This window comes from Haemaphysalis longicornis, unplaced genomic scaffold (assembly GCF_048455015.1).
Source record: "Haemaphysalis longicornis isolate Haplotype H1 unplaced genomic scaffold, Haemaphysalis longicornis Haplotype H1 scaffold_5, whole genome shotgun sequence".
Classification (NCBI taxonomy): Eukaryota; Metazoa; Arthropoda; class Arachnida; order Ixodida; family Ixodidae; genus Haemaphysalis; species Haemaphysalis longicornis.
The window spans coordinates 138,247,233-138,318,091 of NW_027526385.1; the positions used below are offsets into that span (position 1 = coordinate 138,247,233).

Genomic DNA, 70,859 nt, shown 5'->3' on the forward strand with positions numbered 1-70,859 from the left:
AATGGCATCAAGGCCACGTGGTGCAACACCGGGGAAGACCTAGGTAGCGATTATAGGATTCTAGAGGTCATAGTTGAGAATGGCCCACCGGTGGTCAGTAAGAGGAGAGTTAAGGCCCCAAATTGGAATACATTTAGAAGAATAAGGACGGGACCGGACCCGATAAATAATATTAACGATTAGAGTAAGGGGGTTATTCAATCTGTTCAGGATGCCACCGAAGAGATTGAACTTGAAGATGATCAGGACGTGGTTGATAGCCATCTTGTGAGTGTATGGAAAAAAAACAAAGAGTTCGAGCAAAAGATCAGCAAGAAAAGAGGTGACCGGAATCTCCGAAAGCAATTTGCTGCATTAAACAAAGAAATCGAAGAGCATGCTTTAGAACTCACGAAGCAAAATTGGGGTAATATTTGTGATCAAATGGATATGGAAATTAGCAGTTCCAGGACACGGCGGCTACTCCGCCATTTATTAGGTCCAGAGAAAACCAAGTCGTAGGCTCGACAGCAGCTTCAAAAGCTCGTGTATAAATATGAAGGTCCGACGAAGAAACTGTTAACGGAAGTTAGGGATCGATACCTCAGTTGTGCTGGAGTTGAGAGTCTCCCTGAGTACGCGGGCTCGGAGAACCCGGACTTGGACAGTCCCATCACGGTCGCGGAAATGAGGGCTGAAATCAACCGCCTCAGAACCAAAACGGCTGCCGGGCCGGATAAAATCAGCAACAGGATGCTCAGGAATCTTGACGACTGCTCCATTAGTAATCTAACAATGTATATGCAAAAATGCTGGCACAAAGGAGAGATACCGCAAGAGTGGAAATCTGCGAACTTGGTCTTGATTCCGAAGCCAGGGAAGAAGCTAAGCTTTGAGCACCTCCGACCAATTTCCATCACATCTTGTGTTGGAAAATTGATGGAGCACGTAATCCAAACTAGACTGAATAGATTCATAGAAGATTAAAACCTGTATCCTGATAATATGATAGGCTTCAGATCACACCTGTCGGTATGCGATGTCATGCTGCAGCAGATAAGGGTTGGCAGTCAAGGGTTCGGGTTCGGATCCCACCCGGCGGGCATTTTTTCACCACTTTCTTTTCGACTAAAAAAATTCTTCATCTCTTTCTATGACCCAGCACAACCTCCCCTTTGCTTTCCGAGGTTTTCTTGACTGCCAACCCTTATTTTCTGTCTTATTTCACGGAGCCCCTCATTTCCCATTTTCTGATTCACCGTATATATATATATATATATATATATATATATATATATATATATATATATATATATATATATATATATATATATATATATATATATATATATATATATATATATATATATATATATATATATATATATATATTTATATATATATATATATATTTATATATATATATATATAGATATATATATATATACATATATATATATTGCAAGACTCGGACACAGGAGATTCGAAGGACGCGTTTAATGACGACGCAACCTCGCCGAGAGGCCGTTGAGAAAAGCGATGGTCCAGAAGGCGCGAGAATGGAAGGTGAAGAAGATGGTGTGGTGCTCGCGTGCGCCACACTGATGATGAGTTGCTAGATGGGATTGGCCATTCGAGTAACAGTTATGAGATAACGATGACTCCTGTGCTCACAATATCCCCCCCCCGGCAGAAGCGGCCTCTCCGGGCGCTAAAGTGACGAGGAGCGCCGATGAAATAGCTTGATGCGCGAGACATGGACAATTTCAGTTCCGCGGCGCCGACGGTCGGACGTGGGGCAAGTAGGAGCCACTCGATAGTTGACTGGAGAAGTCTGCTCCAGAACGGTGTAAGGACCGATGAATCGTGGAAGGAACTTTTTGCATAATCTCACTGCACGCATTGGAGTCGCGAGTAACACTTCATCACCTGGTTGAAATGAAACAGCCCGATGCGTCCCATCATGACGAGATTTGAGGTCTTCTTGACAGGCCTGGGTGTTCAACTGTGCGAGATGGTGGCAGTGTTGAAGGCGAGAGACAAACTCTCCTGGGACGTCCGCTTGCGGAGAGGCAGGTGCAGAAAACAAAGAAGCATCGAGGACGGAAGACGGAGGGCGGCCGTAAACGAGAAAGAAGGGTGAAAAGCCAGTAGTTCGTTGTGTTGCGGTGTTGTACGCATGCGTGACGAAGGGTAAAATGGTGTCCCAATTCGTGTGGTCAGGGCCTATATAAAACGAAAGCATATCGGAGAGGCTGCGCTGAAATCGCTCAGTCAGCCCATTTGTTTGGGGATGGTAGCTCGATGTGGTTTTATGGACGGTACCAGCAGCGCGAAGAACTTCATTCAGCAGTGTTGAGGGTCACTGAGAAGAATGCGGGGAGGGCCGTGTCGCAAGAAAATTTCCTTTAGAAAGAAATGAGCCACCTCTGAAGCGCAGCCAGTACGAAGCGAGGCAGTTTCGGCGTATCTGGTTAAATGGTCCACCACTGTGACGATTCAATGGTTACCTGCTGCCGTAAATGGCAAGGGCCCGTACAATTCCCACCACGTTGAAAGGAGCGGACGGACACGGCATAGGTTGTAACTGTTCCTCAGGTAACGTGGTTTTATGTTTTCGGAGCTGGCAAGCAGTACAAGATGCAACATACTTGGCGACACTGGTGGCTAGGCCAGGCCAGAAGAACCGGCTCTTGACACGGTCGTACGTTTTGCGAAACGCCAGATGGCCAGTGGTGGCGGCATCGTGGAACACTTCTAGAATATCTTTTCGAAGCCATCGGGGAATCACAGGAACCCATCTGTCGCCGGTAGGATGGTAATTGTAGTGGTACAAAGCGCCATTAAAAAGTAGAAATTTGTTCAGCTGGCGACGCGAGCGGCTGTTAGAAGGCTGCACCAAGCCGCCGAGGTGATTGATGAGGTCTCGGCAGTACGTGTAGGCCCGCTTCGGAGATATCAGGTTATCAGGAAAGTTGTATACATCGTTATGTGCAGGTGCAATCGGCAAAATTAGAGAGTTAACACCAGGATGCTCATAATCTGACTGAGGCGACAACGGGCCGCGGGAAAGAGCGTCCGCATCTATGTGTTTCTTCCCTGACTAATAGGTCACTGTAAAATCATATTCCTGTAAACGAAGAATCCAACGACCGAGGCGGCCCGACAAATTTTTCAGTGACGACAACCAGCAAAGTGCGTGATGGTCAGTCACAACCGAGAAATGACGCCCGTACAAGTACGGTCTAAATTTTTGGATGGACCAAACAGCGGCAAGGCATTCCTTTTCCGTAAAAATGTAGTTTTTCTCCGCAGGTGTTAAAGTCCGGCTTGCATAGGCAACAACTTGCTCTACTGATGATGAGTTGCGTTGTATGAAGACCGCGCCGATACCGTGTCCACTGGCGTCCGTGTGGAGTACAGTGGGAGCACCATCATCCAAGTGGCAGAGAACCGGTCCAGAAGTCAAGACATGCTTGAGTGTCTGGAATTCCGCTTCGGAGTCACCAGACCAGGTAACAGGGTTCGCAGATGCTAGTAGTTTATTGAGTGGCGACGCTATTTGGGCAAAAATACGGATGAACCGACGAAAGTAGGACCCCAGGCCCAGACAACTTCGAAGGTCTTTTTGATGAAGAGGTCGCGGAAAATTAACTACGGCGTTGATCTTGTGGGGATCGGGGCGAATTCCTTTCACTGCTGACGACATGCCCCAGAACTTTGATTGATTTGCTCGCAAAGCGACACTTTTTGGTGTTTATTTGCAAGCCAGCATTACCGAGGCTCGTTAAAACTACGTCTAGACGGTGAAGGTGTTCGTCAAAGGTAGAAGAAAAGATAACAATGTCTCCAACGTAGCAGAGGCACGTCTTCCACTTTGGGCCACGAAGGACATTGCCAATCTTTTTGGTGTTTATTTGCAAGCCAGCATTGCCGAGGCTTGTTAAAACTACGTCTCGATGGTGAAGGTGTTCGTCAAAGGTAGAAGAAAAGATAACAATGTCGCCAACGTAGCAGAGGCACGTCTTCCACTTTAAGCCACGAAGGACATTGCCAATCATGCACCCAAATGTTGCAGGCGCGTTGCATAACCCGAAAGGCACAACGTTAAACTCAAACAAACCATCTGGTGTGGCGAATGCTGTTTTTTCTTTGTCGGCCTCATCCGTAGGAATTTGCCAGTATCCTGACAAGGCTTGAGAAAAATTGTGCACCTTGCAAGGTATCTAGAGCGTCATCGATACGCGGCATCGGTTATACATCTTTACAAGTTATCTTGTTCGGGGCTCGGTAATCGACACAAAATCGCACGCTTCCGTCTTTCTTCCGAACAAGTACAATGGGTGATGACGAAGAGCTCGATGAGGCCCGAATGATGTCCTGCTTCAGCATATCATCCACGTTTTCCTGAATAATTTTTCTTTCTGACGGAGACACACGATATGGGCGGTGACGGATGATGCAGTAGTTGTCGGTTTCGATTCGATGGGTGGCGGCAGACCTCTGGCCAAGGACGGAAGAGTAGCAGTCAAATGATCCTTGGTGCTTAGTCAACAACTTGAGCAATGCTTCTCTTTGATCCGAGGTCCGGTCAGAACTGATGATACTAGCAAAACAGGAGGGCGAGGGCTCTGATGCGTGGCTCGGTTGGTCCGAAGAAGGCGAAGACACAGGAAGAACGATTATGGGATCGTCGCGGGGCACAGAAGCAATAGTTGCGCCTTGAGGTAGCAAAATGGGTTAGGTCGTAGTGTTCACAGCGGCTACGAGAGCTGAAGCGGAAGAAAAACGGACAAGGCGTGCCGGTATCATAGGTCCTTTGGGAATGAAGTGTCCAGCTGGCATGATGAGCGCATCGCCATCGATAATGCTGTCAGACGTGATGGAAAACACGGATTCTCCAGGAGGCAGAACAAAATTGGATGTTGACACCAATTGATGTATTCGTCCGTCCGGTACCGTGTCGAAAGCCATGTCAGTAAGAGAAAGGGCGTTTGCACGACAGGAAATGATAGCAGATGCTAATGACAAGACGTCCAAACCTAGGATCATCTGATGAGCACATGGGGCTAATACTGCGAAGAGAAATGATGACGGATGCCTTCGATGACGAAAAGTTGGGCTAGTTGGTTAGACGATAAAGGGTACATTTCACTAGCGGAAAAGACGAACCACACGAGTTAGAAAAAACACAGGACAAACGCTAGAACTAGAAAGCAACGAATTAAGGACGGAAAGTTTGGCTAGTTGGTTAGGCGATAAAGGGTACATTTCTAGTACTAGCGGTCGTACAGTGTTTTTCTTACTCGTGTAGTCCGTCTTTTGCGCTAGTGAAATGTACCCTTTATCGTCTAACCAACTAGCCCAACTTTCCGTCCTTAATTCGTTGCTTTCTAGTACTAGTGTTTCTCCTGTGTTTTTCTTACTCCTCTGGTCCGTCTTTTGCGCTAGTGAAATGTACCCTTTATCGTCTAACCAACTAACCCAACTTTCCGTCCTTAATTCGTTGCTTTATAGTACTAGCGTTCGTCCTGTGTTTTTCTTACTCGTGTGGTCCGTCTTTTGCGCTAGTGAAATGTACCCTTTATCGTCTAACCAACTAGCCCAACTTTCCGTCCTTAATTCGTTGCTTTCTAGTACTAGCGTTTGCCCTTTGTTTTCTTACTCGTGTGGTCCATCTTTTGCGCTAGTGAAATATAGCCTTCGATGAATACACGCGCTGTACACTGCCCGGAAGGCTGAATCACATTTTTGTTGGCGCAGCGTAGAGCAGGACCAACCTAATGAGTTCTGACCTTCCGTAGCGGCGAACACAAGTCTGCATGAATAATGGAAATGCTCGCGCCAGTGTCCACTAAATCTTCGACGGGATTTCCTTCTACAACAACTTCCAAACTATTGCAAGGCCGGTCAGGAGGACTTGTCTTTTTTTCGTGTGACGCAGTTCTACCTCCCTGAACTGCGCCTTCTAGTTTTCCGCGCGGCTGTCGACGTTCTGAGAGGCCGGACAGAGGGGAGACGAAAATCGACAGAAAGGTGAAGGGGATCGGCGGCGGTCAGACCTGCTGGTGGCACAATGATCAACGGAGTCCGGAGGAAAAGGTGAGCGGTGGCGACAATAGGTAAATGGCTGCGGTCGGTAGTTGTACGTGTACCGGGAATCACCATGTGGCGGAGTAAAAAATAATTGACGTTCATCGCGTTGCCGTCGTCGGCAGAATTTGGAAATATGGCCCCGGATGCCGGAGTAGTAGCATGTTGGGCCAGGCGGCCGCCATGGTGGGTAATATGGTGCATGATAAGTGGCCGGTTGGTATGCAGTGGAGACGGGGGCCAGGTATACATGGGGAGCCTCAGGAACGGAGAGCGAGGACGGGATATGTGGCATTGCAACCACATCGGATTACGCAGGCCCGGCGCGCAAGTCGGGCTTCGGAGGTGAAGTGCACGTGACTACGGCCAATTCTTCCTTGATAATCTCCATCAGACTGGAGCCTAATGTCTGGGGCTGCACCACCGGAAAGCTCGATGACGTCTGCCCATGCAGCTCTTCGTGAATTATTTCTCTTATCATGGCGCGCAGGTTACCTTGGCCAGGTACATGTGTATCGGAAGATGATGGCTGCAGGCGCACGGCCTGGAGATCAGTTAGGCGCATACAAATCTCCATGAGTGAAACTTAAGCGCAAAATGTTTCACAAGGACGAGAAAGGGAACGACACAGGCGCTTACTATCAACTGAAAGTTTTAATGAAAACGAAACACATATATACCACCCCCAGACTGAACAACCCAGCACGTGTGCCCTTCGCACATGCGTACGGCCGTACAAGAGAACCGCCCCAACCCCTTCCCTTTTCTCTTGTACGGTTCTCTTGTACCACCCCCAAGCACAGGAACAAAATTACATTGACATAAATACCCCAGAAAGCGGGGGAGAAAATCGCTCCGCCGGTAGCGTTGTGGTTATCGCACCAGAGCGGTATTCTGGAGGTCGTGGGTTCGGATCCCACCTGGCGGGCATTTTTTCTTCGCTTTCTTTCTTTCTTTCCAAATTCTTGATCTGTTTCAATGGCCTACCACAACCTCCCCTTTGCTTTCCGAGGTCTTCTTGACTGCCAATCTTTATTTCTGTGTTATTTGTACGAGTCCCTCATTTCCTATTCTGATTCGCTACATGCATAGCAAAGGCCTCTGTTCTGGCAGTCTTGGTGCCATAGGGAGCTTAAGAGGGTTCAACGCTGGTTGACCACTCTCGACATGTCGTAGACACTTGAGTCATGGCGCGGGGATTAAAAAGAAGGTCCCCTTCACCCCGAGAAGTCAGGGTGGCGCTGGCCACCACCCCCAAGCACAGGAACAAAATTACATTGACATAAATACCCCAGAAAGCGGGGGAGAAAATCGCTCCGCCGGTAGCGTAGTGGTTATCGCACCAGACCGGTATTCTGGAGGTCGTGGGTTCGGATCCCACCTGGCGGTCATTTTTTCTTCGCTTTCTTTCTTTCTTTCCAAATTCTTGATCTGTTTCAATGGCCTACCACAACCTCCCCTTTGCTTTCCGAGGTCTTCTTGACTGCCAATCCTTATTTCGTTGTTATTTCTACCAGTCCCTCATTTCCTATTCTGATTCGCTACATGCATAGCGAGGGCCTCGGCTCTGGCATTCTTGGTGCCATAGGGAGCTTAAGAGGGTTCAACGCTGGTTGACCACTCTCGACATGTCGTAGACACTCGAGTCACGGCGCGGGGATTAAAAAGAAGGTCCTCTTCACCCCGAGAAGTCAGAGTGGTGCTGGCTACCACCCCCAAGCACAGGAACAAAATTACATTGACATAAATACCCCAGAAAGCGGGGGAGAAAATCGCTCCGCCGGTAGCGTAGTGGTTATCGCACCAGGCCGGTATTCTGGAGGTCGTGGGTTCGGATCCCACCTGGCGGGCATTTTTTCTTCGCTTTCTTTCTTTCTTTCCAAATCCTTGATCTGTTTCAATGGCCTACGACAACCTCCCCTTTGCTTTCCGAGGTCTTCTTGACTGCCAATCCTTATTTCTGTGTTATTTCTACGAGTCCCTCATTTCCTATTCTGATTCGCTACATGCATAGCGAGGGCCTCTGTTCTGGCAGTCTTGGTGCCATAGGGAGCTTAAGAGGGTTCAACGCTGGTTGACCACTCTCGACATGTCGTAGACACTCGAGTCACGGCGCGGGGATTAAAAAGAAGGTCCCCTTGACCCCGAGAAGTCAGAGTGGCGCTGGCTACCACCCCCAAGCACAGGAACAAAATTACATTGACATAAATACCCCAGAAAGCGGGGGAGAAAATCGCTCCGCCGGTAGCGTAGTGGTTATCGCACCAGACCAGTATTCTGGAGGTCGTGGGTTCGGATCCCACCTGGCGGTCATTTTTTCTTCGCTTTCTTTCTTTCTTTCCAAATTCTTGATCTCTTTCAATGGCCTACCACAACCTCCCCTTTGCTTTCCGAGGTCTTCTTGACTGCCAATCCTTATTTCTGTGTTATTCTACGAGTCCCTCAATTCCTATTCTGATTCGCTACATGCATAGCGAGGGCCTCTGTTCTGGCAGTCTTGGTGCCATAGGGAGCTTAAGAGGGTTCAACGCTGGTTGACCACTCTCGACATGTCGTAGACACTCGAGTCACGGCGCGGGGATTAAAAAGAAGGTCCCCTTCACCCCGAGAAGTCAGAGTGGCGCTGGCTACCACCCCCAAGCACCGGAACAAAATTACACTGACATAAATACCCCAGAAAGCGGGGGAGAAAATCGCTCCGCCGGAAGCGTAGTGGTTATCGCACCAGACCGGTATTCTGGAGGTCGTGGGTTCGGATCCCACCTGGCGGGCATTTTTTCTTCGCTTTCTTTCTTTCTTTCCAAATTCTTGATCTGTTTCAATGGCCTACCACAACCTCCCCTTTGCTTTCCGAGGTCTTCTTGACTGCCAATCCTTATTTCTGTGTTATTTCTACGAGTCCCTCATTTCCTATTCTGCTTCGCTACATGCATAGCGAGGGCCTCTGTTCTGGCAGTCGTGGTGCCATAGGGAGCTTAAGAGGGTTCAACGCTGGTTGACCACTCTCGACATGTCGTAGACACTCGAGTCACGGCGCGGGGATTAAAAAGAAGGTCCCCTTCACCCCGAGAAGTCAGAGTGGCGCGGGCTACCACCCCCAAGCACAGGAACAAAATTACATTGACATAAATACCCCAGAAAGCGGGGGAGAAAATCGCTCCGCCGGTAGCGTTGTGGTTATCGCACCAGAGCGGTATTCTGGAGGTCGTGGGTTCGGATCCCACCTGGCGGGCATTTTTTCTTCGCTTTCTTTCTTTCTTTCCAAATTCTTGATCTGTTTCAATGGCCTACCACAACCTCCCCTTTGCTTTCCGAGGTCTTCTTGACTGCCAATCTTTATTTCTGTGTTATTTGTACGAGTCCCTCATTTCCTATTCTGATTCGCTACATGCATAGCAAAGGCCTCTGTTCTGGCAGTCTTGGTGCCATAGGGAGCTTAAGAGGGTTCAACGCTGGTTGACCACTCTCGACATGTCGTAGACACTTGAGTCATGGCGCGGGGATTAAAAAGAAGGTCCCCTTCACCCCGAGAAGTCAGGGTGGCGCTGGCCACCACCCCCAAGCACAGGAACAAAATTACATTGACATAAATACCCCAGAAAGCGGGGGAGAAAATCGCTCCGCCGGTAGCGTAGTGGTTATCGCACCAGACCGGTATTCTGGAGGTCGTGGGTTCGGATCCCACCTGGCGGTCATTTTTTCTTCGCTTTCTTTCTTTCTTTCCAAATTCTTGATCTGTTTCAATGGCCTACCACAACCTCCCCTTTGCTTTCCGAGGTCTTCTTGACTGCCAATCCTTATTTCGTTGTTATTTCTACGAGTCCCTCATTTCCTATTCTGATTCGCTACATGCATAGCGAGGGCCTCGGCTCTGGCATTCTTGGTGCCATAGGGAGCTTAAGAGGGTTCAACGCTGGTTGACCACTCTCGACATGTCGTAGACACTCGAGTCACGGCGCGGGGATTAAAAAGAAGGTCCCCTTGACCCCGAGAAGTCAGAGTGGCGCTGGCTACCACCCCCAAGCACAGGAACAAAACATTGACATAAATACCCCAGAAAGCGGGGGAGAAAATCGCTCCGCCGGTAGCGTAGTGGTTATCGCACCAGACCGGTATTCTGGAGGTCGTGGGTTCGGATCCCACCTGGCGGGCATTTTTTCTTCGCTTTCTTTCTTTCTTTACAAATTCTTGATCTGTTTCAATGGCCTACCACAACCTCCCCTTTGCTTTCCGAGGTCTTCTTGACTGCCAATCCTTATTTCTGTGTTATTTCTACGAGTCCCTCATTTCCTATTCTGCTTCGCTACATGCATAGCGAGGGCCTCTGTTCTGGCAGTCGTGGTGCCATAGGGAGCTTAAGAGGGTTCAACGCTGGTTGACCACTCTCGACATGTCGTAGACACTCGAGTCACGGCGCGGGGATTAAAAAGAAGGCCCCCTTCACCCCAAAAGTCAGAGTGGTGCTGGCTACCACCCCCAAGCACAGGAACAAAATTACACTGACATAAATACCCCAGAAAGCGGGGCAGAAAATCGCTCCGCCGGTAGCGTAGTGGTTATCGCACCAGGCCGGTTTTCTGGAGGTCGTTGGTTCGGATCCCACCTGGCGGGCATTTTTTTTTCGCTTTCTTTCTTTCTTTACAAATTCTTGAGCGGTTTCAATGGCCTACCACAACCTCCCCTTTGCTTTCCGAGGTCTTCTTGACTGCCAATCCTTATTTCGGTGTTATTTCTACGAGTCCCTCATTTCCTATTCTGATTCGCTACATGCATAGCGAGGGCCTCTGTTCTGGCAGTCTTGGTGCCATAGGGAGCTTAAGAGGGTTCAACGCTGGTTGACCACTCTCGACATGTCGTAGACACTCGAGTCACGGCGCGGGTATTAAAAAGAAGGTCCCCTTCACCCCGAGAAGTCAGAGTGGCGCGGGCTACCACCCCCAAGCACAGGAACAAAATTACATTGACATAAATACCCCAGAAAGCGGGGGAGAAAATCGCTCCGCCGGTAGCGTAGTGGTTATCGCACCAGAGCGGTATTCTGGAGGTCGTGGGTTCGGATCCCACCTGGCGGGCATTTTTTCTTCGCTTTCTTTCTTTCTTTCCAAATTCTTGATCTGTTTCAATGGCCTACCACAACCTCCCCTTTGCTTTCCGAGGTCTTCTTGACTGCCAATCTTTATTTCTGTGTTATTTGTACGAGTCCCTCATTTCCTATTCTGATTCGCTACATGCATAGCAAAGGCCTCTGTTCTGGCAGTCTTGGTGCCATAGGGAGCTTAAGAGGGTTCAACGCTGGTTGACCACTCTCGACATGTCGTAGACACTTGAGTCATGGCGCGGGGATTAAAAAGAAGGTCCCCTTCACCCCGAGAAGTCAGGGTGGCGCTGGCCACCACCCCCAAGCACAGGAACAAAATTACATTGACATAAATACCCCAGAAAGCGGGGGAGAAAATCGCTCCGCCGGTAGCGTAGTGGTTATCGCACCAGACCGGTATTCTGGAGGTCGTGGGTTCGGATCCCCCCTGGCGGTCATTTTTTCTTCGCTTTCTTTCTTTCTTTCCAAATTCTTGATCTGTTTCAATGGCCTACCACAACCTCCCCTTTGCTTTCCGAGGTCTTCTTGACTGCCAATCCTTATTTCGTTGTTATTTCTACGAGTCCCTCATTTCCTATTCTGATTCGCTACATGCATAGCGAGGGCCTCGGCTCTGGCATTCTTGGTGCCATAGGGAGCTTAAGAGGGTTCAACGCTGGTTGACCACTCTCGACATGTCGTAGGCACTCGAGTCACGGCGCGGGGATTAAAAAGAAGGTCCTCTTCACCCCGAGAAGTCAGAGTGGTGCTGGCTACCACCCCCAAGCACAGGAACAAAATTACATTGACATAAATACCCCAGAAAGCGGGGGAGAAAATCGCTCCGCCGGTAGCGTAGTGGTTATCGCACCAGGCCGGTATTCTGGAGGTCGTGGGTTCGGATCCCACCTGGCGGGCATTTTTTCTTCGCTTTCTTTCTTTCTTTCCAAATTCTTGAGCGGTTTCAATGGCCTACCACAACCTCCCCTTTGCTTTCCGAGGTCTTCTTGACTGCCAATCTTTATTTCGGTGTTATTTCTACGAGTCCCTCATTTCCTATTCTGATTCGCTACATGCATAGCGAGGGCCTCTGTTCTGGCAGTCTTGGTGCCATAGGGAGCTTAAGAGGGTTCAACGCTGGTTGACCACTCTCGACATGTCGTAGACACTCGAGTCACGGCGCGGGGATTAAAAAGAAGGTCCCCTTCACCCCGAGAAGTCAGGGTGGCGCTCGTCACCACCCCCAAGCACAGGAACAAATTTACATTGACATAAATACCCCAGAAAGCGGGGGAGAAAATCGCTCCGCCGGTAGCGTAGTGGTTATCGCACCAGACCGGTATTCTGGAGGTCGTGGGTTCGGATCCCACCTGGCGGTCATTTTTTCTTCGCTTTCTTTCTTTCTTTCCAAATTCTTGATCTGTTTCAATGGCCTACCACAACCTCCCCTTTGCTTTCCGAGGTCTTCTTGACTGCCAATCCTTATTTCTGTGTTATTTCTACGAGTCCCTCATTTCCTATTCTGATTCGCTACATGCATAGCGAGGGCCTCTGTTCTGGCAGTCTTGGTGCCATAGGGAGCTTAAGAGGGTTCAACGCTGGTTGACCACTCTCGACATGTCGTAGACACTCGAGTCACGGCGCGGGGATTAAAAAGAAGGTCCCCTTCACCCCGAGAAGTCAGAGTGGCGCTGGCTACCACCCCCAAGCACAGGAACAAAATTACATTGACATAAATACTCCAGAAAGCGGGGGAGAAAATCGCTCCGCCGGTAGCGTAGCGGTTATCGCACCAGACCAGTATTCTGGAGGTCGTGGGTTCGGATCCCACCTGGCGGGCATTTTTTCTTCGCTTTCTTTCTTTCTTTCCAAATTCTTGATCTGTTTCAATGGCCTACCACAACCTCCCCTTTGCTTTCCGAGGTCTTCTTGACTGCCAATCCTTATTTCTGTGTTATTTCTACGAGTCCCTCATTTCCTATTCTGCTTCGCTACATGCATAGCGAGGGCCTCTGTTCTGGCAGTCTTGGTGCCATAGGGAGCTTAAGAGGGTTCAACGCTGGTTGACCACTCTCGACATGTCGTAGACACTCGAGTCACGGCGCGGGGATTAAAAAGAAGGTCCCCTTCACCCCGAGAAGTCAGAGTGGTGCTGGCTACCACCCCCAAGCACAGGAACAAAATTACATTGACATAAACACCCCAGAAAGCGGGAGAGAAAATCGCTCCGCCGGTAGCGTAGTGGTTATCGCACCAGGCCGGTATTCTGGAGGTCGTGGGTTCGGATCCCACCTGGCGGGCATTTTTTCTTCGCTTTCTTTCTTTCTTTCCAAATTCTTGAGCGGTTTCAATAGCCTACCACAACCTCCCCTTTGCTTTCCGAGGTCTTCTTGACTGCCAATCCTTATTTCGGTGTTATTTCTACGAGTCCCTCATTTCCTATTCTGATTCGCTACATGCATAGCGAGGGCCTCTGTTCTGGCAGTCTTGGTGCCATAGGGAGCTTAAGAGGGTTCAACGCTGGTTGACCACTCTCGACATGTTGTAGACACTCGAGTCACGGCGCGGGGATTAAAAAGAAGGTCCCCTTCACCCCGAGAAGTCAGAGTGGCGCGGGCTACCACCCCCAAGCACAGGAACAAAATTACATTGACATAAATACCCCAGAAAGCGGGGGAGAAAATCGCTCCGCCGGTAGCGTAGTGGTTATCGCACCAGAGCGGTATTCTGGAGGTCGTGGGTTCGGATCCCACCTGGCGGGCATTTTTTCTTCGCTTTCTTTCTTTCTTTCCAAATTCTTGATCTGTTTCAATGGCCTACCACAACCTCCCCTTTGCTTTCCGAGGTCTTCTTGAATGCCAATCTTTATTTCTGTGTTATTTGTACGAGTCCCTCATTTCCTATTCTGATTCGCTACATGCATAGCAAAGGCCTCTGTTCTGGCAGTCTTGGTGCCATAGGGAGCTTAAGAGGGTTCAACGCTGGTTGACCACTCTCGACATGTCGTAGACACTCGAGTCACGGCGCGGGGATTAAAAAGAAGGTCCCCTTCACACCGAGAAGTCAGGGTGGCGCTGGCCACCACCCCCAAGCACAGGAACAAAATTACATTGACATAAATACCCCAGAAAGCGGGGGAGAAAATCGCTCCGCCGGTAGCGTAGTGGTTATCGCACCAGACCGGTATTCTGGAGGTCGTGGGTTCGGATCCCACCTGGCGGTCATTTTTTCTTCGCTTTCTTTCTTTCTTTCCAAATTCTTGATCTGTTTCAATGGCCTACCACAACCTCCCCTTTGCTTTCCGAGGTCTTCTTGACTGCCAATCCTTATTTCTGTGTTATTTCTACGAGTCCCTCATTTCCTATTCTGATTCGCTACATGCATAGCGAGGGCCTCTGTTCTGGCAGTCTTGGTGCCATAGGGAGCTTAAGAGGGTTCAACGCTGGTTGACCACTCTCGACATGTCGTAGACACTCGAGTCACGGCGCGGGGATTACAAAGAAGGTCCCCTTCACCCCGAGAAGTCAGAGTGGCGCTGGCTACCACCCCCAAGCACAGGAACAAAATACATTGACATAAATACCCCAGAAAGCGGGGGAGAAAATCGCTCCGCTGGTAGCGTAGTGGTTATCGCACCAGACCGGTATTCTGGAGGTCGTGGGTTCGGATCCCACCTGGCGGGCATTTTTTCTTCGGTTTCTTTCTTTCTTTCCAAATTCTTGATCTGTTTCAATGGCCTACCACAACCTCCCCTTTGCTTTCCGAGGTCTTCTTGACTGCCAATCCTTATTTCTGTGTTATTTCTACGAGTCCCTCATTTCCTATTCCGATTCGCTACATGCATAGCGAGGGCCTCTGTTCTGGCAGTCTTGTTGCCATAGGGAGCTTAAGAGGGTTCAACGCTGGTTGACCACTCTCGACATGTCGTAGACACTCGAGTCACGGCGCGGGGATTAAAAAGAAGGCCCCCTTCACCCCGAGAAGTCAGAGTGGTGCTGGCTACCACCCCCAAGCACAGGAACAAAATTACACTGACATAAATACCCCAGAAAGCGGGGCAGAAAATCGCTCCTCCGGTAGCGTAGTGGTTATCGCACCAGACCGGTATTCTGGAGGTCGTTGGTTCGGATCCCACCTGGCGGGCATTTTTTTTTCGCTTTCTTTCTTTCTTTACAAATTCTTGAGCGGTTTCAATGGCCTACCACAACCTCCCCTTTGCTTTCCGAGGTCTTCTTGACTGCCAATCCTTATTTCGGTGTTATTTCTACGAGTCCCTCATTTCCTATTCTGATTCGCTACATGCATAGCGAGGGCCTCTGTTCTGGCAGTCTTGGTGCCATAGGGAGCTTAAGAGGGTTCAACGCTGGTTGACCACTCTCGACATGTCGTAGACACTCGAGTCACGGCGCGGGGATTAAAAAGAAGGTCCCCTTCACCCCGAGAAGTCAGAGTGGGGCTGGCTACCACCCCCAAGCACAGGAACAAAATTACATTGACATAAATACTCCAGAAAGCGGGGGAGAAAATCGCTCCGCCGGTAGCGTGGCGGTTATCGCACCAGACCAGTATTCTGGAGGTCGTGGGTTCGGATCCCACCTGGCGGGCATTTTTTCTTCGCTTTCTTTCTTTCCAAATTCTTGATCTGTTTCAATGGCCTACCACAACCTCCCCTTTGCTTTCCGAGGTCTTCTTGACTGCCAATCCTTATTTCTGTGTTATTTCTACGAGTCCCTCATTTCCTATTCTGCTTCGCTACATGCATAGCGAGGGCCTCTGTTCTGGCAGTCTTGGTGCCATAGGGAGCTTAAGAGGGTTCAACGCTGGTTGACCACTCTCGACATGTCGTAGACACTTGAGTCATGGCGCGGGGATTAAAAAGAAGGTCCCCTTCACCCCGAGAAGTCAGGGTGGCGCTGGCCACCACCCCCAAGCACAGGAACAAAATTACATTAACATAAATACCCCAGAAAGCGGGGGAGAAAATCGCTCCGCCGGTAGCGTAGTGGTTATCGCACCAGACCGGTATTCTGGAGGTCGTGGGTTCGGATCCCACCTGTCGGTCATTTTTTCTTCGCTTTCTTTCTTTCTTTCCAAATTCTTGATCTGTTTCAATGGCCTACCACAACCTCCCCTTTGCTTTCCGAGGTCTTCTTGACTGCCAATCCTTATTTCGTTGTTATTTCTACCAGTCCCTCATTTCCTATTCTGATTCGCTACATGCATAGCGAGGGCCTCGGCTCTGGCATTCTTGGTGCCATAGGGAGCTTAAGAGGGTTCAACGCTGGTTGACCACTCTCGACATGTCGTAGACACTCGAGCCACGGCGCGGGGATTAAAAAGAAGGTCCTCTTCACCCCGAGAAGTCAGAGTGGTGCTGGCTACCACCCCCAAGCACAGGAACAAAATTACATTGACATAAATACCCCAGAAAGCGGGGGAGAAAATCGCTCCGCCGGTAGCGTAGTGGTTATCGCACCAGGCCGGTATTCTGGAGGTCGTGGGTTCGGATCCCACCTGGCGGGCATTTTTTCTTCGCTTTCTTTCTTTCTTTCCAAATCCTTGATCTGTTTCAATGGCCTACGACAACCTCCCCTTTGCTTTCCGAGGTCTTCTTGACTGCCAATCCTTATTTCTGTGTTATTTCTACGAGTCCCTCATTTCCTATTCTGATTCGCTACATGCATAGCGAGGGCCTCTGTTCTGGCAGTCTTGGTGCCATAGGGAGCTTAAGAGGGTTCAACGCTGGTTGACCACTCTCGACATGTCGTAGACACTCGAGTCACGGCGCGGGGATTAAAAAGAAGGTCCCCTTGACCCCGAGAAGTCAGAGTGGCGCTGGCTACCACCCCCAAGCACAGGAACAAAATTACATTGACATAAATACCCCAGAAAGCGGGGGAGAAAATCGCTCCGCCGGTAGCGTAGTGGTTATCGCACCAGACCAGTATTCTGGAGGTCGTGGGTTCGGATCCCACCTGGCGGTCATTTTTTCTTCGCTTTCTTTCTTTCTTTCCAAATTCTTGATCTCTTTCAATGGCCTACCACAACCTCCCCTTTGCTTTCCGAGGTCTTCTTGACTGCCAATCCTTATTTCTGTGTTATTCTACGAGTCCCTCATTTCCTATTCTGATTCGCTACATGCATAGCGAGGGCCTCTGTTCTGGCAGTCTTGGTGCCATAGGGAGCTTAAGAGGGTTCAACGCTGGTTGACCACTCTCGACATGTCGTAGACACTCGAGTCACGGCGCGGGGATTAAAAAGAAGGTCCCCTTCACCCTGAGAAGTCAGAGTGGCGCTGGCTACCACCCCCAAGCACCGGAACAAAATTACACTGACATAAATACCCCAGAAAGCGGGGGAGAAAATCGCTCCGCCGGTAGCGTAGTGGTTATCGCACCAGACCGGTATTCTGGAGGTCGTGGGTTCGGATCCCACCTGGCGGGCATTTTTTCTTCGCTTTCTTTCTTTCTTTCCAAATTCTTGATCTGTTTCAATGGCCTACCACAACCTCCCCTTTGCTTTCCGAGGTCTTCTTGACTGCCAATCCTTATTTCTGTGTTATTTCTACGAGTCCCTCATTTCCTATTCTGCTTCGCTACATGCATAGCGAGGGCCTCTGTTCTGGCAGTCGTGGTGCCATAGGGAGCTTAAGAGGGTTCAACGCTGGTTGACCACTCTCGACATGTCGTAGACACTCGAGTCACGGCGCGGGGATTAAAAAGAAGGCCCCCTTCACCCCAAAAGTCAGAGTGGTGCTGGCTACCACCCCCAAGCACAGGAACAAAATTACACTGACATAAATACCCCAGAAAGCGGGGCAGAAAATCGCTCCGCCGGTAGCGTTGTGGTTATCGCACCAGGCCGGTTTTCTGGAGGTCGTTGGTTCAGATCCCACCTGGCGGGCATTTTTTTTTCGCTTTCTTTCTTTCTTTACAAATTCTTGAGCGGTTTCAATGGCCTACCACAACCTCCCCTTTGCTTTCCGAGGTCTTCTTGACTGCCAATCCTTATTTCGGTGTTATTTCTACGAGTCCCTCATTTCCTATTCTGATTCGCTACATGCATAGCGAGGGCCTCTGTTCTGGCAGTCTTGGTGCCATAGGGAGCTTAAGAGGGTTCAACGCTGGTTGACCACTCTCGACATGTCGTAGACACTCGAGTCACGGCGCGGGGATTAAAAAGAAGGTCCCCTTCACCCCGAGAAGTCAGAGTGGCGCGGGCTACCACCCCCAAGCACAGGAACAAAATTACATTGACATAAATACCCCAGAAAGCGGGGGAGAAAATCGCTCCGCCGGTAGCGTAGTGGTTATCGCACCAGAGCGGTATTCTGGAGGTCGTGGGTTCGGATCCCACCTGGCGGGCATTTTTTCTTCGCTTTCTTTCTTTCTTTCCAAATTCTTGATCTGTTTCAATGGCCTACCACAACCTCCCCTTTGCTTTCCGAGGTCTTCTTGACTGCCAATCTTTATTTCTGTGTTATTTGTACGAGTCCCTCATTTCCTATTCTGATTCGCTACATGCATAGCAAAGGCCTCTGTTCTGGCAGTCTTGGTGCCATAGGGAGCTTAAGAGGGTTCAACGCTGGTTGACCACTCTCGACATGTCGTAGACACTTGAGTCATGGCGCGGGGATTAAAAAGAAGGTCCCCTTCACCCCGAGAAGTCAGGGTGGCGCTGGCCACCACCCCCAAGCACAGGAACAAAATTACATTGACATAAATACCCCAGAAAGCGGGGGAGAAAATCGCTCCGCCGGTAGCGTAGTGGTTATCGCACCAGACCGGTATTCTGGAGGTCGTGGGTTCGGATCCCACCTGGCGGTTATTTTTTCTTCGCTTTCTTTCTTTCTTTCCAAATTCTTGATCTGTTTCAATGGCCTACCACAACCTCCCCTTTGCTTTCCGAGGTCTTCTTGACTGCCAATCCTTATTTCGTTGTTATTTCTACGAGTCCCTCATTTCCTATTCTGATTCGCTACATGCATAGCGAGGGCCTCGGCTCTGGCATTCTTGGTGCCATAGGGAGCTTAAGAGGGTTCAACGCTGGTTGACCACTCTCGACATGTCGTAGACACTCGAGTCACGGCGCGGGGATTAAAAAGAAGGTCCTCTTCACCCCGAGAAGTCAGAGTGGTGCTGGCTACCACCCCCAAGCACAGGAACAAAATTACATTGACATAAATACCCCAGAAAGCGGGGGAGAAAATCGCTCCGCCGGTAGCGTAGTGGTTATCGCACCAGGCCGGTATTCTGGAGGTCGTGGGTTCGGATCCCACCTGGCGGGCATTTTTTCTTCGCTTTCTTTCTTTCTTTCCAAATTCTTGAGCGGTTTCAATGGCCTACCACAACCACCCCTTTGCTTTCCGAGGTCTTCTTGACTGCCAATCTTTATTTCGGTGTTATTTCTACGAGTCCCTCATTTCCTATTCTGATTCGCTACATGCATAGCGAGGGCCTCTGTTCTGGCAGTCTTGGTGCCATAGGGAGCTTAAGAGGGTTCAACGCTGGTTGACCACTCTCGACATGTCGTAGACACTCGAGTCACGGCGCGGGGATTAAAAAGAAGGTCCCCTTCACACCGAGAAGTCAGGGTGGCGCTGGCCACCACCCCCAAGCACAGGAACAAAATTACATTGACATAAATACCCCAGAAAGCGGGGGAGAAAATCGCTCCGCCGGTAGCGTAGTGGTTATCGCACCAGACCGGTATTCTGGAGGTCGTGGGTTCGGATCCCACCTGGCGGTCATTTTTTCTTCGCTTTCTTTCTTTCTTTCCAAATTCTTGATCTGTTTCAATGGCCTACCACAACCTCCCCTTTGCTTTCCGAGGTCTTCTTGACTGCCAATCCTTATTTCTGTGTTATTTCTACGAGTCCCTCATTTCCTATTCTGATTCGCTACATGCATAGCGAGGGCCTCTGTTCTGGCAGTCTTGGTGCCATAGGGAGCTTAAGAGGGTTCAACGCTGGTTGACCACTCTCGACATGTCGTAGACACTTGAGTCATGGCGCGGGGATTAAAAAGAAGGTCCCCTTCACCCCGAGAAGTCAGAGTGGCGCTGGCTACCACCCCCAAGCACAGGAACAAAATACATTGACATAAATACCCCAGAAAGCGGGGGAGAAAATCGCTCCGCTGGTAGCGTAGTGGTTATCGCACCAGACCGGTATTCTGGAGGTCGTGGGTTCGGATCCCACCTGGCGGGCATTTTTTCTTCGCTTTCTTTCTTTCTTTCCAAATTCTTGATCTGTTTCAATGGCCTACCACAACCTCCCCTTTGCTTTCCGAGGTCTTCTTGACTGCCAATCCTTATTTCGGTGTTATTTCTACGAGTCCCTCATTTCCTATTCTGATTCGCTACATGCATAGCGAGGGCCTCTGTTCTGGCAGTCTTGGTGCCATAGGGAGCTTAAGAGGGTTCAACGCTGGTTGACCACTCTCGACATGTTGTAGACACTCGAGTCACGGCGCGGGGATTAAAAAGAAGGTCCCCTTCACCCCGAGAAGTCAGAGTGGCGCGGGCTACCACCCCCAAGCACAGGAACAAAATTACATTGACATAAATACCCCAGAAAGCGGGGGAGAAAATCGCTCCGCCGGTAGCGTAGTGGTTATCGCACCAGAGCGGTATTCTGGAGGTCGTGGGTTCGGATCCCACCTGGCGGGCATTTTTTCTTCGCTTTCTTTCTTTCTTTCCAAATTCTTGATCTGTTTCAATGGCCTACCACAACCTCCCCTTTGCTTTCCGAGGTCTTCTTGAATGCCAATCTTTATTTCTGTGTTATTTGTACGAGTCCCTCATTTCCTATTCTGATTCGCTACATGCATAGCAAAGGCCTCTGTTCTGGCAGTCTTGGTGCCATAGGGAGCTTAAGAGGGTTCAACGCTGGTTGACCACTCTCGACATGTCGTAGACACTCGAGTCACGGCGCGGGGATTAAAAAGAAGGTCCCCTTCACACCGAGAAGTCAGGGTGGCGCTGGCCACCACCCCCAAGCACAGGAACAAAATTACATTGACATAAATACCCCAGAAAGCGGGGGAGAAAATCGCTCCGCCGGTAGCGTAGTGGTTATCGCACCAGACCGGTATTCTGGAGGTCGTGGGTTCGGATCCCACCTGGCGGTCATTTTTTCTTCGCTTTCTTTCTTTCTTTCCAAATTCTTGATCTGTTTCAATGGCCTACCACAACCTCCCCTTTGCTTTCCGAGGTCTTCTTGACTGCCAATCCTTATTTCTGTGTTATTTCTACGAGTCCCTCATTTCCTATTCTGATTCGCTACATGCATAGCGAGGGCCTCTGTTCTGGCAGTCTTGGTGCCATAGGGAGCTTAAGAGGGTTCAACGCTGGTTGACCACTCTCGACATGTCGTAGACACTCGAGTCACGGCGCGGGGATTACAAAGAAGGTCCCCTTCACCCCGAGAAGTCAGAGTGGCGCTGGCTACCACCCCCAAGCACAGGAACAAAATACATTGACATAAATACCCCAGAAAGCGGGGGAGAAAATCGCTCCGCTGGTAGCGTAGTGGTTATCGCACCAGACCGGTATTCTGGAGGTCGTGGGTTCGGATCCCACCTGGCGGGCATTTTTTCTTCGCTTTCTTTCTTTCTTTCCAAATTCTTGATCTGTTTCAATGGCCTACCACAACCTCCCCTTTGCTTTCCGAGGTCTTCTTGACTGCCAATCCTTATTTCGGTGTTATTTCTACGAGTCCCTCATTTCCTATTCTGATTCGCTACATGCATAGCGAGGGCCTCTGTTCTGGCAGTCTTGGTGCCATAGGGAGCTTAAGAGGGTTCAACGCTGGTTGACCACTCTCGACATGTTGTAGACACTCGAGTCACGGCGCGGGGATTAAAAAGAAGGTCCCCTTCACCCCGAGAAGTCAGAGTGGCGCGGGCTACCACCCCCAAGCACAGGAACAAAATTACATTGACATAAATACCCCAGAAAGCGGGGGAGAAAATCGCTCCGCCGGTAGCGTAGTGGTTATCGCACCAGAGCGGTATTCTGGAGGTCGTGGGTTCGGATCCCACCTGGCGGGCATTTTTTCTTCGCTTTCTTTCTTTCTTTCCAAATTCTTGATCTGTTTCAATGGCCTACCACAACCTCCCCTTTGCTTTCCGAGGTCTTCTTGAATGCCAATCTTTATTTCTGTGTTATTTGTACGAGTCCCTCATTTCCTATTCTGATTCGCTACATGCATAGCAAAGGCCTCTGTTCTGGCAGTCTTGGTGCCATAGGGAGCTTAAGAGGGTTCAACGCTGGTTGACCACTCTCGACATGTCGTAGACACTCGAGTCACGGCGCGGGGATTAAAAAGAAGGTCCCCTTCACACCGAGAAGTCAGGGTGGCGCTGGCCACCACCCCCAAGCACAGGAACAAAATTACATTGACATAAATACCCCAGAAAGCGGGGGAGAAAATCGCTCCGCCGGTAGCGTAGTGGTTATCGCACCAGACCAGTATTCTGGAGGTCGTGGGTTCGGATCCCACCTGGCGGTCATTTTTTCTTCGCTTTCTTTCTTTCTTTCCAAATTCTTGATCTGTTTCAATGGCCTACCACAACCTCCCCTTTGCTTTCCGAGGTCTTCTTGACTGCCAATCCTTATTTCTGTGTTATTTCTACGAGTCCCTCATTTCCTATTCTGATTCGCTACATGCATAGCGAGGGCCTCTGTTCTGGCAGTCTTGGTGCCATAGGGAGCTTAAGAGGGTTCAACGCTGGTTGACCACTCTCGACATGTCGTAGACACTCGAGTCACGGCGCGGGGATTACAAAGAAGGTCCCCTTCACCCCGAGAAGTCAGAGTGGCGCTGGCTACCACCCCCAAGCACAGGAACAAAATACATTGACATAAATACCCCAGAAAGCGGGGGAGAAAATCGCTCCGCTGGTAGCGTAGTGGTTATCGCACCAGACCGGTATTCTGGAGGTCGTGGGTTCGGATCCCACCTGGCGGGCATTTTTTCTTCGCTTTCTTTCTTTCTTTCCAAATTCTTGATCTGTTTCAATGGCCTACCACAACCTCCCCTTTGCTTTCCGAGGTCTTCTTGACTGCCAATCCTTATTTCTGTGTTATTTCTATGAGTCCCTCATTTCCTATTCTGATTCGCTACATGCATAGCGAGGGCCTCTGTTCTGGCAGTCTTGGTGCCATAGGGAGCTTAAGAGGGTTCAAAGCTGGTTGACCACTCTCGACATGTCGTAGACACTCGAGTCACGGCGCGGGAATTAAAAAGAAGGTCCCCTTCACCCCGAGAAGTCAGAGTGGCGCTGGCTACCACCCCCAAGCACAGGAACAAAATTACATTGACATAAATACCCCAGAAAGCGGGGGAGAAAATCGCTCCTCCGGTAGCGTAGTGGTTATCGCACCAGACCGGTATTCTGGAGGTCGTGGGTTCGGATCCCACCTGGCGGGCATTTTTTCTTCGGTTTCTTTCTTTCTTTCCAAATTCTTGATCTGTTTCAATGGCCTACCACAACCTCCCCTTTGCTTTCCGAGGTCTTCTTGACTGCCAATCCTTATTTCTGTGTTATTTCTACGAGTCCCTCATTTCCTATTCCGATTCGCTACATGCATAGCGAGGGCCTCTGTTCTGGCAGTCTTGTTGCCATAGGGAGCTTAAGAGGGTTCAACGCTGGTTGACCACTCTCGACATGTCGTAGACACTCGAGTCACGGCGCGGGGATTAAAAAGAAGGCCCCCTTCACCCCGAGAAGTCAGAGTGGTGCTGGCTACCACCCCCAAGCACAGGAACAAAATTACACTGACATAAATACCCCAGAAAGCGGGGCAGAAAATCGCTCCTCCGGTAGCGTAGTGGTTATCGCACCAGACCGGTATTCTGGAGGTCGTTGGTTCGGATCCCACCTGGCGGGCATTTTTTTTTCGCTTTCTTTCTTTCTTTACAAATTCTTGAGCGGTTTCAATGGCCTACCACAACCTCCCCTTTGCTTTCCGAGGTCTTCTTGACTGCCAATCCTTATTTCGGTGTTATTTCTACGAGTCCCTCATTTCCTATTCTGATTCGCTACATGCATAGCGAGGGCCTCTGTTCTGGCAGTCTTGGTGCCATAGGGAGCTTAAGAGGGTTCAACGCTGGTTGACCACTCTCGACATGTCGTAGACACTCGAGTCACGGCGCGGGGATTAAAAAGAAGGTCCCCTTCACCCCGAGAAGTCAGAGTGGGGCTGGCTACCACCCCCAAGCACAGGAACAAAATTACATTGACATAAATACTCCAGAAAGCGGGGGAGAAAATCGCTCCGCCGGTAGCGTGGCGGTTATCGCACCAGACCAGTATTCTGGAGGTCGTGGGTTCGGATCCCACCTGGCGGGCATTTTTTCTTCGCTTTCTTTCTTTCCAAATTCTTGATCTGTTTCAATGGCCTACCACAACCTCCCCTTTGCTTTCCGAGGTCTTCTTGACTGCCAATCCTTATTTCTGTGTTATTTCTACGAGTCCCTCATTTCCTATTCTGCTTCGCTACATGCATAGCGAGGGCCTCTGTTCTGGCAGTCTTGGTGCCATAGGGAGCTTAAGAGGGTTCAACGCTGGTTGACCACTCTCGACATGTCGTAGACACTTGAGTCATGGCGCGGGGATTAAAAAGAAGGTCCCCTTCACCCCGAGAAGTCAGGGTGGCGCTGGCCACCACCCCCAAGCACAGGAACAAAATTACATTGACATAAATACCCCAGAAAGCGGGGGAGAAAATCGCTCCGCCGGTAGCGTAGTGGTTATCGCACCAGACCGGTATTCTGGAGGTCGTGGGTTCGGATCCCACCTGTCGGTCATTTTTTCTTCGCTTTCTTTCTTTCTTTCCAAATTCTTGATCTGTTTCAATGGCCTACCACAACCTCCCCTTTGCTTTCCGAGGTCTTCTTGACTGCCAATCCTTATTTCGTTGTTATTTCTACCAGTCCCTCATTTCCTATTCTGATTCGCTACATGCATAGCGAGGGCCTCGGCTCTGGCATTCTTGGTGCCATAGGGAGCTTAAGAGGGTTCAACGCTGGTTGACCACTCTCGACATGTCGTAGACACTCGAGCCACGGCGCGGGGATTAAAAAGAAGGTCCTCTTCACCCCGAGAAGTCAGAGTGGTGCTGGCTACCACCCCCAAGCACAGGAACAAAATTACATTGACATAAATACCCCAGAAAGCGGGGGAGAAAATCGCTCCGCCGGTAGCGTAGTGGTTATCGCACCAGGCCGGTATTCTGGAGGTCGTGGGTTCGGATCCCACCTGGCGGGCATTTTTTCTTCGCTTTCTTTCTTTCTTTCCAAATCCTTGATCTGTTTCAATGGCCTACGACAACCTCCCCTTTGCTTTCCGAGGTCTTCTTGACTGCCAATCCTTATTTCTGTGTTATTTCTACGAGTCCCTCATTTCCTATTCTGATTCGCTACATGCATAGCGAGGGCCTCTGTTCTGGCAGTCTTGGTGCCATAGGGAGCTTAAGAGGGTTCAACGCTGGTTGACCACTCTCGACATGTCGTAGACACTCGAGTCACGGCGCGGGGATTAAAAAGAAGGTCCCCTTGACCCCGAGAAGTCAGAGTGGCGCTGGCTACCACCCCCAAGCACAGGAACAAAATTACATTGACATAAATACCCCAGAAAGCGGGGGAGAAAATCGCTCCGCCGGTAGCGTAGTGGTTATCGCACCAGACCAGTATTCTGGAGGTCGTGGGTTCGGATCCCACCTGGCGGTCATTTTTTCTTCGCTTTCTTTCTTTCTTTCCAAATTCTTGATCTCTTTCAATGGCCTACCACAACCTCCCCTTTGCTTTCCGAGGTCTTCTTGACTGCCAATCCTTATTTCTGTGTTATTCTACGAGTCCCTCATTTCCTATTCTGATTCGCTACATGCATAGCGAGGGCCTCTGTTCTGGCAGTCTTGGTGCCATAGGGAGCTTAAGAGGGTTCAACGCTGGTTGACCACTCTCGACATGTCGTAGACACTCGAGTCACGGCGCGGGGATTAAAAAGAAGGTCCCCTTCACCCTGAGAAGTCAGAGTGGCGCTGGCTACCACCCCCAAGCACCGGAACAAAATTACACTGACATAAATACCCCAGAAAGCGGGGGAGAAAATCGCTCCGCCGGTAGCGTAGTGGTTATCGCACCAGACCGGTATTCTGGAGGTCGTGGGTTCGGATCCCACCTGGCGGGCATTTTTTCTTCGCTTTCTTTCTTTCTTTCCAAATTCTTGATCTGTTTCAATGGCCTACCACAACCTCCCCTTTGCTTTCCGAGGTCTTCTTGACTGCCAATCCTTATTTCTGTGTTATTTCTACGAGTCCCTCATTTCCTATTCTGCTTCGCTACATGCATAGCGAGGGCCTCTGTTCTGGCAGTCGTGGTGCCATAGGGAGCTTAAGAGGGTTCAACGCTGGTTGACCACTCTCGACATGTCGTAGACACTCGAGTCACGGCGCGGGGATTAAAAAGAAGGCCCCCTTCACCCCAAAAGTCAGAGTGGTGCTGGCTACCACCCCCAAGCACAGGAACAAAATTACACTGACATAAATACCCCAGAAAGCGGGGCAGAAAATCGCTCCGCCGGTAGCGTTGTGGTTATCGCACCAGGCCGGTTTTCTGGAGGTCGTTGGTTCAGATCCCACCTGGCGGGCATTTTTTTTTCGCTTTCTTTCTTTCTTTACAAATTCTTGAGCGGTTTCAATGGCCTACCACAACCTCCCCTTTGCTTTCCGAGGTCTTCTTGACTGCCAATCCTTATTTCGGTGTTATTTCTACGAGTCCCTCATTTCCTATTCTGATTCGCTACATGCATAGCGAGGGCCTCTGTTCTGGCAGTCTTGGTGCCATAGGGAGCTTAAGAGGGTTCAACGCTGGTTGACCACTCTCGACATGTCGTAGACACTCGAGTCACGGCGCGGGGATTAAAAAGAAGGTCCCCTTCACCCCGAGAAGTCAGAGTGGCGCGGGCTACCACCCCCAAGCACAGGAACAAAATTACATTGACATAAATACCCCAGAAAGCGGGGGAGAAAATCGCTCCGCCGGTAGCGTAGTGGTTATCGCACCAGAGCGGTATTCTGGAGGTCGTGGGTTCGGATCCCACCTGGCGGGCATTTTTTCTTCGCTTTCTTTCTTTCTTTCCAAATTCTTGATCTGTTTCAATGGCCTACCACAACCTCCCCTTTGCTTTCCGAGGTCTTCTTGACTGCCAATCTTTATTTCTGTGTTATTTGTACGAGTCCCTCATTTCCTATTCTGATTCGCTACATGCATAGCAAAGGCCTCTGTTCTGGCAGTCTTGGTGCCATAGGGAGCTTAAGAGGGTTCAACGCTGGTTGACCACTCTCGACATGTCGTAGACACTTGAGTCATGGCGCGGGGATTAAAAAGAAGGTCCCCTTCACCCCGAGAAGTCAGGGTGGCGCTGGCCACCACCCCCAAGCACAGGAACAAAATTACATTGACATAAATACCCCAGAAAGCGGGGGAGAAAATCGCTCCGCCGGTAGCGTAGTGGTTATCGCACCAGACCGGTATTCTGGAGGTCGTGGGTTCGGATCCCACCTGGCGGTTATTTTTTCTTCGCTTTCTTTCTTTCTTTCCAAATTCTTGATCTGTTTCAATGGCCTACCACAACCTCCCCTTTGCTTTCCGAGGTCTTCTTGACTGCCAATCCTTATTTCGTTGTTATTTCTACGAGTCCCTCATTTCCTATTCTGATTCGCTACATGCATAGCGAGGGCCTCGGCTCTGGCATTCTTGGTGCCATAGGGAGCTTAAGAGGGTTCAACGCTGGTTGACCACTCTCGACATGTCGTAGACACTCGAGTCACGGCGCGGGGATTAAAAAGAAGGTCCTCTTCACCCCGAGAAGTCAGAGTGGTGCTGGCTACCACCCCCAAGCACAGGAACAAAATTACATTGACATAAATACCCCAGAAAGCGGGGGAGAAAATCGCTCCGCCGGTAGCGTAGTGGTTATCGCACCAGGCCGGTATTCTGGAGGTCGTGGGTTCGGATCCCACCTGGCGGGCATTTTTTCTTCGCTTTCTTTCTTTCTTTCCAAATTCTTGAGCGGTTTCAATGGCCTACCACAACCACCCCTTTGCTTTCCGAGGTCTTCTTGACTGCCAATCTTTATTTCGGTGTTATTTCTACGAGTCCCTCATTTCCTATTCTGATTCGCTACATGCATAGCGAGGGCCTCTGTTCTGGCAGTCTTGGTGCCATAGGGAGCTTAAGAGGGTTCAACGCTGGTTGACCACTCTCGACATGTCGTAGACACTCGAGTCACGGCGCGGGGATTAAAAAGAAGATCCCCTTCACCCCGAGAAGTCAGGGTGGCGCTGGTCACCACCCCCAAGCACAGGAACAAAATTACATTGACATAAATACCCCAGAAAGCGGGGGAGAAAATCGCTCCGCCGGTAGCGTAGTGGTTATCGCACCAGACCGGTATTCTGGAGGTCGTGGGTTCGGATCCCACCTGGCGGTCATTTTTTCTTCGCTTTCTTTCTTTCTTTCCAAATTCTTGATCTGTTTCAATGGCCTACCACAACCTCCCCTTTGCTTTCCGAGGTCTTCTTGACTGCCAATCCTTATTTCGGTGTTATTTCTACGAGTCCCTCATTTCCTATTCTGATTCGCTACATGCATAGCGAGGGCCTCTGTTCTGGCAGTCTTGGTGCCATAGGGAGCTTAAGAGGGTTCAACGCTGGTTGACCACTCTCGACATGTCGTAGACACTCGAGTCACGGCGCGGGGATTAAAAAGAAGGTCCCCTTCACCCCGAGAAGTCAGAGTGGCGCGGGCTACCACCCCCAAGCACAGGAACAAAATTACATTGACATAAATACCCCAGAAAGCGGGGGAGAAAATCGCTCCGCCGGTAGCGTAGTGGTTATCGCACCAGAGCGGTATTCTGGAGGTCGTGGGTTCGGATCCCACCTGGCGGGCATTTTTTCTTCGCTTTCTTTCTTTCTTTCCAAATTCTTGATCTGTTTCAATGGCCTACCACAACCTCCCCTTTGCTTTCCGAGGTCTTCTTGAATGCCAATCTTTATTTCTGTGTTATTTGTACGAGTCCCTCATTTCCTATTCTGATTCGCTACATGCATAGCAAAGGCCTCTGTTCTGGCAGTCTTGGTGCCATAGGGAGCTTAAGAGGGTTCAACGCTGGTTGACCACTCTCGACATGTCGTAGACACTCGAGTCACGGCGCGGGGATTAAAAAGAAGGTCCCCTTCACACCGAGAAGTCAGGGTGGCGCTGGCCACCACCCCCAAGCACAGGAACAAAATTACATTGACATAAATACCCCAGAAAGCGGGGGAGAAAATCGCTCCGCCGGTAGCGTAGTGGTTATCGCACCAGACCGGTATTCTGGAGGTCGTGGGTTCGGATCCCACCTGGCGGTCATTTTTTCTTCGCTTTCTTTCTTTCTTTCCAAATTCTTGATCTGTTTCAATGGCCTACCACAACCTCCCCTTTGCTTTCCGAGGTCTTCTTGACTGCCAATCCTTATTTCTGTGTTATTTCTACGAGTCCCTCATTTCCTATTCTGATTCGCTACATGCATAGCGAGGGCCTCTGTTCTGGCAGTCTTGGTGCCATAGGGAGCTTAAGAGGGTTCAACGCTGGTTGACCACTCTCGACATGTCGTAGACACTCGAGTCACGGCGCGGGGATTACAAAGAAGGTCCCCTTCACCCCGAGAAGTCAGAGTGGCGCTGGCTACCACCCCCAAGCACAGGAACAAAATACATTGACATAAATACCCCAGAAAGCGGGGAGAAAATCGCTCCGCTGGTAGCGTAGTGGTTATCGCACCAGACCGGTATTCTGGAGGTCGTGGGTTCGGATCCCACCTGGCGGGCATTTTTTCTTCGCTTTCTTTCTTTCTTTCCAAATTCTTGATCTGTTTCAATGGCCTACCACAACCTCCCCTTTGCTTTCCGAGGTCTTCTTGACTGCCAATCCTTATTTCTGTGTTATTTCTATGAGTCCCTCATTTCCTATTCTGATTCGCTACATGCATAGCGAGGGCCTCTGTTCTGGCAGTCTTGGTGCCATAGGGAGCTTAAGAGGGTTCAAAGCTGGTTGACCACTCTCGACATGTCGTAGACACTCGAGTCACGGCGCGGGAATTAAAAAGAAGGTCCCCTTCACCCCGAGAAGTCAGAGTGGCGCTGGCTACCACCCCCAAGCACAGGAACAAAATTACATTGACATAAATACCCCAGAAAGCGGGGGAGAAAATCGCTCCTCCGGTAGCGTAGTGGTTATCGCACCAGACCGGTATTCTGGAGGTCGTGGGTTCGGATCCCACCTGGCGGGCATTTTTTCTTCGGTTTCTTTCTTTCTTTCCAAATTCTTGATCTGTTTCAATGGCCTACCACAACCTCCCCTTTGCTTTCCGAGGTCTTCTTGACTGCCAATCCTTATTTCGGTGTTATTTCTACGAGTCCCTCATTTCCTATTCTGATTCGCTACATGCATAGCGAGGGCCTCTGTTCTGGCAGTCTTGGTGCCATAGGGAGCTTAAGAGGGTTCAACGCTGGTTGACCACTCTCGACATGTCGTAGACACTCGAGTCACGGCGCGGGGATTAAAAAGAAGGTCCCCTTCACCCCGAGAAGTCAGAGTGGGGCTGGCTACCACCCCCAAGCACAGGAACAAAATTACATTGACATAAATACTCCAGAAAGCGGGGGAGAAAATCGCTCCGCCGGTAGCGTGGCGGTTATCGCACCAGACCAGTATTCTGGAGGTCGTGGGTTCGGATCCCACCTGGCGGGCATTTTTTCTTCGCTTTCTTTCTTTCCAAATTCTTGATCTGTTTCAATGGCCTACCACAACCTCCCCTTTGCTTTCCGAGGTCTTCTTGACTGCCAATCCTTATTTCTGTGTTATTTCTACGAGTCCCTCATTTCCTATTCTGCTTCGCTACATGCATAGCGAGGGCCTCTGTTCTGGCAGTCTTGGTGCCATAGGGAGCTTAAGAGGGTTCAACGCTGGTTGACCACTCTCGACATGTCGTAGACACTCGAGTCACGGCGCGGGGATTAAAAAGAAGGTCCCCTTCACCCCGAGAAGTCAGAGTGGTGCTGGCTACCACCCCCAAGCACAGGAACAAAATTACATTGACATAAACACCCCAGAAAGCGGGAGAGAAAATCGCTCCGCCGGTAGCGTAGTGGTTATCGCACCAGGCCGGTATTCTGGAGGTCGTGGGTTCGGATCCCACCTGGCGGGCATTTTTTCTTCGCTTTCTTTCTTTCTTTCCAAATTCTTGAGCGGTTTCAATAGCCTACCACAACCTCCCCTTTGCTTTCCGAGGTCTTCTTGACTGCCAATCCTTATTTCGGTGTTATTTCTACGAGTCCCTCATTTCCTATTCTGATTCGCTACATGCATAGCGAGGGCCTCTGTTCTGGCAGTCTTGGTGCCATAGGGAGCTTAAGAGGGTTCAACGCTGGTTGACCACTCTCGACATGTCGTAGACACTCGAGTCACGGCGCGGGGATTAAAAAGAAGGTCTCCTTCACCCCGAGAAGTCAGAGTGGCGCGGGCTACCACCCCCAAGCACAGGAACAAAATTACATTGACATAAATACCCCAGAAAGCGGGGGAGAAAATCGCTCCGCCGGTAGCGTAGTGGTTATCGCACCAGAGCGGTATTCTGGAGGTCGTGGGTTCGGATCCCACCTGGCGGGCATTTTTTCTTCGCTTTCTTTCTTTCTTTCCCAATTCTTGATCTGTTTCAATGGCCTACCACAACCTCCCCTTTGCTTTCCGAGGTCTTCTTGAATGCCAATCTTTATTTCTGTGTTATTTGTACGAGTCCCTCATTTCCTATTCTGATTCGCTACATGCATAGCAAAGGCCTCTGTTCTGGCAGTCTTGGTGCCATAGGGAGCTTAAGAGGGTTCAACGCTGGTTGACCACTCTCGACATGTCGTAGACACTCGAGTCACGGCGCGGGGATTAAAAAGAAGGTCCCCTTCACCCCGAGAAGTCAGGGTGGCGCTGGCCACCACCCCCAAGCACAGGAACAAAATTACATTGACATAAATACCCCAGAAAGCGGGGGAGAAAATCGCTCCGCGGGTAGCGTAGTGGTTATCGCACCAAGCCGGTATTCTGGAGGTCGTGGGTTCGGATCCCACCTGGCGGGCATTTTTTCTTCGCTTTCTTTCTTTCTTTCCAAATTCTTGAGCGGTTTCAATGGCCTACCACAACCTCCCCTTTGCTTTCCGAGGTCTTCTTGACTGCCAATCTTTATTTCGGTGTTATTTCTACGAGTCCCTCATTTCCTATTCTGATTCGCTACATGCATAGCGAGGGCCTCTGTTCTGGCAGTCTTGGTGCCATAGGGAGCTTAAGAGGGTTCAACGCTGGTTGACCACTCTCGACATGTCGTAGACACTCGAGTCACGGCGCGGGGATTAAAAAGAAGGTCCCCTTCACCCCGAGAAGTCAGGGTGGCGCTGGTCACCACCCCCAAGCACAGGAACAAAATTACATTGACATAAATACCCCAGAAAGCGGGGGAGAAAATCGCTTCGCCGGTAGCGTAGTGGTTATCGCACCAGACCGGTATTCTGGAGGTCGTGGGTTCGGATCCCACCTGGCGGTCATTTTTTCTTCGCTTTCTTTCTTTCTTTCCAAATTCTTGATCTGTTTCAATGGCCTACCACAACCTCCCCTTTGCTTTCCGAGGTCTTCTTGACTGCCAATCCTTATTTCTGTGTTATTTCTACGAGTCCCTCATTTCCTATTCTGATTCGCTACATGCATAGCGAGGGCCTCTGTTCTGGCAGTCTTGGTGCCATAGGGAGCTTAAGAGGGTTCAACGCTGGTTGACCACTCTCGACATGTCGTAGACACTCGAGTCACGGCGCGGGGATTAAAAAGAAGGTCCCCTTCACCCCGAGAAGTCAGAGTGGCGCTGGCTACAACCCCCAAGCACAGGAACAAAATTACATTGACATAAATATCCCAGAAAGCGGGGGAGAAAATCGCTCCTCCGGTAGCGTAGTGGTTATCGCACCAGACCGGTATTCTGGAGGTCGTGGGTTCGGATCCCACCTGGCGGGCATTTTTTCTTCGGTTTCTTTCTTTCTTTCCAAATTCTTGATCTGTTTCAATGGCCTACCACAACCTCCCCTTTGCTTTCCGAGGTCTTCTTGACTGCCAATCCTTATTTCTGTGTTATTTCTACGAGTCCCTCATTTCCTATTCCGATTCGCTACATGCATAGCGAGGGCCTCTGTTCTGGCAGTCTTGTTGCCATAGGGAGCTTAAGAGGGTTCAACGCTGGTTGACCACTCTCGACATGTCGTAGACACTCGAGTCACGGCGCGGGGATTAAAAAGAAGGTCCCCTTCACCCCGAGAAGTCAGAGTGGCGCTGGCTACCACCCCCAAGCACAGGAACAAAATTACATTGACATAAATACTCCAGAAAGCGGGGGAGAAAATCGCTTCGCCGGTAGCGTAGCGGTTATCGCACCAGACCAGTATTCTGGAGGTCGTGGGTTCGGATCCCACCTGGCGGGCATTTTTTCTTCGCTTTCTTTCTTTCTTTCCAAATTCTTGATCTGTTTCAATGGCCTACCACAACCTCCCCTTTGCTTTCCGAGGTCTTCTTGACTGCCAATCCTTATTTCTGTGTTATTTCTACGAGTCCCTCATTTCCTATTCTGCTTCGTTACATGCATAGCGAGGGCCTCTGTTCTGGCAGTCTTGGTGCCATAGGGAGCTTAAGAGGGTTCAACGCTGGTTGACCACTCTCGACATGTCGTAGACACTCGAGTCACGGCGCGGGGATTAAAAAGAAGGTCCCCTTCACCCCGAGAAGTCAGAGTGGTGCTGGCTACCACCCCCAAGCACAGGAACAAAATTACATTGACATAAATACCCCAGAAAGCGGGAGAGAAAATCGCTCCGCCGGCAGCGTAGTGGTTATCGCACCAGGCCGGTATTCTGGAGGTCGTGGGTTCGGATCCCACCTGGCGGGCATTTTTTCTTCGCTTTCTTTCTTTCTTTCCAAATTCTTGAGCGGTTTCAATGGCCTACCACAACCTCCCCTTTGCTTTCCGAGGTCTTCTTGACTGCCAATCCTTATTTCGGTGTTATTTCTACGAGTCCCTCATTTCCTATTCTGATGCGCTACATGCATAGCGAGGGCCTCTGTTCTGGCAGTCTTGGTGCCATAGGGAGCTTAAGAGGGTTCAACGCTGGTTGACCACTCTCGACATGTCGTAGACACTCGAGTCACGGCGCGGGGATTAAAAAGAAGGTCCCCTTCACCCCGAGAAGTCAGAGTGGCGCGGGCTACCACCCCCAAGCACAGGAACAAATTACATTGACATAAATACCCCAGAAAGCGGGGGAGAAAATCGCTCCGCCGGTAGCGTAGTGGTTATCGCACCAGAGCGGTATTCTGGAGGTCGTGGGTTCGGATCCCACCTGGCGGGCATTTTTTCTTCGCTTTCTTTCTTTCTTTCCAAATTCTTGATCTGTTTCAATGGCCTACCACAACCTCCCCTTTGCTTTCCGAGGTCTTCTTGACTGCCAATCTTTATTTCTGTGTTATTTGTACGAGTCCCTCATTTCCTATTCTGATTCGCTACATGCATAGCAAAGGCCTCTGTTCTGGCAGTCTTGGTGCCATAGGGAGCTTAAGAGGGTTCAACGCTGGTTGACCACTCTCGACATTTCGTAGACACTCGAGTCACGGCGCGGGGATTAAAAAGAAGGTCCCCTTCACCCTGAGAAGTCAGGGTGGCGCTGGCCACCACCCCCAAGCACAGGAACAAAATTACATTGACATAAATACCCCAGAAAGCGGGGGAGAAAATCGCTCCGCCGGTAGCGTAGTGGTTATCGCACCAGACCGGTATTCTGGAGGTCGTGGGTTCGGATCCCACCTGGCGGTCATTTTTTCTTCGCTTTCTTTCTTTCTTTCCAAATTCTTGATCTGTTTCAATGGCCTACCACAACCTCCCCTTTGCTTTCCGAGGTCTTCTTGACTGCAAATCCGTATTTCGGTGTTATTTCTACGAGTCCCTCATTTCCTATTCTGATTCGCTACATGCATAGCGAGGGCCTCTGTTCTGGCAGTCTTGGTGCCATAGGGAGCTTAAAGGGGCCCTAAATAGGCTTCCGAAGGTCGCCATTTCAATCGCGCAATCGCTAGAGTACCCCTTCACGACAACGTGAACCAAATATTACACCTCTGCGTAAAGCAGGGGCCGCACAAACACGAAAAAAGATTTCAATTTCTCTCCTGGCTCACCAACCATACCTTGCCGCCACACTTGCGCGCTCTGACGCAGTTCTTTCCCGCTCTGACGCGCCTCTATGACGCACGAGACACTGCCCAGTGCGGCGCCGCGAACGCGAACCACAGTGACAGCGCTCACCGCACAACCGGAATCTGGTAGGCGGAGCATGTGCGTCGAGTGCTAAAAAAAAAGCGCGCGCAGGGCTTGGCGCAGCCAATGACTGCACGTACATCAAGGAGGGTGATGGATTGCCCTGTTTCTCTCGGTGGTCTTGCGCCGGGTCGATGACGTCGCGGCTTCCACAGTGCTTCGGAGGAGCTACTAGAGGAGGAGAGCCCCAGGCCTTATGGGTGGCCCCTTTTAATGAGCGATAACTCGGCTAATACTTAACGCATTTAAACAATTTTTGCGGGATGACGTTCCTTGGATAGTACTCCAGTGACTGCGCACGCAAAATTGTAACATTTGGCAGCCTATTTAGGGCCCCTTTAAGAGGGTTCAACGCTGGTTGACCACTCTCGACATGTCGTAGACACTCGAGTCACGGCGCGGGGATTAAAAAGAAGGTCCCCTTCACCCCGAAAAGTCAGAGTGGTGCTGGCTACCACCCCCAAGCACAGGAACAAAATTACATTGACATAAATACGCCAGAAAGCGGGGGAGAAAATCGCTCCGCCGGTAGCGTAGTGGTTATCGCACCAAGCCGGTATTCTGGAGGTCGTGGGTTCGGATCCCACCTGGCGGTCATTTTTTCTTCGCTTTCTTTCTTTCTTTCCAAATTCTTTATCTGTTTCAATGGCCTACCACAACCTCCCCTTTGCTTTCCGAGGTCTTCTTGACTGCCAATCCTTATTTCTGTGTTATTTTTACGAGTCCCTCATTTCCTATTCTGCTTCGCTACATGCATAGCGAGGGCCTCTGTTCTGGCAGTCTTGGTGCCATAGGGAGCTTAAGAGGGTTCAACGCTGGTTGACCACTCTCGACATGTCGTAGACACTCGAGACACGGCGCGGGGATTAAAAAGAAGGTCCCCTTAACCCCGAGAAGTCAGAGTGGTGCTGGCTACCACCCCCAAGCACAGGAACAAAATTACATTGACATAAATACCCTAGAAAGCGGGGGAGAAAATCGCTCCGCCGGTAGCGTAGTGGTTATCGCACCAGGCCGGTATTCTGGAGGTCGTGGGTTCGGATCCCACCTGGCGGGCATTTTTTCTTCGCTTTCTTTCTTTCTTTCCAAATTCTTGAGCGGTTTCAATGGCCTACCACAACCTCCCCTTTGCTTTCCGAGGTCTTCTTGACTGCCAATCTTTATTTCGGTGTCATTTCTACGAGTCCCTCATTTCCTATTCTGATTCGCTACATGCATAGCGAGGGCCTCTGTTCTGGCAGTCTTGGTGCCATAGGGACCTTAAGAGGGTTCAGCGCTGGTTGACCACTCTCGACATGTCGTAGACACTCGAGTCACGGCGCGGGGATTAAAAAGAAGGTCCCCTTCACCCCGAGAAGTCAGGGTGGGGCTGGCCACCACCCCCAAGCACAAGAACAAAATTACATTGACATAAATACCCCAGAAAGCGGGGGAGAAAATCGCTCCGCCGGTAGCGTAGTGGTTATCGCACCAGACCGGTATTCTGGAGGTCGTGGGTTCGGATCCCACCTGGCGGGCATTTTTTCTTCGCTTTCTTTCTTTCTTTCCAAATTCTTGAGCGGTTTCAATAGCCTACCACAACCTCCCCTTTGCTTTCCGAGGTCTTCTTGACTGCCAATCCTTATTTCGGTGTTATTTCTACGAGTCCCTCATTTCCTATTCTGATTCGCTACATGCATAGCGAGGGCCTCTGTTCTGGCAGTCTTGGTGCCATAGGGAGCTTAAGAGGGTTCAACGCTGGTTGACCACTCTCGACATGTCGTAGACACTCGAGTCACGGCGCGGGGATTAAAAAGATGGTCCCCTTCACCCCGAGAAGTCAGAGTGGCGCGGGCTACCACCCCCAAGCACAGGAACAAAATTACATTGACATAAATACCCCAGAAAGCGGGGGAGATAATTGCTCCGCCGGTAGCGTAGTGGTTATCGCACCAGATCGGTATTCTGGAGGTCGTGGGTTCGGATCCCACCTGGCGGGCATTTTTTCTTCGCTTTCTTTCTTTCTTTCCAAATTCTTGATCTGTTTCAATGGCCTACCACAACCTCCCCTTTGCTTTCCGAGGTCTTCTTGAATGCCAATCTTTATTTCTGTGTTATTTGTACGAGTCCCTCATTTCCTATTCTGATTCGCTACATGCATAGCAAAGGCCTCTGTTCTAACAGTCTTGGTGCCATAGGGAGCTTAAGAGGGTTCAACGCTGGTTGACCACTCTCGACATGTCGTAGATACTCGAGTCACGGCGCGGGGATTAAAAAGAAGGTCCCCTTCACCCCGAGAAGTCAGAGTGGCGCTGGCCACCACCCCCAAGCACAGGAACAAAATTACATTGACATAAATACCCCAGAAAGCGGGGGAGAAAATCGCTCCGCCGGTAGCGTAGTGGTTATCGCACCAAGCCGGTATTCTGGAGGTCGTGGGTTCGGATCCCACCTGGCGGGCATTTTTTCTTCGCTTTCTTTCTTTCTTTCCAAATTCTTGAGCGGTTTCAATGGCCTACCACAACCTCCCCTTTGCTTTCCGAGGTCTTCTTGACTGCCAATCTTTATTTCGGTGTTATTTCTACGAGTCCCTCATTTCCTATTCTGATTCGCTACATGCATAGCGAGGGCCTCTGTTCTGGCAGTCTTGGTGCCATAGGGAGCTTAAGAGGGTTCAACGCTGGTTGACCACTCTCGACATGTCGTAGACACTCGAGTCACGGCGCGGGGATTAAAAAGAAGGTCCCCTTCACCCCGAGAAGTCAGAGTGGCGCGGGCTACCACCCCCAAGCACAGGAACAAATTACATTGACATAAATACCCCAGAAAGCGGGGGAGAAAATCGCTCCGCCGGTAGGGTAGTGGTTATCGCACCAGAGCGGTATTCTGGAGGTCGTGGGTTCGGATCCCACCTGGCGGGCATTTTTTCTTCGCTTTCTTTCTTTCTTTCCAAATTCTTGAGCGGTTTCAATGGCCTACCACAACCTCCCCTTTGCTTTCCGAGGTCTTCTTGACTGCCAATCCTTATTTCTGTGTTATTTCTACGAGTCCCTCATTTCCTATTCTGCTTCGTTACATGCATAGCGAGGGCCTCTGTTCTGGCAGTCTTGGTGCCATAGGGAGCTTAAGAGGGTTCAACGCTGGTTGACCACTCTCGACATGTCGTAGACACTCGAGTCACGGCGCGGGGATTAAAAAGAAGGTCCCCTTCACCCCGAGAAGTCAGAGTGGTGCTGGCTACCACCCCCAAGCACAGGAACAAAATTACATTGACATAAATACCCCAGAAAGCGGGAGAGAAAATCGCTCCGCCGGCAGCGTAGTGGTTATCGCACCAGGCCGGTATTCTGGAGGTCGTGGGTTCGGATCCCACCTGGCGGGCATTTTTTCTTCGCTTTCTTTCTTTCTTTCCAAATTCTTGAGCGGTTTCAATGGCCTACCACAACCTCCCCTTTGCTTTCCGAGGTCTTCTTGACTGCCAATCCTTATTTCGGTGTTATTTCTACGAGTCCCTCATTTCCTATTCTGATGCGCTACATGCATAGCGAGGGCCTCTGTTCTGGCAGTCTTGGTGCCATAGGGAGCTTAAGAGGGTTCAACGCTGGTTGACCACTCTCGACATGTCGTAGACACTCGAGTCACGGCGCGGGGATTAAAAAGAAGGTCCCCTTCACCCCGAGAAGTCAGAGTGGCGCGGGCTACCACCCCCAAGCACAGGAACAAATTACATTGACATAAATACCCCAGAAAGCGGGGGAGAAAATCGCTCCGCCGGTAGCGTAGTGGTTATCGCACCAGAGCGGTATTCTGGAGGTCGTGGGTTCGGATCCCACCTGGCGGGCATTTTTTCTTCGCTTTCTTTCTTTCTTTCCAAATTCTTGATCTGTTTCAATGGCCTACCACAACCTCCCCTTTGCTTTCCGAGGTCTTCTTGACTGCCAATCTTTATTTCTGTGTTATTTGTACGAGTCCCTCATTTCCTATTCTGATTCGCTACATGCATAGCAAAGGCCTCTGTTCTGGCAGTCTTGGTGCCATAGGGAGCTTAAGAGGGTTCAACGCTGGTTGACCACTCTCGACATGTCGTAGACACTCGAGTCACGGCGCGGGGATTAAAAAGAAGGTCCCCTTCACCCTGAGAAGTCAGGGTGGCGCTGGCCACCACCCCCAAGCACAGGAACAAAATTACATTGACATAAATACCCCAGAAAGCGGGGGAGAAAATCGCTCCGCCGGTAGCGTAGTGGTTATCGCACCAGACCGGTATTCTGGAGGTCGTGGGTTCGGATCCCACCTGGCGGTCATTTTTTCTTCGCTTTCTTTCTTTCTTTCCAAATTCTTGATCTGTTTCAATGGCCTACCACAACCTCCCCTTTGCTTTCCGAGGTCTTCTTGACTGCAAATCCGTATTTCGGTGTTATTTCTACGAGTCCCTCATTTCCTATTCTGATTCGCTACATGCATAGCGAGGGCCTCTGTTCTGGCAGTCTTGGTGCCATAGGGAGCTTAAAGGGGCCCTAAATAGGCTTCCGAAGGTCGCCATTTCAATCGCGCAATCGCTAGAGTACCCCTTCACGACAACGTGAACCAAATATTACACCTCTGCGTAAAGCAGGGGCCGCACAAACACGAAAAAAGATTTCAATTTCTCTCCTGGCTCACCAACCATACCTTGCCGCCACAATTGCGCGCTCTGACGCAGTTCTTTCCCGCTCTGACGCGCCTCTATGACGCACGAGACACTGCCCAGTGCGGCGCCGCGAACGCGAACCACAGTGACAGCGCTCACCGCACAACCGGAATCTGGTAGGCGGAGCATGTGCGTCGAGTGCTAAAAAAAAAGCGCGCGCAGGGCTTGGCGCAGCCAATGACTGCACGTACATCAAGGAGGGTGATGGATTGCCCTGTTTCTCTCGGTGGTCTTGCGCCGGGTCGATGACGTCGCGGCTTCCACAGTGCTTCGGAGGAGCTACTAGAGGAGGAGAGCCCCAGGCCTTATGGGTGGCCCCTTTTAATGAGCGATAACTCGGCTAATACTTAACGCATTTAAACAATTTTTGCGGGATGACGTTCCTTGGATAGTACTCCAGTGACTGCGCACGCAAAATTGTAACATTTGGCAGCCTATTTAGGGCCCCTTTAAGAGGGTTCAACGCTGGTTGACCACTCTCGACATGTCGTAGACACTCGAGTCACGGCGCGGGGATTAAAAAGAAGGTCCCCTTCACCCCGAAAAGTCAGAGTGGTGCTGGCTACCACCCCCAAGCACAGGAACAAAATTACATTGACATAAATACGCCAGAAAGCGGGGGAGAAAATCGCTCCGCCGGTAGCGTAGTGGTTATCGCACCAGGCCGGTATTCTGGAGGTCGTGGGTTCGGATCCCACCTGGCGGTCATTTTTTCTTCGCTTTTTTCTTTCTTTCCAAATTCTTTATATGTTTCAATGGCCTACCACAACCTCCCCTTTGCTTTCCGAGGTCTTCTTGACTGCCAATCCTTATTTCTGTGTTATTTTTACGAGTCCCTCATTTCCTATTCTGCTTCGCTACATGCATAGCGAGGGCCTCTGTTCTGGCAGTCTTGGTGCCATAGGGAGCTTAAGAGGGTTCAACGCTGGTTGACCACTCTCGACATGTCGTAGACACTCGAGTCACGGCGCGGGGATTAAAAAGAAGGTCCCCTTAACCCCGAGAAGTCAGAGTGGTGCTGGCTACCACCCCCAAGCACAGGAACAAAATTACATTGACATAAATACCCTAGAAAGCGGGGGAGAAAATCGCTCCGCCGGTAGCGTAGTGGTTATCGCACCAGGCCGGTATTCTGGAGGTCGTGGGTTCGGATCCCACCTGGCGGGCATTTTTTCTTCGCTTTCTTTCTTTCTTTCCAAATTCTTGAGCGGTTTCAATGGCCTACCACAACCTCCCCTTTGCTTTCCGAGGTCTTCTTGACTGCCAATCTTTATTTCGGTGTCATTTCTACGAGTCCCTCATTTCCTATTCTGATTCGCTACATGCATAGCGAGGGCCTCTGTTCTGGCAGTCTTGGTGCCATAGGGACCTTAAGAGGGTTCAGCGCTGGTTGACCACTCTCGACATGTCGTAGACACTCGAGTCACGGCGCGGGGATTAAAAAGAAGGTCCCCTTCACCCCGAGAAGTCAGGGTGGGGCTGGCCACCACCCCCAAGCACAAGAACAAAATTACATTGACATAAATACCCCAGAAAGCGGGGGAGAAAATCGCTCCGCCGGTAGCGTAGTGGTTATCGCACCAGACCGGTATTCTGGAGGTCGTGGGTTCGGATCCCACCTGGCGGGCATTTTTTCTTCGCTTTCTTTCTTTCTTTCCAAATTCTTGAGCGGTTTCAATAGCCTACCACAACCTCCCCTTTGCTTTCCGAGGTCTTCTTGACTGCCAATCCTTATTTCGGTGTTATTTCTACGAGTCCCTCATTTCCTATTCTGATTCGCTACATGCATAGCGAGGGCCTCTGTTCTGGCAGTCTTGGTGCCATAGGGAGCTTAAGAGGGTTCAACGCTGGTTGACCACTCTCGACATGTCGTAGACACTCGAGTCACGGCGCGGGGATTAAAAAGATGGTCCCCTTCACCCCGAGAAGTCAGAGTGGCGCGGGCTACCACCCCCAAGCACAGGAACAAAATTACATTGACATAAATACCCCAGAAAGCGGGGGAGATAATTGCTCCGCCGGTAGCGTAGTGGTTATCGCACCAGATCGGTATTCTGGAGGTCGTGGGTTCGGATCCCACCTGGCGGGCATTTTTTCTTCGCTTTCTTTCTTTCTTTCCAAATTCTTGATCTGTTTCAATGGCCTACCACAACCTCCCCTTTGCTTTCCGAGGTCTTCTTGAATGCCAATCTTTATTTCTGTGTTATTTGTACGAGTCCCTCATTTCCTATTCTGATTCGCTACATGCATAGCAAAGGCCTCTGTTCTAACAGTCTTGGTGCCATAGGGAGCTTAAGAGGGTTCAACGCTGGTTGACCACTCTCGACATGTCGTAGATACTCGAGTCACGGCGCGGGGATTAAAAAGAAGGTCCCCTTCACCCCGAGAAGTCAGAGTGGCGCTGGCCACCACCCCCAAGCACAGGAACAAAATTACATTGACATAAATACCCCAGAAAGCGGGGGAGAAAATCGCTCCGCCGGTAGCGTAGTGGTTATCGCACCAAGCCGGTATTCTGGAGGTCGTGGGTTCGGATCCCACCTGGCGGGCATTTTTTCTTCGCTTTCTTTCTTTCTTTCCAAATTCTTGAGTGGTTTCAATGGCCTACCACAACCTCCCCTTTGCTTTCCGAGGTCTTCTTGACTGCCAATCTTTATTTCGGTGTTATTTCTACGAGTCCCTCATTTCCTATTCTGATTCGCTACATGCATAGCGAGGGCCTCTGTTCTGGCAGTCTTGGTGCCATAGGGAGCTTAAGAGGGTTCAACGCTGGTTGACCACTCTCGACATGTCGTAGACACTCGAGTCACGGCGCGGGGATTAAAAAGAAGGTCCCCTTCACCCCGAGAAGTCAGAGTGGCGCGGGCTACCACCCCCAAGCACAGGAACAAATTACATTGACATAAATACCCCAGAAAGCGGGGGAGAAAATCGCTCCGCCGGTAGGGTAGTGGTTATCGCACCAGAGCGGTATTCTGGAGGTCGTGGGTTCGGATCCCACCTGGCGGGCATTTTTTCTTCGCTTTCTTTCTTTCTTTCCAAATTCTTGAGCGGTTTCAATGGCCTACCACAACCTCCCCTTTGCTTTCCGAGGTCTTCTTGACTGCCAATCTTTATTTCGGTGTTATTTCTACGAGTCCCTCATTTCCTATTCTGATTCGCTACATGCATAGCGAGGGCCTCTGTTCTGGCAGTCTTGGTGCCATAGGGAGCTTAAGAGGGTTCAACGCTGGTTGACCACTCTCGACATGTCGTAGACACTCGAGTCACGGCGCGGGGATTAAAAAGAAGGTCCCCTTCACCCCGAGAAGTCAGGGTGGCGCTGGTCACCACCCCCAAGCACAGGAACAAAATTACATTGACATAAATACCCCAGAAAGCGGGGGAGAAAATCGCTCCGCCGGTAGCGTAGTGGTTATCGCACCAGACCGGTATTCTGGAGGTCGTGGGTTCGGATCCCACCTGGCGGGCATTTTTTCTTCGCTTTCTTTCTTTCTTTCCAAATTCTTGATCTGTTTCAATGGCCTACCACAACCTCCCCTTTGCTTTCCGAGGTCTTCTTGACTGCCAATCCTTATTTCTGTGTTATTTCTACGAGTCCCTCATTTCCTATTCTGCTTCGCTACATGCATAGCGAGGGCCTCTGTTCTGGCAGTCTTGGTGCCATAGGGAGCTTAAGAGGGTTCAACGCTGGTTGACCACTCTCGACATGTCGTAGACACTCGAGTCACGGCGCGGGGATTAAAAAGAAGGTCCCCTTCACCCCGAGAAGTCAGAGTGGTGCTGGCTACCACCCCCAAGCACAGGAACAAAATTACATTGACATAAATACTCCAGAAAGCGGGGGAGAAAATCGCTTCGCCGGTAGCGTAGCGGTTATCGCACCAGACCAGTATTCTGGAGGTCGTGGGTTCGGGTCCCACCTGGCGGGCATTTTTTCTTCGCTTTCTTTCTTTCTTTCCAAATTCTTGATCTGTTTCAATGGCCTACCACAACCTCCCCTTTGCTTTCCGAGGTCTTCTTGACTGCCAATCCTTATTTCTGTGTTATTTCTACGAGTCCCTCATTTCCTATTCTGCTTCGCTACATGCATAGCGAGGGCCTCTGTTCTGGTAGTCTTGGTGCCATAGGGAGCTTAAGAGGGTTCAACGCTGGTTGACCACTCTCGACATGTCGTAGACACTCGAGTCACGGCGCGGGGATTAAAAAGAAGGTCCCCTTCACCCCGAGAAGTCAGAGTGGTGCTGGCTACCACCCCCAAGCACAGGAACAAAATTACATTGACATAAATACCCCAGAAAGCGGGGGAGAAAATCGCTCCGCCGGTAGCGTAGTGGTTATCGCACCAGAGCGGTATTCTGGGGGTCGTGGGTTCGGATCCCACCTGGCGGGCATTTTTTCTTCGCTTTCTTTCTTTCTTTCCAAATTCTTGATCTGTTTCAATGGCCTACCACAACCTCCCCTTTGCTTTCCGAGGTCTTCTTGACTGCCAATCTTTATTTCTGTGTTATTTGTACGAGTCCCTCATTTCCTATTCTGATTCGCTACATGCATAGCAAAGGCCTCTGTTCTGGCAGTCTTGGTGCCATAGGGAGCTTAAGAGGGTTCAACGCTGGTTGACCACTCTCGACATGTCGTAGACACTCGAGTCACGGCGCGGGGATTAAAAAGAAGGTCCCCTTCACCCCGAGAAGTCAGAGTGGCGCTGGCCACCACCCCCAAGCACAGGAACAAAATTACATTGACATAAATACCCCAGAAAGCGGGGGAGAAAATCGCTCCGCCGGTAGCGTAGTGGTTATCGCACCAAGCCGGTATTCTGGAGGTCGTGGGTTCGGATCCCACCTGGCGGGCATTTTTTCTTCGCTTTCTTTCTTTCTTTCCAAATTCTTGAGCGGTTTCAATGGCCTACCACAACCTCCCCTTTGCTTTCCGAGGTCTTCTTGACTGCCAATCTTTATTTAGGTGTTATTTCTACGAGTCCCTCATTTCCTATTCTGATTCGCTACATGCATAGCGAGGGCCTCTGTTCTGGCAGTCTTGGTGCCATAGGGAGCTTAAGAGGGTTCAACGCTGGTTGACCACTCTCGACATGTCGTAGACACTCGAGTCACGGCGCGGGGATTAAAAAGAAGGTCCCCTTCACCCCGAGAAGTCAGAGTGGCGCGGGCTACCACCCCAAAGCACAGGAACAAATTACATTGACATAAATACCCCAGAAAGCGGGGGAGAAAATCGCTCCGCCGGTAGCGTAGTGGTTATCGCACCAGAGCGGTATTCTGGAGGTCGTGGGTTCGGATCCCACCTGGCGGGCATTTTTTCTTCGCTTTCTTTCTTTCTTTCCAAATTCTTGAGCGGTTTCAATGGCCTACCACAACCTCCCCTTTGCTTTCCGAGGTCTTCTTGACTGCCAATCTTTATTTCGGTGTTATTTCTACGAGTCCCTCATTTCCTATTCTGATTCGCTACATGCATAGCGAGGGCCTCTGTTCTGGCAGTCTTGGTGCCATAGGGAGCTTAAGAGGGTTCAACGCTGGTTGACCACTCTCGACATGTCGTAGACACTCGAGTCACGGCGCGGGGATTAAAAAGAAGGTCCCCTTCACCCCGAGAAGTCAGGGTGGCGCTGGTCACCACCCCCAAGCACAGGAACAAAATTACATTGACATAAATACCCCAGAAAGCGGGGGAGAAAATCGCTCCGCCGGTAGCGTAGTGGTTATCGCACCAGACCGGTATTCTGGAGGTCGTGGGTTCGGATCCCACCTGGCGGGCATTTTTTCTTCGCTTTCTTTCTTTCTTTCCAAATTCTTGATCTGTTTCAATGGCCTACCACAACCTCCCCTTTGCTTTCCGAGGTCTTCTTGACTGCCAATCCTTATTTCTGTGTTATTTCTACGAGTCCCTCATTTCCTATTCTGCTTCGCTACATGCATAGCGAGGGCCTCTGTTCTGGCAGTCTTGGTGCCATAGGGAGCTTAAGAGGGTTCAACGCTGGTTGACCACTCTCGACATGTCGTAGACACTCGAGTCACGGCGCGGGGATTAAAAAGAAGGTCCCCTTCACCCCGAGAAGTCAGAGTGGTGCTGGCTACCACCCCCAAGCACAGGAACAAAATTACATTGACATAAATACCCCAGAAAGCGGGAGAGAAAATCGCTCCGCTGGTAGCGTAGTGGTTATCGCACCAGGCCGGTATTCTGGAGGTCGTGGGTTCGGATCCCACCTGGCGGGCATTTTTTCTTCGCTTTCTTTCTTTCTTTCCAAATTCTTGAGCGGTTTCAATGGCCTACCACAACCTCCCCTTTGCTTTCCGAGGTCTTCTTGACTGCCAATCCTTATTTCGGTGTTATTTCTACGAGTCCCTCATTTCCTATTCTGATGCGCTACATGCATAGCGAGGGCCTCTGTTCCTGCTGTCTTGGTGCCATAGGGAGCTTAAGAGGGTTCAACGCTGGTTGACCACTCTCGACATGTCGTAGACACTCGAGTCACGGCGCGGGGATTAAAAAGAAGGTCCCCTTCACCCCGAGAAGTCAGAGTGGCGCGGGCTACCACCCCCAAGCACAGGAACAAATTACATTGACATAAATACCCCAGAAAGCGGGGGAGAAAATCGCTCCGCCGGTAGCGTAGTGGTTATCGCACCAGAGCGGTATTCTGGGGGTCGTGGGTTCGGATCCCACCTGGCGGGCATTTTTTCTTCGCTTTCTTTCTTTCTTTCCAAATTCTTGATCTGTTTCAATGGCCTACCACAACCTCCCCTTTGCTTTCCGAGGTCTTCTTGACTGCCAATCTTTATTTCTGTGTTATTTGTACGAGTCCCTCATTTCCTATTCTGATTCGCTACATGCATAGCAAAGGCCTCTGTTCTGGCAGTCTTGGTGCCATAGGGAGCTTAAGAGGGTTCAACGCTGGTTGACCACTCTCGACATGTCGTAGACACTCGAGTCACGGCGCGGGGATTAAAAAGAAGGTCCCCTTCACCTCGAGAAGTCAGGGTGGCGCTGGCCACCACCCCCAAGCACAGGAACAAAATTACATTGACATAAATACCCCAGAAAGCGGGGGAGAAAATCGCTCCGCCGGTAGCGTAGTGGTTATCGCACCAGACCGGTATTCTGGAGGTCGTGGGTTCGGATCCCACCTGGCGGTCATTTTTTCTTCGCTTTCTTTCTTTCTTTCCAAATTCTTCATCTGTTTCAATGGCCTACCACAACCTCCCCTTTGCTTTCCGAGGTCTTCTTGACTGCCAATCCGTATTTCGGTGTTATTTCTACGAGTCCCTCATTTCCTATTCTGATTCGCTACATGCATAGCGAGGGCCTCTGTTCTGGCAGTCTTGGTGCCATAGGGAGCTTAAAGGAGCCCTAAATAGGCTTCCGAAGGTCGCCATTTCAATCGCGCAATCGCTAGAGTACCCCTTCACGACAACGTGAACCAAATATTACACCTCTGCGTAAAGCAGGGGCCGCACAAACACGAAAAAAGATTTCAATTTCTCTCCTGGCTCACCAACCATACCTTGCCGCCACACTTGCGCGCTCTGACGCAGTTCTTTCCCGCTCTGACGCGCCTCTATGACGCACGAGACACTGCACAGTGCGGCGCCGCGAACGCGAACCACAGTGACAGCGCTCACCGCACAACCGGAATCTGGTAGGCGGAGCATGTGCGTCGAGTGCTAAAAAAAAAAAGCGCGCGCAGGGCTTGGCGCAGCCAATGACTGCACGTACATCAAGGTGGGTGATGGATTGCCCTGTTTCTCTCGGTGGTCTTGCGCCGGGTCGATGACGTCGCGGCTTCCACAGTGCTTCGGAGGAGCTACTAGAGGAGGAGAGCCCCAGGCCTTATGGGTGGCCCCTTTTAATGAGCGATAACTCGGCTAATACTTAACGCATTTAAACAATTTTTGCGGGATGACGTTCCTTGGATAGTACTCCAGTGACTGCGCACGCAAAATTGTAACATTTGGCAGCCTATTTAGGGCCCCTTTAAGAGGGTTCAACGCTGGTTGACCACTCTCGACATGTCGTAGACACTCGAGTCACGGCGCGGGGATTAAAAAGAAGGTCCCCTTCACCCCGAGAAGTCAGAGTGGTGCTGGCTAGCACCCCCAAGCACAGGAACAAAATTACATTGACATAAATACGCCAGAAAGCGGGGGAGAAAATCGCTCCGCCGGTAGCGTAGTGGTTATCGCACCAGGCCGGTATTCTGGAGGTCGTGGGTTCGGATCCCACCTGGCGGTCATTTTTTCTTCGCTTTCTTTCTTTCTTTCCAAATTCTTTATCTGTTTCAATGGCCTACCACAACCTCCCCTTTGCTTTCCGAGGTCTTCTTGACTGCCAATCCTTATTTCTGTGTTATTTCTACGAGTCCCTCATTTCCTATTCTGCTTCGCTACATGCATAGCGAGGGCCTCTGTTCTGGCAGTCTTGGTGCCATAGGGAGCTTAAGAGGGTTCAACGCTGGTTGACCACTCTCGACATGTCGTAGACACTCGAGTCACGGCGCGGGGATTAAAAAGAAGGTCCCCTTAACCCCGAGAAGTCAGAGTGGTGCTGGCTACCACCCCCAAGCACAGGAACAAAATTACATTGACATAAATACCCCAGAAAGCGGGGGAGAAAATCGCTCCGCCGGTAGCGTAGTGGTTATCGCACCAGGCCGGTGTTCTGGAGGTCGTGGGTTCGGATCCCACCTGGCGGGCATTTTTTCTTCGCTTTCTTTCTTTCTTTCCAAATTCTTGAGCGGTTTCAATGGCCTACCACATCCTCCCCTTTGCTTTCCGAGGTCTTCTTGACTGCCAATCTTTATTTCGGTGTCATTTCTACGAGTCCCTCATTTCCTATTCTGATTCGCTACATGCATAGCGAGGGCCTCTGTTCTGGCAGTCTTGGTGCCATAGGGAGCTTAAGAGGGTTCAACGCTGGTTGACCACTCTCGACATGTCGTAGACACTCGAGTCACGGCGCGGGGATTAAAAAGAAGGTCCCCTTCACCCCGAGAAGTCAGGGTGGCGCTGGCCGCCACCCCCAAGCACAGGAACAAAATTACATTGACATAAATACCCCAGAAAGCGGGGGAGAAAATCGCTCCGCCGGTAGCGTAGTGGTTATCGCACCAGACCGGTATTCTGGAGGTCGTGGGTTCGGATCCCACCTGGCTGTCATTTTTTCTTCGCTTTCTTTCTTTCTTTCCAAATTCTTGATCTGTTTCAATGGCCTACCGCAACCTCCCCTTTGCTTTCCGAGGTCTTCTTGACTGCCAATCCTTATTTCTGTGTTATTTCTACGAGTCCCTCATTTCCTATTCTGATTCGCTACATGCATAGCGAGGGCCTCTGTTCTGGCAGTCTTGGTGCCATAGGGAGCTTAAGAGGGTTCAACGCTGGTTGACCACTCTCGACATGTCGTAGAAACTCGAGTCACGGCACGGGGATTACAAAGAAGGTCCCCTTCACCCCGAGAAGTCAGAGTGGCGCTGGCTACCACCCCCAAGCACAGGAACAAAATACATTGACATAAATACCCCAGAAAGCGGGGGAGAAAATCGCTCCGCCGGTAGCGTAGTGGTTATCGCACCAGACCGGTATTCTGGAGGTCGTGGGTTCGGATCCCACCTGGCGGGCATTTTTTCTTATCTTTCTTTCTTTCTTTCCAAATTCTTGATCTGTTTCAATGGCCTACCACAACCTCCCCTTTCCTTTCCGAGGTCTTCTTGACTGCCAATCCTTATTTCTATATATCTATATATATATATTGTCTGGAAACAAAAACTCACACAGAGCGCGACAAAATAAGGTTAGTAGAGACAGAGACTCACGAGAAGGACACTCAAAATAAAAATAAAAGTTTACTGACGGTTTATGGAGAGGACTCCCTGAACTCTCAAGAAAGAGAGTCCTCTCCCTGAAACGTCAGAAAACTTTTATTTTTATTTTTAATGTCCTTCTCGTGTGTCTCTGTCTCTACTAACCTTATATATATATATATATATTTATATATATTTATATATATATATATATATATATATATATATATATATATATATATATATATATATAGAGAGAGAGAGAGAGAGAGAGAGAGAGAGAGAGAGAGAGATCATGAGGTTCGATGGGCCAGTATAAATATAGTGAAAGACGTCGCCTGACACGTTTATCGTTTTTGTTGCCAACAGTTTCGGAGTTAGAAACTCCTTCTTCAGGGCTGTATTTTAATTTCTCCCATTGCGTCTTTATACAAAAACTTCTATGAGGGAGGGTTACTTCCCTCATCCCTGCAGGAGAGGTCGCGGGTGTGGGGTGTTTCAAACAGTTTGAGCAAGTGAGGCATTCCGATTGGCTAGAAAGGTGGAAGGTGAGGGAAGGGGAAAGAAAGAACACGGACGGAAAGGCAGCACGAAAACACGTAACAAGAGGCACACAAGCAAACCCAAGATCAAAAACAAGAGTGAGTCCTGCGCGCTCCGCAAATGGTGTAAAAGTAGTCAGCGGGAAAAGAAAAGGGGCAAAAAAACAAAAGAAAAAGAGGGTGGGGGGGTTAAGGGAGACGGACATAAGATGGCGGCACAGGCATGGATGTTCGATTCGGTCAAACTCCCAAGGCCGCATGCATCACAGCCCGCCCAGTCGACGCATGTCCCCGCGCCATACTCAGAATTTTCTGTCCAATTTTCGGTTTTGTTTTACTACTGGTTAAACCTACAGAAGCTCTCGTCTTGGCGCCGCTTCGACGAAACCGAGTGGTGCAGCCAAGCTTTGCTACGCGGCCGGCGAGCCGCGGAAAAAGTCACACTGGGATTTGGTTTCATTTGCGGCGCATTCTTCGGCCGTTTGTCTGTCAGTGGTGCGGCGGTCATAATTCAGGCCGCTGTGCGTCGGCGGGCCCGCGGGGCGCGCTCACAGCTGTTCAAGGTCACTGACTAGTCTGGTGGTGGTTGCCGAACGGGCGGGGAAGGGGGGGGGCGTTCTATCCGTTTGTTTTGCTTGACTTCGTCCCTAAAGCGGAGTTTCCTTTTTTTCCTTCTTGCTTTCTTTTTTAAAATGTATGCACGGTCTCGGTTCCGCGCTCACCCCCTCCATTGCCCGCAAGGTCCCGATATTTACGTCTAAGGCGCAGCTTTTTGTCGCAAGAATCAGAGGCGGCCCGGGTCCTCATTCATGCCATGGGTGAATGCCTGGAATTTATGTATAAAGTAAGACTCCCTCTGCTCGCGTTCGAGGGAACAGAGGAAGCCGGACTGCAGGAGAGTGATTCTGATATGCTCAATGGAATGGTCCGGCAGGCGCATATGTTTGGAAAATGTTAGATCCGGCTGTGAGGTGACGTGGGATTTGTGGTTGTTGAATCTGAGTCGGAATGCATTCTCGGTCTGGCCAATATACTCCCTGCCACACATTTCGCAGTGCAGTCTGTATACGACGTTACTGGAATCACAGTCGAAACTTTCTTTTATTCGGAAGGAAAATTTGGAAAAGTTAGATTTTGCCGTGTCGGTTGGGGTGATGAGGGGACAGATTTTGCAGCGCGTTTTCCCGCATGGGCGGCCGCCTGAGTGTTGTTTGGTGATTCCAATTTTAGCCTTAACAAGCGTATCTCTTAAGTTCTTGTCTTTACGATACAATACACGGGGTGGTTCGGGGAAGATAGCTGACAGGTGCTAACTTTGTCTGATCATGTTGAAATGCTTGCTCAGTATGTTGTTCACTGGCGGCATGTTCGCACCGTATGTTAATATCAGGTTGGTGTAGGGTGTTTCCGTTTTTTGTGAATTAGATTTTAACAATGCTGGCTGGCGGTCTCTTTGGCGGGCCCGGTTGATTGCGTCATCAATTATATTTTCTGGTTAATTTTGATTCAGAAGGGTGTTCTTTAGATTTTGCGAGTTTCTGTCAAATTCTTGGACATCAGAACAGATTCGGCGGTATCTGTATGCCTGCGAGTATGGTATTCCAACTTTGCAATGTCGTGGGTGGTTGCTGTCAAAATGCAGGTATATGTTGGCGATCCGTGGGTTTTTTGTAGATGGTGGTCGCGAGGGAGTTGCCACGTACCTGAAGGGTTACATCCAAAAAGTTGATAGTATCTTGAGATATGTCGTGGGTGAACTTGATTGATTGATGGAGGCAGTAAATTTTGAAATGAAGTCGAGAAGGCTCGCTTTGTCGTGGTTCCATATCATGAATATGTCATCTAGAAAACGCCTGTAAAACAGTGGTTTCTAATCTTGCTTCTCAATGAAAGGAGTTTCCAATGATGCCATAAAAATATTGGCGTAATTTGGAGCCATCTTGGTTCCCATCGCCGTGCGGCTGATCTGAAGGAAGTGCTTTTTGTTGAATTCGAAGTGGTTATAATTTAGTACAATGGTTAGAAGCGTTGCGAGAGTTTCGCTCTCTATGTCTACTGATGGGATGTTTAAGCCAGTAATAGCTGCCACGGTCGCTGCGATGCCCTCCGAGTGGGGAATATTTGTGTACAATGAACAGACGTCCAACGTCACCAGAAAACACCCTGGAGAGATGACGATACCAGCAATTTCCTGTAGAAAATGGTTGGTATCTTTGATGTAGGGTGGGAACGTAGGGGGGATGTCCTTAATTATGTTATAATGAAGCTTGAAATTTTTTCTGTAACCGTCCCGTTACTGGATACAATGGGTCTGCCCGGGTGGTTGCTCTTATGTATTTTAGGTAGCAAGTAAAATCGACCAGGGACAGGAAGTTCCGGTGACATAATTTTAACCATCGCGGCAGTTATATTACCTTCCGTGACAAGAGATTTGAGGGTGTTGTGAATTTTACTTTCATTGAATTTTGTGGGGTCATTTGGTAGCTCATTATAGAATTGTCTGTCGCTTAGTTGTCGCATTCCCTCTTCCAAGTATTCAGACCTGTCAAGTATAACAGTGGCTCCCCCCTTGTCCGCTGGTTTGATAATTATGCTGGTGTCCGCTTGAAGGGAATTTAAAGCTGCTCGTTCTTCTACTGACAGGTTGTTGGGCCCGGGTTGGTGCTGTGCATATGCCCGGATTACATACTTCTGTACAGCCGCTATATACATATCTAAGTGCTGGTCTCGTCGGTCTTTTGGTGTCCAGGAATATTTGACGCACCAGGCAATTGTGTTTTTATGTTGGGGCGGTCATTGAAGTATTTCCGGAAACGCAGATTACGTGCAAATGCGTCCACATCCTGATATAGTTGGAACTCATTGAAATTTCCGGAGGCTGGGCAAAATGTCAAACCTTTTGAGAGAAGTTTTTCTTGAGCCGGGCATAATGTTTTGCTTGACAGATTTACCATGTTCATTTGTTGTGCGTTCACGAGGCGAGATATAGCATCGGGACCTGGGGTGACGCCTACGGGATGGGTTGGTTGCATGGGGTGGACTATAAATTGTGGGGAAATGTTATCGCGTTGCAATTTCTAGATTTTTTGTTGTGATATTTCTTTCCTCTTTGTCGTCTCAAAGTTTTTAAGTTCGTTGCATTATAAGTCGGATAAATTCGATTGCGACCTTTCTAGAATTTCGGCATCTAGAAGCTTCATGGCCCATCTTCGGCTGTGCTGCGAAACAATCTCCGTGAGACCCACCGACGCATCGAACCGCACTTTCTGCCATTTCGTGATTTCCTCCGGAATAAATGTGCACATCGAGGGTGTGCAGGCTAGACGAAGGCCTTTTGGTTCGGCGTTCTGGTTGACGTATGTTTCCAAGTGAGCAGCATGCAAAACAAAGCGAACACGCTTGTCGATTAATTTCCCAATTGACAAAAAAGAGGGGGACCATGCATGATCAGGGCGAGCCGTACCTGTCTCCACTGCAAGTCAATTCTCAGCCTCACGGCTTGGTGGCGACGCCGCGTTCGTGGCCACGCGTGTCATGTCGCGGCGTTCTGGGACGGGCGGGGCTCGGGAAGGCGTGGGACGGGGCGGACGTTGTGGACACGGCAGGCACGGTGGGCACGGGGGACAGGGGGCAGGCCGGCCGGGGGAGACGCTTGGTCATGGTTGTCCGTTTCTTCTGTTAGTCGAGGCGCGGAGGCCCAACGCGGGCGATGATAGCGCAGGCGCTCCTTAAAGTGTTGCGCCAGGACCACGACGCCCTCGAAACTCGCGTGCAGCCCGTCGGCGGCGAGGAAGCGCCAAGGGGGAAGTGTCAGGAACCCATGGTCTATGTAAAAAATCCGGGGCCCCAGTACCCCTCCACGGCACAGCTGTCGAACCTCCCTGGCGTAGCGCTGGGCCTCCGCGTTAAACCAACGAACAAAGTTCTGGTTGGCACCCCCTCTGCGACGGTTGGGGGCGCGGGCAAGAGGGAGGCTGAGAAGGATGGTCTTCATGTCCGGGCGACGTTATCGTATCCGCTCCACTGTTCGCTTCAACTCCGCCCCCGCCGCAGCCGATCCGCGCCGGGCTATGTCCACCGTACCCACGTGTAGGACAAGGGTCTCCACTCCGGTCGGCAAGTACTCCAGGGTGGCAAGGACATCCTCGAACATCGCTCCGCCGTAGGACACAAATCCCGGTGCAGAGGTATTGCTTGGGTCGAAATGATTGAAGACATGTCTGATGAGTGAATCACCAACGATTGCTGTTTTGATTTTGAATTTGGGAAATCTCCGGGACAGACGTTCAGTCGCGGGTTTGCTGGCAGCCATAGTAAAATATAGAGATCATGAGGTGCGATGGGCCAGTATAAAAATAGTTAAAGAAGTCGACTGACACGTTTCCCGTTTTTGTTGCCAACAGTTTCGGAGTTAGAAACTCGGAGTTAGAAACCCAGAGTTAGAAACTCGGAGTTAGAAACCCGGAGATTTCCCAAATTCAAAATACATAAGAGCAACCACCCGGACAGACCCATTGTATCCAGTAACAGGACGGTGACAGAAAAAATTTCAAGCTTCATTAATCACATAATTAAGGACATCCCCCCTACGTTCCCATCCTACATCAAAGATACCAGCCATTTTCTACAGGAAATCGCTGGTATCGTCATCTCCCCAGGATGTTTTCTGGTGACGCTGGACGTCTGTTCATTGTACACAAATATTCCCCCCTCGGAGGGCATCGCAGCGACCGTGGCAGCATTTACTGGCTTAAACAACCCATCAATAGACATAGAGAGCGAAACTCTCGCAACGCTTCTAACCGTTGTACTAAATTATAACCACTTCAAATTCAACAAAAAGCACATCCTTCAGATCAGCGGCACGGCGATGGGAACCAAGATGCCTCCAAATTACGCCAATATTTTTATGGCATCATTGGAAACTCCTTTCATTGAGAAGCAAGAAAAGAAACCACTGTTTTACAGGAGTTTTCCAAATGACAAATTCATGATATGGAACCACGAGAAAGCGAGCCTTCTCGACTTCATTTCAAAACTTAACTGCCTCCAGCAATCAATCAAGTTCACCCACGACATATCTCAAGATACTATCAACTTTTTGGATGTAACCCTTCAGGTACATGGCATCTCCCTCGCGACCACCGTCTACAAAAAACCCACGGATCGCCAACAGTACCTGCATTTTGACAGCAACCACCTACGACATTGCAAAGTTGAAATACCATATTCACCGGCATACAGATACCGCCGAATCTGTTCTGAAGTCCAAGAATTTGACAGAAACTGGCAAAATCTAAAGAACACCCTTCTGAATCAAAATTACCCAGAAAATATAATTGATGACGCAATCAACCGGGCCCGCCAAACAGACCGGCAGTCAGCATCGTCAAAATCCAATTCACAAAAAACGGAAACACCCCATACCAACCTGATAATAACATACGGTGCGAACATGCCGCGAGTGAACAACATACTGAGCCAGCATTTCAACATGATCAGACAAAGTGAGCACCTGTCAGCTATCTTCCCCGAACCACCCCGTGTAGTGTTTCGAAAAGACAAAAACTTAAGAGATATGCTTGTTAAAGGGACCCAGAAAAGCCTTCTGTAAAAGTTACAAAACGCATGTATTGTCACGTAGCACCAATAGAGCGATGCAATGCCGTTGGAATTATTGATCTACATTCAGTATTAGCTGCGCCAGAAGCAATTCAATGCACCTCTCCCCACTTGCCGATCGACTCCTCCTCCCTCTCTGCCTCCTTCAAAGCAGCTAGCTACATTCCTGCGCCTAGGCTCGCGTCAATCACTGCGGACCCGCATTTGCCGCCTTTGCCTCGGGATCGCGCAGGAAGGAGGAAGAGCAGCCGGAAGCCAATGGCAGTGACGCCGCCGGCGGCCGACCTTGCCGGCGATTGGGCGAATCAGGGGGCGCCTTCGCCGTTGCGTCAGCAGCGATCGCCGTTGCGTCACCCGCGGTCGCCGTTGCGTCAGCCGCGGTCGGCTCGCTGCGGCGTCGCGCTCATCGGCTGAGAAAGGCGATCTTCAAAAATTGCTTACAAATTATCTGTACAACGTAAGGGGCTCACAGTTGGCTCAAAAATCGCCCGTTATGTGTTCTACCACCTGAATGCATTTGATTGCCACCTTCACAAAGCTTTTCGGGGTCCCTTTAAGGCTAAAATTGGGGTCACAAAACAACACTCAGGCTGCCGCCAATGCGGGAAAACGCGCTGCAAAATCTGTCCCCTCATCACCCCAACCGACACGGCAAAATCTAACTTTTCCAAATTTTCTTCCGAATAAAAGAAAGTCTCGACTGTGATTCTAGTTACGTCGTATACAGACTGCACTGCGAAATGTGTGGCAAGGAGTATATTGGCCAGACCGAGAATGCATTCCGACTCAGATTCAACAACCACAAATCCCACGTCACCTCGCAGCCGGATCTACCATTTTCCAAATATATGCGCCTGCCGGACCATTCCATTGAGCATATAAGAATCACTCTTCTGCAGTCCGGCTTCCGCTCTTCCCTCGAACGCGAGCAGAGGGAGTCCTACTTTATACATAAATTCCAGGCATTCACCCATGGCATCAATGAGGACCCGGGCCGACTCTTATTCTTGCGACAAAAATCTGCGCCTTAGATGGAAATATGGGGACCTTGCGGGTAATGGAGGGGGTGAGCGCGGAACAGCGACCGTGCATAAAACTTAAGAAAGAAAGCAAGAAGGAAAAAAGAAAACCCCGCATTAGGCACGAAGTCAAGCAAAACAAACGGGTAGAACGCCCCCCCTCCTACCTCGCCCGTTCGGCAACCACCACCAGACTAATCAGTGACCTTGAACAGCTGTGAGCGCGCCCCGCGGGCCCGCCGACGCACAGCGGCCTATTATGACCGCCGCACCATTGACAGACAAACGGCCGAAGAATGCGCCGCAAATGAAACCAACTCCCAGTGTGACTTGTTCAGCGGCTCGCTGGCCGCGTAGCAAAGCTCGGCTGCACCACTCGGTTTCGTCGAAGCGGCGCCAAGACGAGAGCTTTTGTAGGTTTAACCAATAGTAAAACAAAACCGAAAATGGGACAGAAAATTCCGAGTATGGCGTGGGGCCCATGCGGTGACTGGGCGGGCCGTGCATGCATGTGGCCTTGGGAGTTTGACCGAATCGAAGATCCATGCCTGTGCCGCCATCTTATGTCCGTCTCCCTTCATACCCCCTCTTTTTTTTGCCGCTTTTCTTTAACCCGCTGACTACTTTTACACCATTTGCGGAGCGCGCAGGACTCACTCTTGTCTTTGATCTTGTGTTTGCTTGTGTGCCTCTTGTTACGTGTTTTCGTGCTGCCTTTCCGTTCGTGTTCTTTCTTTCCCCTTCCCTCACCTTCCACCTTTCTAGCCAATCGGTATGCCTCACTTGCTCAAACTGTTTGAAACACCCCTCACCCGCGACCTCTCCTGCAGGGATGAGGGAAGTAACCCTCCCACACAGAAGTTTTTGTATAAAGACGCAATGTGAAAAATTAAAATACAGCCCTGAAGAAGGAGTTTCTAACTCCGAAACTTTTGGCAACAAAAACGGCAAACGTGTCAGTCGACTTCTTTCACTATATATATATATATATATATATATATATATATATATATATATATATATATATATATATATATATATATTTTATATATATATATAGTGTTACGTGCGTAACCAGCTACAGAGCACAGACGCCTATCGTCCAGAGCCGGTGTGCGCTGTTCTGGCGTGTCTCCACATCCTCATCCTCATCATGGAAATCACAAGCATGATTATCACCGCCTAAGCCATGAAGAAGACGAGAACGTACCCCTTCGTGAGCGCGTGTTCTTGGTGTGACTGCTACCAGGCATCAGGCACAAGTTTCCCGAAATACACCCTCATTTCTCTCTCGTACTGGCCCTCATCAATTGTTGCACCGTGACACTGGTGAGGGGCCGGGTACCGGAGCATCTGATGCCCATGTCGCCCTCTGAAAGCCCTGAGCGATCTCCCAGCGTCTGCACGGCCGTACATCGCTGCAGCCGCCGCAAGCTAGGCCTACCTCCAGAACACGGCCTCCTGCTTGACACCGCAACACGGCTCCAGGTTTCTGAACCAGAGGTAATGGCTCAAGCATCGCAGCCGCCTCAGCTGACACTTCAGAAGCCCCGTACTCCGAGCAGCTTTTACGGAACCGATTCTGAGGACGTATATGACTGTCTTGACCCATTCGAGCGCGTCGCCAGTTTCAAAGAGTGGACATCTGCACAAAAGCTTCAGAATGTCTACTACTCGCTAGGAGGCGGGGCGCGGATATTGTTTGAAAATCGCGAACGAAGTTGAGAGACATGGGACAACCTCCGCCGGAAAGTGCGCGACAGCTACGCTAGCAGCGACCGTCGAGACCTTGCGCAAAGCCTTCTGGAAATACGGATACAAAGGCCAACTGAAAGCGTCGTAATGTTTGTCGAGGACATGGCCCGTCTGTTCCGGCGCGCGGATACCGATATGTCCGAGCCCAAAAAGCTTCGGTATCTGATGCACGGCGTCAAAGAACAGTTCTTCGCAGGCCTTGTGCGCAACCCTCCGCGTACTGTACAAGAATTTATTAAAAAGGCAACTGCCATTGTGCGAGCTGTGCAGGAGCGGTGCCGCCAGTATGCCCGAATGTCGATCAAAACTCCGAGCCAGTTCACGGCATCACAGTTCACCACTATGGGCGACAACAACCTGCGCGAACTTGTCCGCTCGGTTGTTCGTGAGGAGTTGGCAAAGTGCGGAATAGGAATAGCGGCGTCTCAGCCAGCTGTCATCGCGGTTGCGGATGTTGTGCGGCAAGAAATTCGCTAAGCAATTTCTGCTCCTGAGCACCTTCATCAAGCAATTTTCGCTCCTAAGCCCCGAACCAAGCTTATGCCCCTAATAGATTACGCGACTGCTCTCCGCTGTCACATGACCACAGCGCCGACCGCGGTGACTATGCCACCTCCTACGTACTCCCTACCGCAACCTTCTGGCTCTTGGCCACAAAGGGAACTCCCGCCTCGTACGCAAATCCGCAAGACCAACGTGTGGCGCACCGAGGACCACCAGCCATTGTGCTATCACTGTGGCGAGCCAGGACATGTTTATCTACGTTGCCCCTACCGCGAGATCGGGCTACCAGGATTCCCAACGACCGCCCCCCGTCCTCGTTTTGGCGAACGTACCGTCGCCATTTCTGAGTACCTCGCCATGCGTCAGTCTTTCGAGGAGAGTCGTCCGTCACGTTCGCCGTCGCCAGCCCGCTATGCTTTGCCCACCCGTCGCGATTACAGAGGCTCCCCGACGAGGCGGTCTCCAAGTCCGCGGCGGGGAAACGAAAGGGAGCAACCCTGGGAGGCAAGATTGCTCGCGGCGGAAGCACTGCAGACCTCCCAGTACCATGGACGGCTGGCAATGTTACAGCGGCAAACAAGGAAGTCGACGCTATCACGAGTGCTGATCTTTCAGTCGCCACCGATGGACACGAGGTAACGGCACTTTTCGACACTGGAGCGAGTTATTCAATATTGAGCCAGAAGGTCGTTGACCGATTAAGAAAGGTGAAGACACCATGGGACGGACACCAAATTCGAACGGCCGGCGGCCAGTTCTTGACACCCGTTGGTACATGCACAACCAGAATTAGAATAGGGGACAGTGATTACGTCGCGACCTTCATAGTCCTTCCCCAGTGCTGTAAGGACATGATCCTGGGGATGGACGTCCTTCAGGAGCACGATGCTGCGATTAACATCCGCGAACAGTTCATCAGTTTTTGGAGGAAGGAGTCAACCCCGGAAGGTCGTGAACAACGCATACCTCTGCGCACCATTGGCGACACTAGCGTGCCCCCACGGTCATGCGTGCTTGTTCACGTTAAGCGCGACGACCTCTCCAGTGGCGATGTAATCGCGGAAGCTCACGTTCTGCTCACGAATTTCTCGAACGAGCGTTGGGAAATAGCCGACGGAACTACCGTGGCACTATTTGAGGACGTCCCCGACACTGCGGATTGCTTTGTGCTTCAGACCGACCCGACTCCCAAGGCGACGAGCAAGCTTTCACTTGACGTTAACCAGCGCTTACTGCAAACAAAGCGAGAAAAGCTCTTGGAACTGTTGCACAGCTTCACCGACTGTTTCTCATCAACGTCACGCGTCCGACAAACTCCGCAAAACACCGCATCATCACGAACGAATCTGAGCGCCCCGTTTACCAACATCCCTACCGCGTGTCACCAAAGGATACCGCGGAGGTGCAAGAGATGCTCGCTGATAACGTCATTCAGCCTTCAAAAAGACCCTGGGCGTCGCCAGTCGTATGGTGAAAAAAAAAATATGACACCTTGCGATTCTGCGTCGACTATCGCAAACTCAATCAGGAGACGAAAAAGGACGTATATCCGTTGCCTCGGATAGATGACTGCCTTGACCCGCCTGCGGCACGCTCAATACTTGTGCTCCATGGATTTGAAGAGCAGTTATTGGCAGATAGAGGTGGATGAGCGTGATCGTGAGAAGACCGCCTTCGTAACTCCCGATGGGCTTTACGAGGTTAAGGTTCTTCCTTTTGGCTTGTGCACCGCACCCGCAACTTTTCAGGGTATGATGGACACTGTTCTATCTGGCTTGAAGTGGCAAACGTGCCTTGTGTAACTAAAAGACGTCGACGTATTCTTAAATACATTCGAGGAACACCTAGAATGACTATCATCCGTTCTCCAGGCCATACGATCCGCTTCGCTCAAACTCAAGCCGGAAAAGTGTCATTTCGGCTATGAGGAGCTGCTTTTTCTCGGCCACGTCGTCAGCAGCGCTGGAATTCGCACCGACCCTGACAAGCTTTCAGCGCTTTCTCGTTTCGAAACATCTACTGACAAAAAGTCCGTCCGCCGTTTCTTTGGCTTCTGCTCATACTATCGGCGATTTATTGCCAATTTCCCCCAAATTGCAGCCCCTCTGACTCGCCTTGCTTGCAATGACGTCACTTTTTTCTGGTCAGCTGAACACCAAGAATCTTTCGAGCAGCTACGGCGTTCCCTGCAGACCCCACCTGTTTTAGGCCACTTCGATGAGGAGGCCGCCACTATGGAGCACACTAATGCCCGCAATGTGGGGCTAGGCGTTGTCCTCGTCCAATGGCAAGATGGTGCCGAACGACCCATTGCCTACGCAAGCAGAACGCTGTCACGGGCCGAAAGAAATTACTCGCCCACCGAAAAGGAGTGCTTAGCGGTTGTGTGGGCCGTCCTAAAATTTCGACCGTATCTGTATGGCCATGCGTTCAAAGTTGTAAGCGACCATCACTCACTGTGCTGGCTTACAAACCTGAGAAACCCGTCTGGCCGCTTGGCACGCTGGGGCCTCAGACTACAAAATTGATATGACCGTCGTCTACAAATCTGTTAAGCGACAATCAGATGCCGACTGCCTCTCGAGAGCGCCGGTCGGTAATGCGATCGCTGATGAAGATGACGTCGACGATGGACCTTTGATTGGAGTCCTCAGTGCGGCCACCATTTCGGAACAGCCGCAGGAAGACCAAGAACTGCTACCAGTGATCGACTTCTTGCAAACCAACGCCAACAGGCCACCTAAGTCTTTTATTAGAGGTCTGCCAACATTCTGCCTTCGCAGCGGCGTGTTATACAAACGAAACTTCGCCCCGGATGGCCGGCGTCACCTCGTTGTCGTTCCGTCACCCTTACGAGACGACATCTTGCACGCTTGTCATGATGAGCCGTCCGCTGGCCACCTTGGTTACGCACGCACCCTTGCAAGAATCAAGAAGGCGTATTACTGGACCAACCTCTCTGCGAACGTGAGGCAGTACGTCCGAACTTGTCGCGACTGCCACATCCCTGCAGACCAGCCAGATTTTTCCAACCAATTCAAATTCCCCAAGTGCCGGTCCAGCAAGTAGGAATAAACTAGCTAGGCCCCTTTCTTTCCCACCTCTACACCAGAAAACAGGTGGATAGCCGTAGCCACTGACTACCTGACCAATTACGCAGAAACAAAAGCTCTTCCAAAGGCCACCACGCTTGAAGTGGCACAGTTTTTCATCACAAGGATAGTTCTCCGACATAGGGCTACCAAGGCTGTTATTACGGACCGTGGAACCACATTTATCGCGAAAATTCTCCACCAAGTAGTCACACTCAGCGGCACGTCTCAACGAAAAGCCAGTGCGTACCACCTTCAGACGAATGGTTTGATGGAAGTGCTCAACAAAACCATCGCCGACATGCTCAGCATGTACACTGATGTTGAACACTGGACCTGGGATGCAGTCCGCCTCTACATCACCTTAGCGTACAATACGGCCCAGCAGGAAACGACTCAAATGACACCGTTCACCCTCCTCTACGGCAGAGAACCTACAAAAATGCGCGACGCTATGCTGCTTCACGACATCACCGACGAATATGACATCTCCTCCTAACAATTCATACAACACGCTGAGGAAGCCCGGCAGCTTGTCCGCCTCCGCATCGCCGAACACCAGCACCTGGACGCCTCCCGCTAAGACCTTCGCCGCCGTCACGCGGCATTTGCACAGGGTGACCTTGTTTGGGTTTGGATAACCGTTCGACGTCGGGGGTTATCGACGAAGCTTCGGCGCAATTATTTCGGGCAGTACAAGGTGCTTCGCCAACTTAGCGAATTAACTTACGAGGTGGTACCCGAGAATTCTGGAGTTGCCGGTCGTCGTCTATCTCGACCAGAGACGGTCCATGGAGTGCGTTTGAAACCGTGCGTTTCGCGCTAAGCTGAATTCACTACCATTCTGGCCTCGGACCTTGTTGACAGTGATCTTCAGCATCGGGACGATGCTATTCCTTCCGGGAGGGGCATAGTGTTACGTGTGTAGCCAGCAACAGAGCGCAGATGCCAATCGTCCGGAGCTGCTGTGCGCCGTTCTGGCGAGTCTCCATCATCCTCATCCGCATCATGGAAATCACAAACATGATCATCACCGCCTAAGCCGCGAAGAAGACGAGAACGTATCCCTTACTGAGCGCGTGTTCTTGGTGTGACTGCTACCAGGCATCAGGCACAAGTTTCCAAACATACACCCTCTTTTCTCTCTCCTACTGGCCCTCATCAATTGTTGCACTATGACAATATATTCAGGTAAAAGGTAAGATCAAATTTGCGGTTAACTTGTTTATTATAAACTAGTCCAACAGTTTCGGAAGTGAAACTTCCTTCCTTAGGGACCATCCCACAATTGTGGGATTGTGCTTATGTTTGACCTGAACGTTTCTTCTGTCCCGTTGTGAAACTAATCGAAATCTATATATATATATATATATATATATATATATATATATCTATATATATATATATATATATATTTATATATATACAGCGTATTAGAAATGGGAAATGAGGCGCTCGGTGAATTAAGATAGAATAAGGGTTGGCAGTCAAGAAAACTTCAGAAAAGCAGAGGGGTGAATGCGGTAAGGCATAAACGAATGTGAAGAATATTTGAGTCAGAAAGAAAGTGGTGAAAAAATTCCGCCTGGTGGAATCCAAACACACGACCTCCAGAATACCAGACTGGTGCAATAACCACCACGCTACCAGCGGGTCTGTTTCCCCACCACTTTGTTGGGTATTTATGTTAGGGTATTTTTTGTTTCCTGCACTTGGGGGTGGTAGCCAGGGCCACTCAGACTACTCAGGATGAAGGGGACCATCTTTTTAACCCCCGGCCGTGACTGAAGAGTCTACGACATGTCGAGATTGGTCGACCAGCATTGAACCCTATTAAGCTACCTTTGGCACCAAGACTGCCAGAACAGAGGCCATCGCTTTGCATGTAGCGAATCAGAAATGGGAAATGAGGGGCTCGGTTAATTACGACAGAATAAGCGCTGGCAGACAAGAACACATCGGAAAAGCAAAGGGGGGAATGCGGTAGGGGATAGGAATTTACGAAGAATTTTTCAATTCAGAAAGAAAATGGTAAAAAAATTCCCGCCTGGTGGGATTCGAGCCTGCGACCTCTAAAATATCGGTCTGGTGCGATAACCACTACGCTACCGGCGGGGCTGTTTCCGAACAACTTACTTTCTTAGGTATTTATGTTCACGTATTTTGTGTTTCCTGCACTTCGGGTTGGTAACCAGCGCCACTCGGACTACTCGGGGTGAAGGGTGCCTTTTTTAACCCCCGGGGCCGTGACGCAAGTGTGTACGACAAGTCGAGAGTGGTCGACCAGCGTTGAACCCTCTTAAGCTACTTTTGGCACCAAGACTGCTAGAACACACGCCCTCGCTATGAATGTAGCGAATCAGAATTTGGAAATGAGGGGGTTGGTGAATTAAGACGGAATATGGGTTGGCAGTCAAGAAAACCTCGGAAAAGAAAAGGGGGAACTGCGGTAGGTCATTTAAAGATATGAAGAATTTTTTTTAGTCACAAAGAAAGTGGTTACAAAATGCCTGCCGGGTCGGATCTGAACCCACGGCCTCCAGAATCTTTGTTTAGTGCGATAACCACTACGCTACCGGTGCGGCTGTCTTACCCCACCACTTTTTTGGGTATTTAGTTTAAAATTGTTTTTGTTTCCTGCACTTGGGGGTGGTAGCCAGTGCCACGCAGACCTCAGACTACTCGGGGTGAAGGGGACCTTCTCTTACCCCCGGGCCGTGACTCAAGTGCATACAAGTCGATAGTGGTCGACCAGCGTTGTACCATATTCAGCTGCCTTTTTTGGAAAGACTGCCAAAACAGAGGCCCTCCCTAAGCATGTAGCGAATCAGAAATGGGAAATGAGAGGTTTGGTGAAATAAGACCGAATAAGGGTTGGCGGTCAAAAAAACCTCGGAGAAGCAAAGGGGGGAAAGCTGTAGGTCATAGAAAGATATGGAGAATTTTTTCACCACTTTCTTTTTGACTAAAAGAATTCTTCATATGTTCCTATGATATAGCCCATTCCCCACTTTGCTTTTCCAAGGTTTTCTTGACTGCCAACCCTTATTATATAAATATATATATATATATATATATATATATATATATACATCAGTAAAAGAAACCCCTCGAGTTCTCGAGGAACTCTCAGAAATATTTCAGAAAATGATTTACTCAAGGTTAACCCGAAAAACAGTGGTTTACTGATATTTTGACTGCAGGACCAGTGTTCATCTGAGTAACATACAACAAAAAAGCATGCAGGCGTATATAGGTGCACAAGGTGTGCTACAGTTCACCCTTGTTAATAAGTTGGCGGGTATTGGGCCAAGGAACAGAACATGGGGGCACCTTACATGTGTGCACTAACTTTCGTGACGTTTTGAGCCTCAAAATCTTTCCTGAGCAAAAAGAAAGGAACAAAAAGGCAAAGTTTCATAGTAACAGGAGATCCGGTACCGCAGGTGACCAACTCTTTTCTGAAAAGCAAGGCAATAAACAACTTTATTGCATTAAAAAAGACAGTATGGAAAGTAGTCGAGAACACTCTTCACGTAAGAATTACAGGAATAAACGAATGGTGCAACGGACGTCTCAACACGCGAGATGCATCCATTTCTGAATATACCAACGACCGGCTGCGTCGGGAATGTCCGGGCATTATGCAGCGCAAACAATTATTAGAATATGTACTTTTAGTAATGATAGTTACATAAACATCTGTCACCACCAAGGGTCAAAGCCTTTCCTTTGATATGAACAAAGCATGTCACAGCAGAATAAACGCATGGAGATAAAAGGGGAATGAGAAATTTTAGAGTTTACTAATCTTTCCAAGAATAGTGGGAATGGGGGTACCGTGCGCACGGCAAATGGCGTATAACCACGCAAACAGCATGTTCGCGGTAACAAGAGTAGCCCCAAAACAGGCTGCCAACGGCAGTGAACGCCTTCCACCTCACAACTGGAAGTGGGGAGCCCGGAGTGGAGGCGTACTAGGAAGACAGCTGCTATTCCGCAAAAAAAAAGGAGAGAGACCAAAAAGGCGGTTGGAATACCTGGTGGCCGACAGGTGTTCGGTATAGCGAGTGAAACAAACAAAATAAAAAAAAATGTGAAAATGGCTCAGGTACACACCAAAGAAACCAAATTCCCCACACTCTCATTAATACCTGAGGGTATCTATTTGAACCTGTGAATGAGGTACGAATCGGATTAGTCGATCGTGGTGAGAGCCAAACCCAGATTCTAATATCCTGGTTAAGCCGTGTTCAAAAGAGTGCCCACGAAGGTTCATGACCACTACCCTACCGGCCAGGGCTCTTTTTCACTCCACTTTTTTGGGTATTGATGTTAAGGTACCGTACTTACCCGACTCTAACGCGCACTTTTTTTCGGGAAAAATGGGTCGAAAAATCGCGTGCGCGTTAGCATCGGATACGAAACCGAAACTGCCGAAACAGCGGAAATTTCGTTCCATCGTGGTCCCATCCATCGCCATCGTCATCTCAAGATTGCGCCAAAGCTTTTAGCACCGATTTTTCGGACGCAGGAAGCATAAGCAGCATAAGCTCCCTGTTCTATGGCATAAGAGCTTAGGCTTTTCTATGGGTGTTCACACAAATCGTCCAATCGTTCCACTTGCGCGCTTGATAACAGCAATGGCAGCAGCGGCTCTCATGTGTTCAAAACGAGCGGTCGGCTGAAGCGTGCGCCTCTTGAGAAGCTCGCGGGGTGGGCGTGCAAGGCGTGGGCCACGATCCCATTGACCATAATTGAACGTTCGTTCAGAAGTGTAGCATTGCGAACGCACTTTACGGCACCAAGGACGATATGTTGTGGTCAGCGGAGAGTGACGAGGAGTGAGATGAATGAGATTACTTTGAGAAATAAATCGCCCGTTTCTCTCGCATTCGTTTTTCTTGCTCACAAAGTTCCGTGCGCGTTACAATCGTAAGTTCAAGTTTTTTCGGGTTTTTCTGCAAGGAAAATCGGGTGCACGTTAGAATCGGGGGCGCGTTAGAATCGGATAATTACGGTACTTTGTTTTTCTGCGCTTGGGGGTGGTAGCCAGTGCCACTCTGATTACTCAGGGTGAAGGGGAACTTCTAGTTAATCCCCGGGCCGTGACTTCAATGTCTACGACAGGTCGAGAGTAGTCGACCAGCGTTGAACCCTCTTAAGATCCCTATGACAGGGCGGCACGTGCGAGCGCCAGTTTTCCCTTTTCGCATGTTTACATCGCTCCGCTCTTTTCTCACCCATTGTGGTGGTTAACTGAGTCGCACGCTTATGAGAGTATATCGACGTTATACATGAAGTTGCGAGGATCATCGGGAACCCAAATGTTGAGGATAGGGGACGAGGAGCATGACCCATTTTTGCAAATTTTGAGAGACTTTTTCGCTCCCACGAGGCAATCACGCCGCTAAGCCTAACCACGACTACGGCCTCGGCCGGGGCAGCGCTAGGTCTAGCCCGAGATCGAGCAGTTCACTGGCGGGATATCGAGTGCTTTTCGGTGTTCACGTGTGCGGACATTGACCTAAAATGGCTACCGCCATGTGAGTGGAAGTGGGCGGCATTGAAATTCTGCCGGCCCAGTGCACGCCATTGCAAGGCTGGAAGACTGCTGGGGAAAGAATCCGGCGGACGGGGGAAGGCAAGTAAAGTCTTAAACTCGCACTTCGCAACAGTCGAAAAGGCGCTAAGGACACGGATGACGTCACCGGCCTGAGAAACAGTGGCAGCCGCGGCTCGGGAGCAGGCGCCCGCCACGTTGGGACACGTCACCCTAAGGAGAAACGTATAAATAAGAGCAAGCTGTTGAAAGGCGCGCGCATGACACACCTTCCGCGCGAAGATGTGAAGATCATCTTGCGCCCGCCGCGGAGGCCTCCGCGTCAGCGACGTTACCCGAGTGGAGCAGAGCCGAGCTCTAAGGGCGGTGGCCCAGATCCCCGCAACCGAATCGGGAAAAGACGTCCTTTGTCTGAACGCGCAGCAGAACATCGTGGTGGTGAGCACTTCCAAGAGGGAGAACGCCAACCGGTATGCTGCCGTGGAGCGGATTGACGTACGTGGCACGACCCACGAGGTCAGTTCCTACGAAGCAGCCCCTCGCGGCACTGTGAAGGGTGTGATAGGAGATATCCCTATAGAGGAGACACCTCAAGAAATACAAGAGAACGTTGTCCATGAATTCCCACCGGCAGCGCTGCAGGCCAACCGCATTGGCAAGACCCGGATGGTGGTAATTGCCTTAGCAGGAAAGAAGGTGCCTCGTTACATCGGCTACGGCAACCTACTGATGGATTGTACGTTGCACAGAAAACCGATAGACGTGTGCTACGTATGCGGGCGACTGGCCACCGCATGGACGTATGCCCAGACCTTCTGAACACGATCTGTCAGGGTTGTGGAAGCCCCGGGCAAACGGCCGACGACACGTGTGACCCCAAGTGTAGCCTGTGTGGAGGCAGTCACCTCACCGCAGACAAAGCCTGCAAGGCAAAATTTAAGACCCCCTACATCGTTCGTCGATGCCGGGGGAAGAAGAATCATTCCGATCAAGGAGACTACGAAAGAGGAAGAAGCCGAGACAAGAGAGGTCCTGCAGGCGGACCCCACTGTAGCAGCTCGTCGCGGCGCGGAGGAAGTTCGCAGACGCCAGCCTGGAGTGGCGACGGCCCCCAACAAAGCCGCCCCCGGTCGCAATCTCGGCTGTGGGGCTGCACAGGTGGCTGTCAAGGCCGCTCCCAGTCAAAGCCCGCAAGGAGCGGCGGCGGCGGTGGTGGTGGCGGAAACCGGCTCTGGGAGAAGGCGGGCAGAGTGACGTCGAAGGAGAGGAGTGGTTCGAGACGGCGAGCCGGTGGGAATGGACCGGAGTCCGGGACCCCTTTGAGTCAGTGTGGCCGTTCGAGAGCGATGCCGGTAGCGAGCAGCGCGAAACCTAAAAGCACCCAAGAGGCGATGGACGCCGAAGGGGCCCCGGTTAGCAAGGCGGCCGTTGCAACACAGAAAGTGCAGGACAAAACGCAAGTACCTCAAGGGGATGCACTGATGGCCATTCTGGCTGGGTTAGGAAGGATAGAAGATCGTCTCAACACACTGGAAGTCAAGCACGAACGTCTAGCAACGAGGGTTGCTGCCATTAATGTTCGCACCCGCTTTGCGTCCCTGAAGAAGGAACGCGCCGAGAGAATTAAAGACGTGATGGTGAAGAGGCGCGGTCGCCTGGACATTACCAACAAGGATGGTAAGGAACCCAAGTAAGCAGCGTCGCAAGCGAGTGGGCGGAAGTGCGTCCACTGGCATCTATCAATAAAACTGTAGGGGCATTCGTCAGAAGGAGATGGAGCTCAATTTGTACATCAGCAGACAGGATGATCCGCCTGAAATCATTGCACTGCAAGGAACGAACGTGAAGCCGCGACTCCCGGGATGTGTGACTTACACGGACCCCTCGGGAACGGAGTCAGCTGTTCTCGTCCGCAACAAAGTGGCGGCAACGAAGCGCGTCACGGCGCAGAGTGGGGCGAGCACAAGCTGGTATAAGACCACACACGGTAACTTGGCAGCACAAGAAATATATTCGTGATCAGTCCGTACTCCAGGACGTCACAGAGGCAGTGCGACTTCGACTGCACCGTGCAGGAGGCGAAGAGGTTGGCGGGGACCAGGCCGCTCCTGATCCTTGGTGATTTCAATGCCCTACACACGCTATGGGGTTACGAATTTTTGTCCAAGAAAGGAAATTACTGGTACGAATAGAAGACCAAGACCTCGTCCTACTTAACTAACCGGGCGTCCCCACGAAATAGGCAACAGCGTGGCCAAGGACACCAGGCCGGACCTGTCGTGGCTGGCCGGGTCGCTCTACGCGTCTTGGAGATGCCACGAGGTCGACCTGGGGTCTGAACACCGCATCATCAGCATCCCCGTCCGCGGTACCCGTTTACGAGCAGTGCTGGGCAAGGCGCGGATCACCGACTGGGACAAGGTGAGAAAGTTCACCCAGGTAGACGAAGACGCCACGGGCGAAGACGCCGGGGGAGAGTACAAGACACAGTCTTACGAGTATTGGGCACGTAACCAGAAGGAGGCCCTTCAGAAGTTCACTCGGGAAATAGCGACGACGATGCAGACGCCTTTCGTCGATGCCAGGCTGTCCAATATGTGGGCGGCCAATCACTGGCTAACTCGAACGTCGAAGCGTCAGCGACGCAACAGAAAGATCGCCAGACGCATCGCCTTGCTTAACAA

The 70,859-nt window shown here is 50.4% G+C and overlaps 10 non-coding genes across 10 annotated transcripts; all 10 read left to right on the top strand.

Moving 5' to 3' along the window:
• Positions 1 to 8,310: 8,310 nt before the first annotated feature.
• Trnat-agu (transfer RNA threonine (anticodon AGU)) lies at positions 8,311 to 8,383 on the top strand. Its single transcript has one exon. It is a non-coding gene; the product is annotated as a tRNA-Thr (tRNA).
• A 4,532-nt stretch (positions 8,384 to 12,915) lies between these two features.
• Trnat-agu (transfer RNA threonine (anticodon AGU)) lies at positions 12,916 to 12,988 on the top strand. The gene has a single exon. It is a non-coding gene; the product is annotated as a tRNA-Thr (tRNA).
• Positions 12,989 to 15,680: 2,692 nt separating this feature from the next.
• Positions 15,681 to 15,753, top strand: Trnat-agu (transfer RNA threonine (anticodon AGU)). The gene has a single exon. It is a non-coding gene; the product is annotated as a tRNA-Thr (tRNA).
• Positions 15,754 to 17,059: 1,306 nt separating this feature from the next.
• On the top strand, positions 17,060 to 17,132 carry Trnat-agu (transfer RNA threonine (anticodon AGU)). The gene has a single exon. It is a non-coding gene; the product is annotated as a tRNA-Thr (tRNA).
• A 5,455-nt stretch (positions 17,133 to 22,587) lies between these two features.
• Trnat-agu (transfer RNA threonine (anticodon AGU)) lies at positions 22,588 to 22,660 on the top strand. Its single transcript has one exon. It is a non-coding gene; the product is annotated as a tRNA-Thr (tRNA).
• Positions 22,661 to 24,430: 1,770 nt separating this feature from the next.
• Positions 24,431 to 24,503, top strand: Trnat-agu (transfer RNA threonine (anticodon AGU)). The gene has a single exon. It is a non-coding gene; the product is annotated as a tRNA-Thr (tRNA).
• Positions 24,504 to 25,809: 1,306 nt separating this feature from the next.
• On the top strand, positions 25,810 to 25,882 carry Trnat-agu (transfer RNA threonine (anticodon AGU)). Its single transcript has one exon. It is a non-coding gene; the product is annotated as a tRNA-Thr (tRNA).
• A 4,994-nt stretch (positions 25,883 to 30,876) lies between these two features.
• Trnat-agu (transfer RNA threonine (anticodon AGU)) lies at positions 30,877 to 30,949 on the top strand. Its single transcript has one exon. It is a non-coding gene; the product is annotated as a tRNA-Thr (tRNA).
• A 2,689-nt stretch (positions 30,950 to 33,638) lies between these two features.
• Positions 33,639 to 33,711, top strand: Trnat-agu (transfer RNA threonine (anticodon AGU)). Its single transcript has one exon. It is a non-coding gene; the product is annotated as a tRNA-Thr (tRNA).
• A 10,408-nt stretch (positions 33,712 to 44,119) lies between these two features.
• On the top strand, positions 44,120 to 44,192 carry Trnat-agu (transfer RNA threonine (anticodon AGU)). Its single transcript has one exon. It is a non-coding gene; the product is annotated as a tRNA-Thr (tRNA).
• The last annotated feature ends 26,667 nt before the right edge of the window (positions 44,193 to 70,859 follow it).